We start from the raw sequence: 72089 nt of genomic DNA, 5'->3' as shown, positions 1-72089 counted from the left end.
AGAACAAGATGACTCATAATCTCGGGTAATTTCAGTTTCAGGGACCCAATACCCTTCCTTTTCTAGCCTCCACAGGCAACCCTATGCAGGCAAATATTCACACATAATTTAATAAAGACACACCCCCCCCACACACACACGTTTACAATTTAAATTATTTTCTGGCCTTATTTTTTTTGACTAGGACAAAGAGGGTAAAATTATTCAATCTACTTCATATTTCTGAAGGGGAACAACATTTTGCCTTCTCGATAGGAGACAAACCCCTCCAGATTTAGAGGCATGTAAATCCAAGTTGACAAAAGTGTCCATCATATAAACTAATGTGCCTTTTGAATTGTCTTTTACTTTTCCATAATGGGTGTTGCTTACAATTATGTTGCAGATTTGGTTTTTACCACAGGCTTCTTTGATGCTCTGAGCTGCTTTGATTTTAATTTCTGCTCCTCTCTCAATTACCTTCTAACCCTACATTGTTATTCTATCTTATCATTCATTTTATAACATCCATGTTCCATAAATTTGAAGAAGATAACAACAATTGCTGCTTAAAGTGTACTTCTTTTCCTTATAGTCACTCTATTGAAAAACATAGACTTTTGCCTTTAATTGTTGTTTTGTTTCTTTGATACAAGCTTTTTCCTTGAGTATAATAATACTGTTTTACTCTTTTAAATTTATCCTTTCCAAGTAAGATAATAGAAAATTTGTGGGGGTGCTTTGTAAATGAATATGAGGATGATCCCTATTGTCTATATTTTGATGTCTTCTACATTTGAAAAATGAGTGCTTATTCAGCAACTAAATCTTGCACAGGCAACCACTGTGGAGAGTCCAGTGGAAGTATTCCAGGACTCCTGATGGATGTCAGATCCCCTTGGACTCATACACCTGACATTTTTAACTAGTATATTATCTTAAACCCAGGTTGTTGGGGTATTTTCTTTCATCCTCTACCTCTTATGTCAGAAAGAACGAAGAATATCATATTGGAACAAGGTCACTTGATTCTATTTCACGATGTGACTAAGAAACCTGGAATCTCCTAGTCGTATTCCTGATTTGATTATAAAGGAGAACATTTTGTTTTATTTCTCTAGTTACATATAGTACATTTCAGTGTAGATGCCTATTCCTCTACCATGCAAGGAAAGGTCCCTATAAATCTAAGTGATACAAATACAAGTGCTATTGAGTGGTCACCCTGGTTACACATTTCCACTGTGGAAAAGTCTCTGGAATCTACATGCCCCATATTTAAGTTTTTTGATTCACCAATCTGAGTAATACATGTTCATGAGTCTGAACTTATTTTATCCCGGAGTTGTTTAGCTTATCTCTGCAAGACCAAGTTGCCTTCATATGAACTATGTATGTATTCTTTTTTTAATTCTCAATATTATGTTCTGTTGCTCTGTAATACTAGGCAGAAATTCCATGTATGTAATTTTTTTCTTGCTTCAGAAATGGGAGAATCAGAACACACGTATGTACAGGGATACAGGATGACGGAGTACAATTTATGGCATTCATTTCCTCCTTCCATTGTGTATGTCCCAAGGACCAAACCAAGGTTAACAGCCTTGGCAACAATTATCTTTACCCAATGAGGTATTTCACTCTTCCTAGTATATTTCATAATTTATTGTTGCAAGCCCAATTGCTACCCCATGCAAAAAAAAGGAATGTTTTCTTGCTGGTGTGTGCTATAATCTAAAGCATTTCATTAGATTAAGTCATTGTCCTCTTTAATACCCTAGTATGATACATATAATATCTGTGGGCATGCAGAAGCATATATACACACATAATTTCACTGACATACACTGTTTGTGCCCAATGCCCGCACTGACACGGTACCGAGAATCAGGCGAAAGCCTGCGGGATTAAAGAAACACACACACACACACACACACACACACACACACACACGTTATTGATAGCCATTCTTTTGTAAAATTTTTAATGGTATCACTTCAATACACAAGCTTAGATATATACATCCACAAACTCTCACCTACAAACTATATAGGAAGGTTTTTTATCAATGTGATATAAAACTAGAGATAACTTGGAAGAAGAAATCTTAACTGAGAAAAAATTCTTCATAAGATTGTCCTATGAAAATCCTGTGGGCACTTTCTTGATCAATAATTTTGTTGGAGGTCCCAGCTCCCTGTAGGTTGTCCCACTCCTGGGTTTATTGTTCTAGCTTTTATAAAAACACAGGCTGAGCAAGCCATAAATATAGACCAATAAACAATCTTCTTCCCATGTCACTCTAACATTTTCTGCCTGCTTAATCACTGGGATATCTTCCCACCCTACCTGATGGTGAAAGACCCTCAGAGAGAATTTTCCTTTGGGAAGGAGATCCCCAAGCCCAACGACCAGGCCGAGTCCACTCGGATGCAATCAGCAAGAGGTTTTATTGGAAAAACACAGGTACCTGCGGGCACACAGTCTCTTCGGAGGACTTGCACGCCCAGCAGCTCCAGCATGGGGCTTTTATAGGGTTTGGGGAAGCAGAAGCGGGTGTACAGAAGCAGATGCATGGTTACAGGGACTTGATTGGTGGATTCAAATGAGGCGCGGATGCAGGGTTTCGCAGCAAAGGAGTCCGGAATGTCAGGGGCTAGGGGCTTATCCCTTCCTGCCAGATGGCCTATGGGCTGGTTCTGCATTCTTTCTTCCTTATCTTTGTGGTCTGTCAGTTTTAACGGCGGGGCAGGCCCCACAGGGCCTGGGCATGCCTGGACCTGCCCAATCCTGTTTCAGTTCTGAGTCTGTGAATTTTGAAACTTACTCTTTTAACTTCATATGTTTAAACCTTAAATCCATATAATTTTCTTTTCATTCCCCTCTTCTTCTACTATTTAATTCTAATCTTAGAATTTTGATATCAAGTCTCGTATTTGGTCTCACCAGTTGTCCTAAATGACTGGTACTGTTGTCTCAGAACCATCACCCGCACAGCACCCACTCTATTTTTAACAAAAGCAATTAACCTGTTTGTCACACAGGGTCCAAAACTAAAACCAAGAAAATTATTAGTAATAGCCCATCCATATAACAGGGCGTAGGGTAGTGATCCAGGGAGACCGAGTGAACCAAGACTCAAACCAACTTTGTTGAGCGTCTCTATCTTTTATAGGAGTCAAACCTATTAACTAGTTTCTTTAACACACATGGACCTATAATCTGAAGCAGAAGCAAAACTAAGAAGGGTCCCATAAGGGAAGATATAAGAGTAGTCATCCAAGGAGATCTACTAAACCAGCTCTCGAACCATCCCTGATGTGCTTCTCTGTCTCTCTGTCTTTTGTCTAACCTTTCGCTAAGTTTATTCATGGAGTCTTTAATTACTCTTGAATGGTCTGCATAGAAGCAACACTCTTCTTTCAGTGTAGCACACAGACTCCTTTAAGGAATATCAGGTCTAATCTCCTCCTATTCTGAAGGACTACCTCTGAGAGGGAGGTTAGGTATTCTTGGAGGTCAGCTAAAAAGTCTTTCACTCTTTTTATATCTGAGTCAATGGCAGTTCTGAATTCTGTATAACCCTTTCATTGCAGGGCAATGGCAGATGTCCTTGTGCTGCCCTTGTAGCACCTAGATAGCCTTAAGTAATTCTCAACACTTTTTTTGTCTTACTAAGTCTTTAGCATCAGGATTCCAATCTGGGCACTATCTAAACCTACACACCAAGGTCATGACTAACTTTTAGAACTTCTAAACTTATACAGATTATGATCCCTGAGGCACAGTCCCAAGAAATGTTAGGAGTACTAACATATGCAGTGTTACATCATTTGTAATAGAAATCAAGCCTATCCCCACACCTATCTTGATAGAACCCAGGGCAAACATGAAATTAAGTCTAAGGAGCTTTTTGAAGGTCTGAGTTTCCCTCTAGGTCCCAGCTCTAAGCCCCAACAGCTACTACACGGTTGGTGAGGGCTGAGAATTGATGGCCGTCAGGGTGGTCAGCAGCACCAGGTACGTTCCTTTCCAGTGAGGCTCGAGTGTCTGGGCTCCGTGTCATTATATGTAGCTGTAGTCTCTGACCTGGAACTGATGAGATGTCTCGAGGGTCCCTGGGGTTTAGGCTGCTGCCAGCTGTGACCAGTCTTCTTTCCGTATCACCTGTAGGTCTTTTAGCCTGGCATATAAATCATTATTACTATGACATGTTGGTTCAGTAACATCATCTAATACAGTCAGGGGAGCTGAGGCCCCATATAAGATCTCAAAGGGGGTAAGGCTGAATCTGGAAGGGGTATTTCTTGCTCTGAAGAGAGCAAGAGGGAAGGAGTGCCACCCAGTCTGCGCCAGTCTCCATGGTCAATTTAATTTGGTCAGGGTCTCTATTAGAGTTTTATTTATTTACTCTATCTGTCCTGAGCTTTGAGGTCTGTAAATACAACATAATTTCTAATCGACTTCTAAATACTTGGCCACACCCTGCCTTACCTTGGCAATGAAAGTAGGGCCATTGTCTGACCAGATTACCTTGGGCACTCCAAACCTGGGGAAGATTTCTTCCAATATCTTCTTGATGACTATGAAGGCCGTCTCTTGATTGGTGAGGAAAGCTTCTATCTATTCCTCGAAAGGTATCTACAAGCACTAGGAGATACTTGTGATCATATTTTCCTAGTTTTATCTCAGTGAAGTTCACTTCGACTTTTTACTAAACTCTCTAGGTCTCTTTGTCCTGTTTGCTTGCTAAGCATTTACTTACTGACATACCTTATATTTTTTACTGTCTCTCTGGCTAAAATCTTAAAGTCTATTATATATAACTTAACTACTTGGACAAACTTTTTATCTCCTAAATGAGTCCCTTTCTGTATTTGGCAAAGTGAGTCTTTTCTTTGTTCTCTGGGGAGTATAGCTTTCCCCTCAAGTGCCTTTAAGCAACTTGGGCCTTTTCTTCTACTGTACATTCTAAATGGGGCCATCCCTTTAGTCCAATCCCAGTTCCCCTTGGCTGTCTCTTGTAGGCCTGTAACCAGAATAGGCTCCTGTATAGCCATTTCCCGAGCCACTTTATGTGCTTTGTTACTGCCTCATGCCACTGAATCTCTTCCTTCCTGATATCCTGAGCAATGAATAGTACTCACAGTTGTTGGCTTCACCAGGGCATCCAAGAGATGGCAAAGGCATCTGTGGCACTGATGTGCTGGGGGGTTGAGGTTCAGCCATCCCAGATGACATTGTGTTGTCCACCATGTTAACACCCACTTATCTCTGACCTTCATGAAGAGAACTGTTCCTGTCTGTAGACAAGGTAGCCTCCGCTTTCAGCAGGGGTCAATCAACCAGTCACAGAGGTCTTTCCTCCACCCATGGGCTTCTGCCAGTGCTTGACACTCATGTTGCAGTGGCTCCAGGTTAGGATTGGGCAGCAAGGTGACAAGATTGTCCCCAACCAGTGGAGAATCTAGTCCATTGCAGCTGACCAGTGGTCCCATCTTTTGGGACGTTCTATTCAAAGGCAAAACAGCAGCCACTCTATCACAGTTTGAGTCCTGGATTGGGTGATAATTGTCAGTGCTCGGCTGGCAGGAACGGTGCGTTCCAGGATGAATGGCACTAAGCCACACATCTCCCAGCATCAGGTACTGGTGTACTGAGACAGGTCTTAAGCCCCACGTACACAGTCTGCAGATATGCATACACATGGCCTCACCCTTCAGCCGATGCAATCCATTTTGGAAAGCAAATTTCTCATGAGCAAGGGATGGGGGCAGTCAGGGATGACCATGAATTAGTGGGTTACCCGGCCCACGCCAAGGTCCACTGTTCTTCGGGCAGTCCATAAGTATTGTTTGTTGTCAGTAGCCCCTTGTACTCAAGGTCTTTGGATACTGGCCCACTGGAGCATAGGAGCACAGAGCGTTGGACCCCCCCCCCCCCCCCCGCATTCACACAACAACTGGGCAGGCTTTCCTTCTATCTTTGTGCATAGCCAGCACTCTAGGACCAAGAGGCTTGCCTTCGGAGCCACTGGAGATGCCCCTCTTGTTCTTCCTGGGGCAGTCCCTGACCCAATGTCCTTTTTTTTTTTTTTTGTATTAGGCACACCAATCTTTAGCCAGGAATTCTCTCCTGTTGCCAGGTACTGTCTTCCTAGGTTTTCTAACTACTGTGACCAGTATATGTTCCTCTCTTTTCTCTTATCTCTCTTTAGCTTTTTAACTTCCTCTTCTTTTTGTCTCTTTCTTTCGTTTTTCAGTCTCTCTGTCTGCATCTTCTTCTACAGCTATTAGGTGTTGTCCTCTTTTGTGCACAGACCCTGAACCACACATCAACTTATTTTCTCTGCAACTTACAATAACTCTCTCAGTGACTTAGCTTAACCCTTCAAGTTTCTGTAACCTTTTCTTCATATCTTTTCCTTATCTTAGCCAGATTGGTGGGGCATTTTCCAGCCCCTAGGAGACCCATGCTTGGAGCCTGGGGGCAGACCCGGAACACTCCCTACCTTCAGGGGTATTGAAGTCAACAGTCAGGAGTGAGGGCGTTCCATCCATGTCTGGAACATTCTTTCGGGCCTCTAGTAGGATTCTGTCTTTCCTCAGTGGTAAAGAAGATCTGTAACAGTTACTAACAAGCATCTCAAGTGGGATGGTGAGAAAACAAGAAGGGAATCTAGAGAATAGATGTCCACTGAAGAGGACAAATAGCATTTAGTCACACAACTAAACCAGGAGGCCTTTTTTGGACAAAAGTACCATTGTAAAAATAAGCACAAGCTTTGTCTATGAGCAAGAGGCAGCCTATCTGTTACCAGCTGTCTCTCTGGACTTAGATTTTCCCTTAAGGAGTACCTCCCTTCATTGTCAGCTTGGTGGCTCTGCCTCTCAAGAGAACCAGCCTCCAAATGACACTAGGCTTCTAGTAAGAACTAATAACAAAAGGATGGAGAGATGGTTAGAACCTGGGTGCTAGATACTAAGCAGCTGACAAAAGAATTGTAACCAGTTCACCTGGGACTTCCTGTCTCTTACATCTAATAAAGAGATTGTTAATACTATAGTACCAATCTTTAAAAAAAAAAAAACTATGGCTCTCTCCGTGTCTCTGGATACCAGGACTGCAGTAGTAGTCCTTCACCAAACTGTCTCAGTGGGCTAAAGGCCCATGGAAAAGAAAACATTAATCCTGACCTTGGCCACAGCCAAAGTCTGAATTCTAAATTTTGACTGGCAAAACAAAGTTTTTCACAGTTTGTTGTAGATTCTTTTTGAAACTATTTTAGGGGCTTCTCTGCCCCCCCAACCTGGGGCATCTCTCCTTGGGGAGGAGGCTCAAGAGAGAAAGATAAAACTCTTCGCAGAAAACAATTTCTCTCAAGCAAATTATTTTTAACTTTTAACTTAAGCACCAAGAGGACCAAGTAAAACTCTTTGACAAACAAAGCAAACAGTTTCATGATTTCAAACACCATCGTCAATCCAAATTCAAACACGAAACAAAAGCCAAAAAACCACTTGACAATATCACAGAAAACAAACCAGAGAAACAAGACCAAGACAAAGCATCCTATAACCAATTTCCACAGATGCCTGGTACCTTCAGTACCTGACCCAAACTGCAGCTTAACCTTAGCTGCTTCTGGGATACCAAACACAGAAACAGAACACAAACAATGGACACCAACATGTCCAGAAAACCACAGTCCGGTCACAAAGAAGACAAACAATTCCAACAGTCAAACAAGTAACAGACAGACGCGCTGCACGGCTTTGGTACCAAACTGAAACCAAAAATTCAGACGGAGTCAGCGAGGGTCTTGGATCCTCTACTCCAATAAAATTCAGACGGAGTCATCAAGGGTCTGGATCCCTCCGTAAACGGACGGAGGCGCCACGGATCCGGATCTCCCTCTCCTCCAACTACCCTTGGAACGTCTTCCAGGGCTGCGGGGGAGAAGTCCGAGCTCGGCAGCCTCTTCTCTGGCCCGCCCAGATAGTCCCCAGATCTGAGCCTATTGATCGATCGTTCATAGGACAAGACCAAGACTCAACAGACAACAGACAAGACAAACGCCGGCCGGCTTATCTCCTGGTGGGTGGTCAGTGATCTCTGGGCGGAGGATCTCCAAATCCCGGATGAGCCCCCATATGAAAGACCCTCAGAGAGAATCTTCCTTCAGGAAGGAGATCCCCAAGCCCAACGACCAGGCCGAGTCCACTCAGATGCAATCAGCAAGAGGGTTTATTGGAAAAACACAGGTACCTGCGGGCACACAGTCTCTTCGGAGGACTTGCACGCCCGGCAGCTCCAGCATGGGGCTTTTATAGGGTTTGGGGAAGCAGAAGCGGGTGTACAGAAGCAGATGCATGGTTACAGGGACTTGATTGGTGGATTCAAATGAGGCGCAGATGCAGGGTTACGCAGCAAAGGAGTCCGGAATGTCAGGGGCTAGGGGCTTATCCCTTCCTGCCAGATGGCCTATGAGTCAGTTCCGATACCTCGGGCTGGTTCTGCATTCCTTCTTCCTTATCTTTGTGGTCTGTCAGTTTTAACGGCGGGGCAGGCCCCACAGGGCCTGGGCATGCCTGGACCTGCCCAATCCTGTTTCAGTTCTGAGTCTGTGAATTTTGAAACTTACACTTTTAACTTCATATTTTTAAACCTTAAATCTGTATAATTTTCTTTTCAATGCAACTAGGATTTGTTTTAGTGACTTTGTGTTTTGGACTGATGTCTGCTAATGGGATCATAAAATAAGACTTAAGTTGAATCTTTCAACCTTCTAGAAAATGTGGAAAATAATTTTATTCTAATACCCTCATCTTTGAGACACAGGACATCATATATGAAAGGACAGAAAGATTCTGCCATAAATATAGGCATCCTGAAAGGTTAATTCTTTACAACCAATAGGTCCAGGTAAGAACTAGGTAGATAAATATTAGCAAAATGATTGTACGTTGTAAGGTTAGTTTATATAAGGAAGTAGCCATGTTTGAAGTGTCATATAATTGAGGGCCAGATAAAGTAGTAATTCAAAGAAAAAAGTGACAGAATGTATCACAGATAAAATGTGCCCAATTCACATGAGAACAGCTTAGGAATAAGGGAATGCACAAGAGTAGGAAAAGAGAGACAAAAATAAACAAAAGAAAGACAGAGAGAAGTAGAGTAAGAAAGAGAATTTGTGGTGTGTGGCATGTGTTTACAGAAGTTTTCTGGACATGTTTTTACAGATTCAGGTTCTGAGAGAACAACTATTCACTGGGGAAAACAGAAAAAGCTGGAGAATTAGAAGGATCCAGAAGATTGTAGCACATTGTCCAAGTTAATGTGAGTCCAAGCAGAACATCTCATGAAGATGGCAAGAGAAACCATATTGAATCAGTCAGCTTGGAAGGCTAGAAGCTCCTAGTATTAGGTCTATAAATAGTAGAACAGAGGGAAAAAATACTCTGGCCTCAGCCTAAAGGACGTATTTGCATAGCTTGGGTAAGACTCTTATCTCATCACTTTATCTAAGAAAAGAAAAGTGACATTCACTTAGAAAGACATACAGACAGACATACAGACAGACAGACACACACACACACACAGAGACACACAAACACACAAACATACAAACATAGAGTGGTGTGGGGAGGGAGGGAAGAAGAGAGGGAGGGAAGAAGGGAGAATGCTTGCAGTCAACCATTGAACTCAGAACAAGGTTCCAAAGAGAGGAGTTACAGAAAGAACTGAAGTAGTTGAAGGGGTTTGCCACCCCATAAGAAGAACAATATCAACCAACCAAACCCCTGCCCTCGATATTCCATGGACTAAACAACCATCCCAAGAATACACAAGGATGAGCCTATGGCTCCATCTGCATATGAAGCAGAGGATGTCCTTTTCAGGCACCAATGGGAGCAAATGCCCTTGGTCCTGTCAAGGCTTGATGCCCCAGTGTAGGGAACTGTCAGAATGGGCAGCTTGCAAGGAGTGAGTGGGTGACTGAGGAATTTCCCTCATAGAACAGGAGGCATGAGGGGAAATAATAGCTGGTTTCTAGAGGACAAATCAGGAAAGGGGATAATATTTAAAATGTGAATTAAAACAATCCCCTCCCCCAATGAAAGAAAAAGAAAGAGAAATGGAGAAAGAAAAAGAAAAACAAATGGGGGTACATAACTGAACAGATTCCGACTGGGTTCGTGGTGGCGTTATTCCCATGATAGACAAGCATCTTCTGGGAAACCAAAGTCTTTGGGTTCCGGTGGAGTATGGTTGCAAAGCTGAAACTTAAAGGAATTGACGGAAAGGCACCACCAAGAGTGGAGCCTGCAGCTTAATTTGACTCAACACGCGAATCCTCACCCGGCCTGGACACAGACAGGATTGACAGATTGATAGGTCTTTCTCGATTCCGTGGGTGGTGGTTCATGCCTGTTCTTAGTTGGTGGAGCGATATGTCTGGTTAATTCCGATAAGGAAGAAGACTCTGGCATGCTAACTAGTTACGCGACCCCCTGAGCGGTCGGCGTCCCCCAACTTCTTAGAGGGACAAGTGGTGTTCAGCCACCTGAGATTGAGCAATAACAGGTCTGTGATGCCCTTAGATGTCCGGGGCTGCATTAGCGCCACACTGACTGGCTCAGCGTGTGCCTACCCTATGCAGGCAGGCGCGGGTAACCCATTGAACTGCATTGGTGATGGAGATCGGGGATTGCAATTATTCCTCTTGAACGAGGAATTCCCAGTAAGTGCCACTCATAAGCTTGCGTTGATTAAGTCCCTGCCCTTTGTACACACCACCCTTCGCTACTACCGATTGGATGGTTTAGTGAGGCCTGATCGGCCCATGGCCCTGTCGGAGGGCTGAGAAGAAGGTTGTACTTGACTATCTAGAGGAAGTAAAAGTCATAACCAGGTTTCTGTAGGTGAACTGGCGGAAGGATCATTAATGGAGAAGGCCGAGGGGGTGTCTGGTCCTTTCTTGGGCCTGTGTGAGTCCCTCCTCTCACTGGGAGGTGTGTCCCCGGGTCCCGGTTGCATTCATGGCCTGTGCCGCGGCTGCCAGCCAAGTGAGCATTTAGGGAAAGGCGGGGGTCGTTAAGGAGCGGTGCGGGGAGGGTGTCAGGTCTGGTCCTTTGAGGGACCTCCTCCATTCTCTCTCTCTCCCTTGCTCTTCTGCCTACATCCTTGCCTCCCTGCACCAGCCTCTGCCTCCACCACTGCTGCTTCTGCCACCAGCACCTCCCTTGCCCGCTGGCCAGCCAAGGCCCTCCGCTTACCGAGGTCATTGTGCCTCTTTCTGGACCGGCTCCGTGATCTCATCTCGTGTGCACTGGGGGGGGGGGTGGTGGTGGAGGGGGGCGGTACACGGTGGCCTGGACCCGCTCACTCTCCTCACAGCACCTACCGCCCCTCCGCCACATCTCTCCCGCTCTGAAGGTGCCAGGGTGTCTCTGTCGCGTGCAGGGGGTCCCTGTGCCACGGGTGGGCTCTCGCAGCCCGCCCAGCCTTTTGGGCCTCACGTGTCAGCCCCGCTCCTGTCTGGGTACCTAGCTGTCCTGTTCCAGCACCGAAGTTTAAAGACCCCCGGGGAGGGGTCGCCCTCCCACCCGTCGGTCGTCCGCAGGAGGGCTTCCCGTTTCCTCCCTCCACCTGGTGCTCCCTGAGACTCAGCGGGCACCCTCCTGCTGCCAGCGCTTCCAGAGGCGGCGGTCGTGGGGCCATGTCCTGGGCACCCTCTGGGTGCCCGTGGGGTCCCGGCCCGAGCGCCCGACTTGCCCGCCCATTGACTGGCCGCCGCTGGGTGCTGGGTTCGCGGCGTCCCATGTCCCGTGTGTTCCGCCTTTCTGTTCCCGACCCTGTCTTTTTTTTCTTTTCACATGTATCCTTTAATTTCCCGCTGGCCGGCCTGAGGTGGAGCCGCCTCGCAGTTGGCCCCTCTCTTCCAGTGCAGCAGGGGCGTGCGGGGGAGCTGGTGCTGTTGTTAGCACCCATAGGAGTCCGTTCACACCCCAGATACCGATAAGACTCTTAGAGGTGGATCACTTGGCTCATGCGTCGATGAAGAATGCAGCTAGCTTGGAGAATTAATGTGAATTGCAGGACACATTGATCATGGAAACTATGAACGTGAAAGACCCCCTCCCAGAAAGGGAATTGTACAAGTTCCCGTTCCTCCTGACCTCTCCACCCACGCGACTTTCTTCCCCCTCCACGCGTCCCGCTGTCGCCGTCCCCGCTCCTCCCAATGGGGGGGGTCGGCAGGCGCTCCAGCCGTGGGCGCGGGGTGAGGTGGGGGCGCCCGGGTGGGACCTGGGGTAGGGTTGGTGGGTGATGCCTCCCCTGTCGGTGACTGGCCAGTCAGACAGTTACACACAGACACACAGACACACACACACACACAAATACATATTTAAGTATTTAAAATGATGTTTAAAGAAACCAGTCTTCCTGTTTAACAGAGGTTTAAAGGGAAGTTGGTTGACAGAACGTTTTTGTGGGTTTTTATTCTCTTTTTTACCAAATAGGAGGTAGATCTGTTGCCCCTTTTATTAAAAGCCAAAGTATTAAGTGGCGAGCCGATGTTTCAACTTTTACCATTCTGTTCCTTTCACGAAAACCAGGTAGTGTTGTTTCTTTGACTTTTCCTTTTTGAAACAAAATGGAAGGAGCTCTACCAGTTGGCCTAGTTTCCCTGTTCCTTTTCCCTCTTCCACTGTATGCTCAATGAAATAAAGTAAATAAATGAAGTTTCTAGTTATTTATTTGTTTGGGAGAACCGAACTCTCTCTCAAGAGATATTTCCATTTCCCCACCACCACCACCACCACGCACACACAGGAGGCCTACTGCCTGTATGTGGGGGAAGGGGAAGGGGGGGACAGGAGCTAGCTAAGAGGGGGTGGGGTGGGGCTGGAGAATATGCATGTCCCTGAAGGTCTGTCAGGGAAATACTGCTTCTGCCCTAGCATGCTTTGCTTCAGTGCTGAGCCAGGCAGTGCCTCTTTAGGGGGGTGGGGCAAGTTTTCTGCCTGAAATCAGTGAGTGATGATTTCAGTGTGAATGTCTGACCCTTGCTATCCTTTCAGTGCTCTCGCTCAGGGCAAATGACTGAAGAAAACCTTAGTTAGACTCACACCCAGCTGTTTGGAAATGGTAATGGAATTGATAGCACACCCTCAGGGAAAGAGGAAGACTCCCTTTGCTCACTCTCAAATCCTAGCCTCGCCCTGTTAGGTCTGGATTTCTAAGTAAGGCTGAATCTGGACCATATTTACAGGATTTGGCATTTCTGATTCATGATTAATGTTTAGTTAAATAAAGCTTGTGAAGGGCTGGAGAGATGCCTCCGAGGTTAAGAGCACTCACTGCTCTGCTCTTCCAGAGGTCCTGAGTTTCATTCCACAGAAACCATATAGTGGCTCACAACCCTCTGCAAAGGGATATCCCGTGTACTCTACTGCCGTGTGTGTATATGAAAAGGGCGTTAGTGTACTCATATAAATGAAAATAAATAAATAAACCTTTAAAAGAATGAAACAAAATGAAGCTTGCAAAGAAACTGAGCATCTTAAAATGCCAGGCACGTGTATCCACTCCTTTTATTTCTTTCGTGTGTGTAAAACATAACCACAGAGGTGGTTCCCCTTTTATTGACCTCTATAGCACAACTGGGACAGAAGTGCAAACTATCATCTACCTATCTGGGAGTGGAGTGGTTGGATACAGGGAGATGAAACATTTGCAGTTAGTAAAGTTGTGCTGTTGGTTTTTTTTTCCTTTCCTTTTTGGATAGATATCGGGAGCTTTTTTTTTTTTTTTAAAGTACAAATTTTGTTTTCCATGCAACATTCTGATCATAGTTTCCCATCGCAAAGCTCTTTCCAGATCCTTCCTCCCCATCTGCCACCCCGTTGTACCCCAAGCCTGTCCTTATATGTGGTTGATGCATACCCAGGTGAATCTCCATTGGAGAAAGCATGATATTCCCATCTCCTATGACTGTCAATGGCAGATGACTTAAATGCCAGTGACTTCGGACTTGACTCCATTTTTCCCTTGGAGTACTGGGTTTGGATCTGTTGAACGAAGGTAGGCCCTGGGTTTTGAGACAAACAAACAAACAAACACACCAAAAAATATTTAAAGCAGGCAACAACTGCCTGCACGCCAAGAGACTGTTGATTCCTCTTAGGAGGTAGTACGATGTGAAACTTGCTTAATAAAGTAGAATCCACACAGCACAAAGGGAACACTTTAACAAATTATAAGGAAGACAGAGAGAGAGAGAGAAAGAGAGAGAGAGAAAGAGAGAGAGAGAGAGAGAGAGAGAGAGGGAGAGAGAGAGAGATCTGTTTATCTCCCTCCTCTAGTTTTTCAGACTAGAGAATTCATCTTCCTCTGTCTCTGGTACTGGTGGCTTTACTGCTATTTGAGGGGATTGGGATAGGGATAGGAAGAAAAAAGTCTTGAGTGCTGATTTTAAAGCTCTCTCTCTTTCTCTCTCCCTCTGCCCCTCACCTTCTCCTTCTCCCTCTCCCCCCCTCTCTCCACACACACACACACACACACACACACACACACACACACACACACACACAAACACACACACACTTCTTAGGATAAAAGAAAAAAAATGAAAAGGAAGGCACCCATGGTGATGCCTGACTTTGATCTCTCTTTGGTCTCAGCACTGGAGAGGAAGATAGGAAGGCCTATGTAGATGCAATGTGAAGAAGGCCTATGTCAGATTAGTTCATGGCAAGGTAACTGTTACCTAACTAGTCTGCCATTTTGTTGCAGTTACTAATATTATAAGGACACTTTCTTATTGGTTGTTTCTGCTGTTACTGCCGGAATTCATTACATATTCTGGTAGGTTCTTCTGTGTGATAACACACTCAGAAACCAAACACTGTAGAAGTCAGTCTACTGCTTTTTTTGTTGTCTAGTTACCTGCAATAATCCTGGACCTGAACCGAACACCCAGCAGCATTTCCCAAAACCATCCATGTATAAGCTTTTATAAGCTGGACCACCAACACTAGAGCGACAGTGCAGACAGAGACTATTTGGAACTGGACTTCCATTTTGAATTTTTGTTTGTGTTCTTGTTTTTTTTCTCCGGTCCTGTCCTGTTCTGTCCTGTCCTGTTCTGTCTTGTCCGTCCTGTCTGTCTGTCTGTCTGTGTGTCTGTCTGTGTCTCTGTCTTTCTGTCTGTAAATCCACACATGTAGTTCTTTCCACGTCTTATATTTCAAAACAAATAATGCTTGTTGTGCTTCTCATTTCATTCAAGGGTACTACTCTCTAGATCAGAGGAGCCCTCTTACAATTCTCCACAGGTAGTGATGACTGAGGTGTTCAGTGCGACTAAGCAGGAATTATATGGTTGTTGCCATTATGCTCGATCTTACCCAAGGTAGGGTTTCGGGGCATGGTTGCCAAGATGGCAAACAACAGACAGTGATTGAAGAGAAGGAACAATAACCTACAATTTTCCCTCTCTGTCACTGTTTCTCTGTCACTCCCTGTCTCTCTTCCCTCCTTCCCTCCCTCCACTCTCATACCTGAATAAACCTTGCAACTAAAGTAAATGTGCAGTGAAAAGAAGCCAGGTGCGGTGCCGCATGTCTTTAATTGCATCACTTGAGTGGTGGAGGTGGTTAGAACCCTGTGAGCAGGCTGCAGACCTGATCCAGGTACTGATTTCTAGGGCTTATGTGCAAAGACCCCCGACTCAACTAAAGAAATGAAGAAGATTAAAGAAACAGATACAATTAACTTGGAATAAACCATACAAACTAAGGAAAAGGGAAGACAGTATTGGGGTGGACTGGCTTACAGAGGAGGGGAAAACATTTATTTGCCAGTGCCTCCTCAGTTGAACACACACACACACACACACACACACACACAGAGAGAGAGAGAGAGAGAGAGAGAGAGATAGATAGATAGAGAGAGAGAGAGAGAGAGAGAGAGAGAAAGAGAGAGAGAGAGAGAGCAATCAATCTGTTAATCTGTTTGTCTCCCTCCCCTAGTTTTTCAGACAGGGTTTCTCTATGAATTCCTCTGTAGACTGATGGCTCAGAGGGCAAAGCTGCTGGCTGTTAAAGGTCTAGGAAAAACATGAAGGCCTAGATGCAATGTGTAGGCCTGAGGGAACTGTTAAGGCCTAGATGCCCTGTGAAGGAGGCCTACATTCTGTATACATATATACAAACATATTCATATATATGAATATGTATGTGAATGTGTATACACTCAGGTATCCTTTATTTTATTAGCTTATTTTGAATATAATTTCCATGCTAATCAAAAAGAGGAAATTTTCTTTGGCATCGGATTCTTCTTGAACAAAAAATGGGTGTAAATAATCATATATTCAGATGTTATGTCTAATATTGAGAAGATATTCCCAGATATGGTGTTAATCCATCATAGTCCATGTGTGAACAGAAAAAAGACTTAGTAAGAATTTTGGCAAGTGGATTTTAAAAACTTATATAGGGTTATTAAGAGCAGTGGTAACATTTTTTAACTTGATATTTTATATATTTACATTGCAAATGTTATTCCCTTGCCGAGTTACCCACTCTCCCACAACCCACCCCCTGCTTCCATGAGGATGTTTTTCCTCCCATCCACCCACTCACACCTCAATAGCATACCATTCCCCTGCACTGGAGAAAGGAACATTCACAGGACCAAGGGCTTCTCCTCCTATTGATGCCAGACAATGCCATCCTCTGCTTCATATGCAACTGAAGCAATAGGCTTTTACATGAGAACTATTTGGTTAGTAGTTTAATCCCTGGGAGCACTGGTAAGTCTAGTTGGTTGATATTGTTGTTCTTCCTATGGGTTTGCAAACCATTTCAGCTCTTCCTACACTCCTTCATTGGAATCCCCATGGAGTTCGATGGTTGGCTTCAAGCATGCTTGTCTATATCAGTGAGGTTCTGGCAGAGTCTCTCAGGAGACATCCACATCAAGCTCCCATCAATAAGGAATTCTTGGCATCAGCAATACTGACTAGGTTTGGTGGCTGCATATGTGATAGATCCCCAGATGGGGCAGCATCTAGATGGCCTTTCCTTAAGTCTCTGCTCCACTCTGTTTCCCTGTATTCCCCTCCCTCTTGAGTGTTTTGTTCCCCCTTCTACAAAGGACTGAAGTGTACACATTTTGTTCTTCCTACTTCTTGAGCATCATATGGTCTATTAATTGTATCTTGGGTATTCAAAGCCTTGGACTAGTATATACTAACTCTGTTAATTCACTCAGGATGATATTTCCTAGTTCTATCCATTTGCTTAGGAATTTCATGAAGTCATTGTTTTTAAAAGCTGAGTAGTACTTCATTGTGTAAATATGCCACATTTTCTGTATCCATTCCTCTGTTGAAGGGCATCTGGGTTACAGCTTCTGGCTGGAGGGCCTTTGCGCTAGAACTCTTCCAGTCTGATGTCTCTCAGACATGCTCAAAAGTTTTTGTCGTGGGTGATTCTAGAATCCCATAAATCTGGATATAATATTTTGTGTAAAATTACGAAAGCATTTAATTAAATTAACATATAGCAAAAGTTAAAACTATGGATAAACTCTCTTCCAGCTTAATCTTTTCTTGGTTATTATCAGTATCTAAGATACATACTGGGTGACAACAGCAAATTAAGAATTATCCTGCAGTCCCTTAACCATTTTCTATGTATCTGTGGTGTTGTGTGTTGTAAGAATGTTGGTGGATGTGAGTGTGTGGTGCATGCCTGTAACTGTGTGGCTTTACCCATCTGTGCATGTGTTTTTGGAGTTCTGAGAAGGATTTCAAGCATCTTCTTTAGTGCTGTTCACTGTTCTTGACATAAGTTCTCTTGTTGAACTAGAAATTCAGTGTGGGATTGGAGAACTGGTCAGTGAGCCCTCAGGATTCAGAGGTAATAGTTATGTGTAGCTATCCCCTATGCCTGGCATTATGTATACATGCTGAATATTCACACCCAGGTCCATATGTTTCTACCCTCTGAGCAATTTCCCAGTCCTAGAGTGATGAATGTTTGCTTAAGGTTTGATAACAGACCTTAATTGTTTTCTGTTTTTGCTTTTGTTTGTAATTTTCCATAGGTAACAAGCAGGTGGATATTATAAAAGACACCTGAAAAGACCAGAAAATAAAAATAGGAGTACATGCATTACAAGCGATTCTATAAAACCGTATTTTGCATACTTACCTTGTGAAGCACAGTTGATATTTCAGGGTTTGCCTGTTATATAAACAGTATAGTTTGATATAAGGCCAGTTTAGACTCTTTAAATAGAAAAGAATAAGAGAGATACATCTCTTGAAATAGTATAGAGAATGTGATACTTTATCACATGAGAATTAAAACAGAGCCACATAGCCTTCAGCAGAGGAAATGAGGGAGAAGTGTGTATATACCTTTTGCAGCACAGTCTCTGGAATAAAACAAACATGGACATTTAAATAAATATATAGCAGTATAGAAGACTTCATTTCTCTTCCAATATTTGCAATTACATAGTCAAACATTATATCTTGGAGTCATAGATCACTGTGCTATCTAGGATTGCACGATGAGGATGGCATAGTGGCAGTATAGCAAAATAACTGATAGGAAAAGCAGAGCAGTCACCCCATTAGGATTCATATGAATTGCATTTCCTCCCTGCTGGGAACTAAGCAACAATGGGTGAAACTGTACAAGTACCTCTGTAGTAATTTGGTGTCTTGGGGTTATGTCCAGAGGATATACAGCTGGAGCACATGGTGTTCAATTTATTTTTAGTTTGTCTGATTTAAAATGTGACTACTGTTAGTAAACATTTTTGTGATGATTGCTTGAAATTTATTTGCACTTTATTAGAAATTGTAGAATCATATTTATAATTTGCAGTCCTGAGGGTACTGGTGGTTGTACATGGGGAACAACTAAGTCAGCAAATGATTAAGTCAGAGAATGCTGACGAAAAGAACATGGGACACCACAGTTACAGCTTCCTAAGAACTGATAACCACAACCTAAGGGAAGAGTCTCTTCCCTCAACCTTGACTCCTTTAAGACATTGGCTTCAGCATCAGACAGGCCTTGACAAGTGTGATCCTGGGTAAGGGAATAGAACTAGTGTTCCAGTTATTCTTTTGTCCAGGTCTTTCAGACAGCCTAGGGCAGTCCTGGCTCCCCACATTAATAGGTACTTCATAGTATTCATAAGACTTTCCAGCTGGATGTGACTTATGAATTTTCTTTCATAAGCAGGGAAGTGTTAGATCACAGTCCTGTCTAACTGGCTGCTTTCCTCAAACCTGCCATCCCCTTTGTAACCTCTCAATATAATTGATAAGCAACATATTCTGTGGCCTTGTAGTCTCTCTGTCCCTTGCATCTGATTCCCAGGCCCCAAAAACCTTTAATGTTAACTCTGCCTCCACCTTTTTTCTTTGTGATTCATCTATTAGTCTAGATCACAAGGTATATATCCTACCCAAAAAAATCATATGATTGTGAAACACCAAAATCCTATAATTTCTTTGAAATTAAAAATCCTCACTCTCCTATATTTGTCTTTAGTATCCCATCATCGTTATATGTGGTCATGATGCAATAAATCACTTCATACTTAAGGACTTAAGCATGTTTTCCCTTCAGGACACTCGACACACAATATATGTGGTGCAGTAAAAATAAAAAGAACAAAACAGAAAAAAAAACCTGACAGAACTGGTTCCCAGTTATACCCCAGCTGTCTCACTCCCTTAATATTTCTGGTGCCATTGGAAATAGCAATAATTTAGCTCAGTGGCTCCATGCTGCCCCCATCTACTTTCTGACACACTATTTTCCCAACACAGCACCCTGTCAGGCTGCTCCTCCCTCATCCACAGCCCTCTTGGTTGGGTTTCCACCACGCCAGGCAAACACATCCCGATTCCTTGGTAGGCCCATGCATCTGCCCACCATACACTCTCTTTAACTCAATTAACTTGCCTTATGAAAGTACACATCAAACAATATTTTCTGATGCAATTGATAAGATATAATTTGCCAATCTAGATGGCACAGAATCCTGTACACACCCATCCCTTGAGAATAGTCATAACAACCTGTAATATGTACAGAGAGGCATCTAAACATCTACTGCCATGTTCTCTGTGCTCTCAAATTCTCACTCTGGCTTCCTCTGCCTCTCTAAAACTTTTCTCCCACCCATCCTTTCTTTTTATCCAATGACAAGCGTGGTTCTATACTGTACCCCCTTCACCTTAATAATGACATCAATCTACTCTTTTACCCTTTTAATTAAAAAAAAAACAGAAACTTTTTCTCAAATATAAGTTGAGCACAACTATTATCATTTTGTAATTTAAAAGTATAAGATGTACCTAACACCCAGCCCAACCTTTATCAGTTAAACAGAACATTTAGATATATTTTAGCTTTTAGAAGTCTTAAAATCTGTTATATCCTGGCTAGCTTATGTATTATCTGATAACTAGCTAATTAAATATGTATTCTCAAAGTTAAATTGTCTGAGTGGGTTATAAGATTATACTAAGTTTTCAACCCTACCAGTAATCTGAGAATGAGCCGTATATCTGTAAATATAGGAAGCCTAGCATGACTTCTAGAACTGAGACAGGTTATAGTGACAATTTTCTATTTGCACAGTCCCCTGTGAGCAACACGTGAGAGCAAGTCTTCAGTCCTCTGGCCTAGGATCATCAGACAGAGATTTGAAACACTGAATTTGAAGGGCTAATCATGCTGGCTTGGCAGACATTTTCAGCCAACTTATTCTGCAATGTTTCCTTTTCTGGACAGTAATTAGTCTGTAGAAGCATTGGAGACATTTTTGCATAGTGTCCGTCTGCCACAATAAATTACCTCATGTGGAGGTGGAGATTTTCAGTTTCTTCTTTGAATATACCAAAGGGGAGCTGGTGGGAGTTGACATGTCTCAATAAAAGTTAAAGAACATTAAATGTCATAATTTATGGACTTCTGGTGTTTTTTGGAAACCATCTAACTATATAAGTAATCTGGACTGTTGTCGATTAATTAACTTAATAAATTATCTTGAAACTATTCTAACAATAAACTTAGAGACATGAATTTGCTATTTGGCCTTAAACTCACGTGCTTATTCATCTCACCTTCATTTTTTAATAGCAGAAAAGGGCTGGGTATAAGCCATCTATGCTGAAATGTGTTGTATAGGCGCAATACGTGTGCATCAGAATAACAATATTAATTTTAAATCAATGAGAAATTTATATTAAAGAAAATCTTAAAAATCTAAATTTGTATCAAATACATTCTGTGCCAATGTAAAAGATCATAATTTTAGTTTAGTAATAAATATAAAGATAATTATGTACAGCTTGAAGAAACCATTGAAGAGTTTTTGCCCCAATTCCCTGGACTTTAGGGGACTAAAAGTAGTTATTCTAAGGTTGTTTTTCTGAGGAATTTAGAAATGCTTATAATTTAACGGGGAGGAATTAGCTCAAACTGATTATACATAATCTCAGTCGGAGAAAACCTTGAATTTATTACTAAGCTAAAGTTATAATCTTTTACGTTTGAAAGTATATTATAATACATTACATTCTCTCCCATGATCTCTTACGATGATCTCTTAAACAGTGAAGAAAATTTGTACATCTTTTAAACTCATCTATTATTTCTAGCTTTATGTATATAAGCTATTTAGAATTTGTCTATAGAGATATTCTATCTTCTGTTAATTAAGTAAACATTTGTCCTTTCATACTTTTCTTTATTTTTTATATAAAGAAATATACTTGTATGCAGTCTACATTCTCTTTACCAAATCTCACCAGATTTCCTATAATACATCTCCTGACACCATGTCTTCATCTGTTTACCTTTTAGATCTCATCAAAGAATCAGAATCTAGTGTCACTTGTGAAGGGAATCTATTGAAGCACAAGCAAATTACCAAGGCAATACCACCCCAAAAAATGAATGATTCTTCATTCACCAGTAGCCATCAAATGTCAAAAGCACCTCAATATGGCATTGGCAAGTGTTGGTAACCCCATCTAAGCCCTGACTCTAGCTGGGTTGATCATGTGAAAGTATTGTGTCAACACAGGTGCTGTGGGTTCATGAGTGTGATAACCATGAGCTGTCCAGAGGATAGCTTTTCATTCTCTGTACCGAACAGCTATCACAATTTTCTTGATACAATAGAGATCAATTCAATGTTCATTGCAAGAAGGCAGGAACATACTCATATAATTATGATGGAGATGTTATCAAAAATTTTAGTTTCTAAATGCCTTTTATTTATGTAAAATTCCAGAAAATTTTATTTCTGCTCATGGTCTGAAACATCTTCCTTTCATTCATAACAAACACAATGATAGTTCTAACTTTTGAAATGACATTATAATATAATGTATATGTATCAAAGTTTTCTAAATTTGTGTGCATGTGTATCCCATCTTTAAGAGTATTAAGTTTTTTCTTAATGTTTTCTAGCTGTATTAATATGATCATAAGATTTTCTTTTTAAGTAAAATAACTTATGCTTTATTTTACTAACATAAGTCTTAATTTTATATCTCAAATATTACTTTCTATTACATACATAGATGAATTTTAGTTGTTAACATTTGGTTGATCAATTAGTTCCTTGTTTATTAAATTGTAAATTTATACTTTTGTGTTGATACTAACATGTGTAAAATTTTACATACATAATTTTCATATTTATTCAGTTGATATCACATGATTCATAAAATTCTTTCTCTTCAAATAACTACAACATAGATTTTGATTAGTTTAATAAACAAAGACCATTAAATGTACCTGTAGAAATTATTGATTTGAATATTGATTTGCATAATTTTAGAGAATAATTTGATATTAAATACTGGGTAGGAGTGTGGGACTGCATTTTAACTATCTGAATTATGCTGTTTCAAGGTTATGTTAAATGACTTTTTTTATAGATATGTACAGTATTAACATGACTTATATTCAAATCATTGTTCTTTGTCCTTCATTTTCTTTTTGACTTTTTTTAGTTTTTCATATTTAAAAGCGGTTTTAAATATTTGCTTCATGCGTCTGTACATGTGTGCACAAATGAGTACAGATACTTGAAAAATGTAGGAGAGGGTACCCAATTTCCAGAGCTCGATTGACAAGTAGTAATGACCCACCAAGTATAGATACTGGACACTGAACTTAGGTACTCTACTAGAGACCAAGGAAAACCCATGAAGCTTTTCTATGGGTCCTGATTTTAATTTTTGTTAAGGGCTTAGTTCTGTGTGCCTTTCTTATTCATGAAAACAACTTTGTCGAATTTGATACAAATAATTTTGTGTAAATATTCATCTTTAATTAATTGGGATTCAAAAATTTGGACTGTATTTCCTATTGATTTTAGTAAGATGATATCATACTGATATATACTATCATAATATACTGCATGAAGTCAACATGACTGAAAAGAGGAATAGAGAAGGCTTAAAAAATTGTACTTCATTAAAGGTTGACATGTCCATCATTCCTCTCATTAAAGTAAGCTCATATGTGGGAAAAGATACTTCAAATCAATCAGTTGAGGATTTGCGTTACTCTTATACTATCAACTCAGCTCATTTACATTCTACCACTGTGAGCAAATTCCCTCCCCAGGTGACTGCCATGTCGTTATTATCATTGTCTTTTTGAATTTTGCTGTACATATGGCTAGTTTGAAAAATTTGGAACTTAATGAGGCTGGAATGGACTAAGAAAGCATCACCAGTGTTTCATTTGCTCAGTCCTTTTTTTTTTCCCTTTGCAACACCTCGAACTGCCTTTATTTCAGTATGCATCCACATTTCAACATTTAGTGGTCCTGAACAGAGTGGGGAGCTTGTCAATGAGCCAGGAGCCAGGCCCACCTATCTGCAAACGATCTGTGAACATGGTGACACAGAGCTCCTCTGGGTCCCTGCACAGGGTCTGAGAAGCAATACTGAAACCCGAGTTGGCAGAGTCAGGGCCTCTTGCTCAAGCTGTCAGACTCCACTCCAGACCTGATGGGTGATCAGGGTGACTGAGAGCCCTGTTCAAATCTCTTCAACTTATAAAAACAAAGCAATTATGGGAAAAGGAAACAACACAGAACCATGTGCACCGAGGACTCTATCCAAGGCCTTTCTCTAGGCATATATCCAAGGACCCTGAACGGTGGCCCATCTGAGTCACCCTGTGGCTGCTCTGTCCACCTCTAGACCTGAGCTTAAAGCTCAAGAGCTGATGGTGGTGGCAGGGCCACGGACCCAGTGCTCCCTTCCCAGGCTGGTGGCAGGTGAACAAGTGTGGTCCAGAGCTAAGGGAGGGAGGCCAGCGTTTTTCAACCTCATCTGATGGCTTCTGGCCACAGCAAGTGTTTGTTGGTGATGGGCAACAAGGGACTTGAGGAGGGTAAAGCAGCACCCCTTGATAAAGGTGGGGAGACTGAAAGCTCTGAATTCCTCACCTGCGGCCAATTTCAGGGGAGGGGAGGTTACAATCTAAGCTTTGACCAAGGGTGGGAGTGGAGGAGTGGGGACCATGGCTTGAATGGGGCAATCACTTAGACTTAAGAAAGCATGGGTACAGCCAGAGCACCCCAAGCCTCGTGGTGGTCAGTCCCACGCCTGCTACCTGAAACCTCCCCATCTATTCTATGGGCCACAACACAGCTGTGGCAGAGGGCGGGGAGGGCAAAGACATACCCAGGCCAAGTGCCAGCAGCAGGTGAATGTGTGAGACGTGTCTGTCCACAGTTGCATTAGCTGTGCCCACCGCTCCCAAAGGAAACCGATTTCAACACACCTTATTGATCGCATAAGTTCAACCAGGCAGACAGCGGTTATACTCGACAGATGATGTTACACAGCACAACTTAGGTATTTCAAATGGACAAGAAGTTAGTATCAGAGCAGTGTCTCAGGATGAAGTCTAAGTGAGGCTTCCTCTCCAGTACTTTGAGGTCTACAGACGGATCTAGAAAATTTACTACTGTGGAAAATGAAGACTTGGGTTGGATGGGGAAGGGAGGCCCGGGCCTTGGTGACTAATGGCTGTAATTCTGTCCTTCTGGTGGCTGTGGCAGCGTCATGTTCTCTTGTGACATCATCAAGCACCTCAGTTCCTGGAGGATGACTTTGATGCTGTGGGAATTCTGTCACTTTGCCAGCACTGCCATGGCTCGTGGATCCACCACTCCATTGGAACTGCTCACGCTGTTCATATTGACTCTTGTTACAAATCTCACAGACTGGGATGCTTCTGGATACTAGAGTGGCCCACACTCTATCTTAAGGCTGCATATTTGGTTTTCATAAAATGTTCATGGAGGTCCAATTATCATGCCTGTCTATCTTGTGAGTGTCATGTCCTCATCGTCCTCCAGACCCTAGCTAACTGTGCTTTCGCCTACTCTTTTCTGGCCTTCTTCCAGGTCTTCCAACAGTCGGAAATCTTGAAGGACTTTTACTCCCGAGCCTGTGGTGGCTGCCATCTTGCGTCGGTATCGCTCGAAGTCAGTCCTTCCTTTCTTCTTCTACCCCTAGGTCCCTAGCTCCTTCCTTCTCTATCTCTGTCTCTGTCTCTCTGTCTCTCTGTCTCTCTGTCTCTCTGTCTCTCTGTCTCTCTGTCTCTCTGTCTCTCTGTCTCTCTGTCTCTCTGTCTCTCTCTCTCTCTCTCTTTGTACCACAGGGTCTCATAAACCCCAGACTTGCCTGAAGCTCACTATGTATCCAGTGATGACTTTGAATGTCTGATATTCATCAATAAATTATAGATACGAACAACCACGCCTGATCTTGTACAGTTTTGGAACTCATCCAAGGGTATCTTCCATACTGGGATGTAGCCTGTCAAATGAGCAACTTACCAAATCTCTTCCTGTTTCTTCCTTGTTCCCTTCCTTCCTTCCTTCCTTCCTTCCTTTGTTCCTTCCTTCCATGCTTTCATGCTTCCTTTCTTTTATTTTCCTTCTGTTCTTTGTGTTCAGGCATTTTGTTTTCATTTTGATTTTGAAGTTAAAAGCTATTACTGAAGTTTTCACTTCTTGAAACCAGAAAGCATGAGCTGTAGAGCATTTAGATTTTCATATGTAGAAATCATTGTGTACCTATAGCAAAAACTATATACATTAAAGGTGACAGAAGCATTATTGCCTCAGAGTACTGGCTCTGTTCTTCAATTATTGTTAGAAACTTTTATTATTATTAATAGTCTACATAATCTAATATGTATACTATGAACATCTGCATTTTGAAAATGACAAAGGGTATAAATTACATTTTCCATCCAGTAACACAGAAACAAGAATTTTTCTAATATTCTCATTCTAGAGGTAATATTTTATCCATCATGCAAATGTATTTTAGAGAAATTCATTAAGGATTCTCCTCTTGCTTAACTGTAGGTGACATTAGCAAAACTTCTGAGATAAAAGGAATTCCAATGTGATTGTACTTAATATCTTAAAGTTGAAATTGGTACAAAAAACAACACTAGGATGAATTTTTTTATAACTTCTGATTTCATTAAATAGGCATGAGATTAGACATGGCTTGTGTCATTCTTAGAAGTTCTTACAAGAAAGTAACAGGAGAATTCTTTTGGAGCTTCCATAATTCGTGTCATTATTTGAAGAAGATTCTTATCAGTTTTATCTGAGGTTACTGTCTAGGTGAGGTGTTTCCAGGATGTTTCCATCTTATTACAAGAAGTCACAGAGAGCAAGGTGACAAACTTTATTCAAAAGCAAAGTGAGAAACACTGGTATTCAGTGTAGCTTTAATTTGTGAACCTCTCAAGAAGTAGAGATTGTTTACTTAGAGTTCAGTGTGGATATTTCTGTTTTGATTGGCTTTTTTTGATTAGGCAAGCCTTAATTAACTGTGAACATCAGTTTCCATAATGCATTTGATTCAATCAAATGCATATTCATTATCACTAGGTATATGACATTAAACAGGATGTTTCCCTTGAAAGTTGTTCCAGAGGATTCAATACGACTTACTGAGTATATATTCTAAACTGTCTCAGGCCAGTTGAAACAGATTTCTCCCTCCAGTATGTGGATATGCTCTTGAATACTTTTGAATGGACGTTGATCATGAAAGAGAAGTTTATAAACAATGTTATGTGCAGGGAGTCTTAGTCCATTGTTTGATACGTATACAGCTTCATGCAGGTGCGATGAGGTGAGCAACTTCATTGTTAGGTATATTTCTGGAAGGTAGATTTTTATGCAGCCTAAGTCAAGTGAAGTCCCAGGTTGAAGTGCTTATCCCATACCTATATGCCCCATTCAAGGAATTTTAGTGCTTTTGCTTGTATCGTTACTTAGGCTACAGTACACCTCACTGTTTCTTTGATGTTTGCTCAGACTCAGCTCAGTCAGTGACTACATCTCAGTAGCTGCTGGACTTATTTGGCCCTTTTCTTTGTCTTCCAATTTAATGGTAAATTCTTCAAGGATCAAACAATTTGGTCATTCTATGAATATTAATACAACTAGTCATAAGTCCTTATCAAATGATATCCAAGTCTCCTATGCTGACATAAAATGGAATTGTCACTCCAGAGGCTTGCTGAGCTTCAATATGGACTTCTAACTTCATGATGAGTAAATAACCTTCATCAATTGCTTATAAGAAATTCATTTAAATTTTGACAATTATGTTGGTCTTGTCAAAGAGGGAAAAAGGACTTGCAGAACAAGCTTAACACCCTCACTTTAAATATAGGAATCCATAGATAATGACCCATTACAGAAATTGGCCATCTGGCCTATAAACATGCTGTGGAATCGGAAGACCTACGTGAACACACACACATGCAACACACACACACACACACACACACACACACACACATACACACACACACCCCAAAAAATAAACTAATGTTTTTTAAATTTTCTAATATTAATATATCATGCCCTTTCGTTATTTTGACAACTGATTTATTTTACATATGTGGATTCATGGTCCACAAAATAGTATTCATGATCAATGGGAATTATAAAGGTCAAGTGGACATTTTCATGAGTTCAAGGTTATAAATTTTTAATTCAATATTCCTCAGTACATGACCACCAAGAATTAGTGTGTGTGATATGGTGTGTGTGTGTGAGTGTGTGTGTGTGTGTGTCGTCTGTCTGTCTATGTCTTCATGCCTATGTGTTCAAGCAGAAGACAGAGAAAGTAAATAGTATCCTCTTTTATAACTTTCTACACAATTTTCTCAATTCAAAGCCTTTCACTTATACTGATGCTATCTTTCTGTGCACAAGCTCCAGAAATTCTTTCCCTGTCATCATAGCACTGGGGTTATAGCTGTATACAACCATAACTGTTTTAAAATGCGGGCACAGAAATTTGAATTCTCTTCTTTCTGCAGCATATTCTTTCCCACACTAGGTTATCTCTTATCATCACTTCTGAGTAATTCTGGAGACTGCTGTTTTCATTCTCTGTAAACTTGGTAAATTATATTTACAGCCAGGATTTGGAATTTCTAAGGTCTGATAATAAAACCTACCCCATGTCGACTAAGAGCTTTTAGAATGTGGCCATTGCTATTTACTTTTCATAATTTCAAATGTCTCCTCCTAAACAGAAATCAATGTGTTTTGATAATCATAATTTAGAATGTTTCCAACTGATTTAAAATGCTACTTCAAATTGATAATTCATTTCTGTTTTTTTGTATCATGACATGATTTGGGCTTCTGGAAATAGTAAGTTCAAGCAGAAATAAAAGTTTAGACATACTGTATCTACACAGCTAAGGCTTAAGCAGCCAACAAGCATTTCTCTAACTGACATGTTTACAAAGGTTTCCTTTGAAAAAATAAACTAAAAAGTCAGAAATTTTGCTAGTTCAACACTCTGGGTACAAGTAGTTGAAATGACTGATCGTCTCTGTCAGACTGAGGATTTCCTCCTGATGCAGTGCAGTGTCAGCAATCAATGTTGTCTCTTTTCTCTTGATCCATCTGACTAATTCCAGATACCTGATCTAACTGAAGCGGTGATTTGAAATATTGCTGCATTCACTGGCCAGTTCAGTATAGAAAGAGCTGGAAATGATATCTAAAAGGAGAAGACTCAATCTGAGCAAAGCATACTCTAGCTAATGCTGCAAGGTAACATGGTGATCAACATAGTTGGTCTCTGACAGACCTGTGTTTCATCTGTGGATGTCGAAAAGATATAACACTGTGAAAATCTACATATTCTTAGAGATGTAACATTCCTCCTCTGTTCACTGTGAGGATAAAATTAAATTGATCATGCAATAGTCGTAGTGGGAACTATGTCAAACTAATAATCATACATGATAGCAATTGTTATTTGGACTCTCTTCTTGATGCTGTTCTTTCACAGCAAGTCTGTTATCAATTAGTATTCAAAATATAACTGAAAAGAATGCCTCTACTGAAAACAGTTGCTTATCTAAAACCTAAGAGAATACATATTCTATGAAACTCCACATGACTTTTCCTCTTCTTCACCTTCTTCCTCTTCTTCTTCCTCCTCTCCTTCTTCCTCTTCCTCTTCCTCTTCTTCTTCTCCTCCTACTCCTTCTTCTTCATTCTGCCTCTTCCTCTGCCTCCCTCCTCCCCTCCTCCTCTTCTTGCTCTCTCTCTCTCTCTCTCTCTCTCTCTCTCTCTCTCTCTGTCACACACACACACACACACACACACACACACACACACACACACACACACTTGCCCTTTCTTAGAAGATCTAGGGTAAGGCAAGCCTCAAACTCCTTATGTATGATAAAAACTTATCCTGAGTCCTGGGATGAACAGCTCAAGTCATTATATCTGGTTAAGTTATAGAAGAATGTATATCAGTGCCTAGTACATGCTAGGGATGCATTGTTCTGAAGTTTATCTCCAGCCCCAATCCACTTCCTAAAGCACAACATTTTCTAGCTTTAAATTGTTGAAACAGCATCTCATGAACATTATGTTGGTTTTAATTTTACTGTGTAATTGAAAATGACCTTGAATTTCTGTTCTTTGCATCCCTACTTCTCGAATGCTGGAAGTACAGCTGTGTGCTGCCACACTGAGTTTTTTCTTTCTTCCTTGCCAGAAAAATAATAATGAACAATTCATCTAATGTACAAGACATGTGGAGGAGGAGCCGTGACTCAAGATATTTGAGACACACACACACACACACACACACACACACACACACACACACACACACACATTTATATCACAGTTCTGTCTATTTTTTCAGTTTTCACAGGTAAAGACACTGTGTGTCATGTACAAAATCCCCATGCAAATTAATTTTAGCTAACAAACCAGTCAAGCATTTTGCTCCTTCCCTTTCTAATTTGTTTGGCATGCTAATCACTATACCACACCTCCTTGACAACTGTTTTGTCTTGCAAATTCACAGATGCACACTCAGTTTAATAGCAGTTGACCAGGAGAGATTTTGCTAAAGTGTGTTGTTTTGTTATATCCAGGTTCCTTTAATTAAAATTTCAGACCTATGATATATCCTTACTGAAAACTGCACTTTGTTTATACTGAAAATACTATCTTTTAGAAATATTAAGGGTTGATGCTGAAAAGATGGTTTAGTCAACAAAGGGCTTGCCACACTACACTCAAGACCTGAGTTTGAGCACCAGAAACCATGGGCTGCAGCTTGATTTCTATTACTAGGATAAAACATCATAACCAACTACAACTTAATACAGAAACACTTTGTCTTAAGATTAGATCATCATAAGGGAAAGTGAAGGCAGAAACTTGAAGATAGAAACCAAAGCTGCCATGAAGAAACACTGCTTAATTGTTTGTTATCCATGGCATTCTCAGCATGGTATCTTCTACAAAACAAAACAAACTGCCAAGGTGATGCCCCACAATATTCCTAATTCCAATACTCATTCTTTACAAGGAAAAGGCCCAGGAACCAGTCTTTTGGGAACATTTTTGTCAGAAGCCATAGTAGGGGGTATGCTTCAGATTATAATCTGCAACAGTTTTGCTTTATAGGCGTAGCCCAAGAGAATTCATTTTAGGAAAGATTCCTGATATTAATATATGTTTCTTGTTATTATTAAACATATATAGCAATCATTAGGTACTAGCCCACCCCTTTTGAGCAGATAGCTGCAAATCTATGAAGATGTACTCTCGTGCAGTGAGGCTATATAGACAAATAGATGACTTCTTAATTCTTAAGGATGATCCTACAAGAATTACTGAATTGTCAGTGATTATTAAGCTCTCTTAATAGTAGTACTGCTAGTAGATCCCTTTCTGATAGTCAAAACTGCAATGAGAATTCTGTCAGTCTCCGATGTGTCACCAAGTAATTGATTCTTAGACAGTAACCATACTTTCTACTACTCACAACACATTCCAAGAGAATGTCAAAACAATTAACTAAGGTCACGTAAAGGGAACTAACAATTTATTATAGGTAAAAGAAGATAAAATATCATCTGGGTTAATCTATACAAAACTTCACTAATAGCTTAGTTATGGTATTCAACTCTCTATGAACCTGTGAAGATGTGACAGGTGGTGGATGTTTAACTAGATAATTACTCCTAATGGCTATGTATGTAAACACTCTCAGTTGTAAACTTCTATGTCATTTATGATTTGCTTTTATGTGTGAACGTGTGATGAACTTTTTAACATGTGATCCTGTATTCTGAAAGTAGTATAAGTACTGAGGACAAAAAGATGTGAAAGAGAATTTTTCCCTTTTCCCATTCAGGATCTTTCTGCTTTTCCCCTTAGATAGCTTTCATAAGAAATGTTTTACAACTTAGTAATAAATATTATAATCACTTCTCAAAGTACCCCCCTTTTACTGTAACTTTTGATTAGCTGGTGGAAAGTTCTATCTGTGCAGTTCCTGCTGAGATAGCACAAAGTCTACTTACTTAATCCTTTGCTGTTTTAGGACGAGGTGTTAAGTGGCAGAAACTTGCAGTTTCTAGGCAGTTCAGCTACAGTAGCAAGGTAATTTAGTCTCAGATAAGTAATTTTTTTTATTATTACACAGCAACCCTAAATATGTCATAAGACAAAGTCTAATCCCTGTATCTTGTAAGGAAAAGTTGTATCCTCTCCCGATGCTCTTTCCTTTCTCTGCCTTATGAAAAACTGACAAGAAAGAAGACCCTGCCAAGTTGGCACTGGGCACATTTTTTTTTCAGTTGAAGATTCCTCTTCCCAAATGACCATAGTTTGTTTCATGTTGACAAAAGAAAGTAGTCAAGCAGTATGCAATGTAAAAAGGAGGACGACTAAAAAAATTCTAATTCTACCAGTGAGAAAATAAGGAGGTTAAGCAGAAATAGCTGTTGTGTGCTAGGAATAGTCAGTTTAACCAATTTTCAAGATACAGCTTCTGTTATGAAAACTTATCTCAAGAAGAAGATGTTTAAATGAGATAAAGAGGAACCTTAATAAGAGGATTAAAGGGGGACAGGGATGAGGTGGTAGGCTCCAATAGGGACTACTGTGACAGACAAGTAACTATAAACACCCCTTGAACATACATTTGGGACACTACCACTGTAGAACCTTCCTAAGCTACACACACACACACACACACACACACACACACACACACACACACACACACACATTATATGAAAGGAAGATAGATGGAGTCATCAAAGATGAAGTTCTAAATAGATATCATATATCACCATGGAAAACGTTCGGCCAGGAATGCCTTGCATATTGTTAAATCACTGATGAAAGACGATACCATAGATCACCCCTCCCATCACAGGCCATTCTTCTGGGTATTATTTCCTATCTATATCATGATCATAAATGTATAGTGTTGAGGATAACATACAATGTCAAACATGGAGAAGTAGAGCCAGAGCCCAGATAAATGTTTCATTCTTATTGACTAGAGTTTATGATGCTGGAAGGGAAGAAATATTTAGATATAAGTCCTATAATCTATAACAATCAGTTGGTTAAAAAAATGTACTCACTTAATAGTGGTATAAATGTGTGAATAAACAACCTCTTTTCTTTTATATTGTATTTGAGCCCCACTCTGTGAGATAGAATTCATATCTGACACTGATAAAGTAGCCACAAACCTGATAATATATATATATATGTATATGTATATATGTATATATATGAGTGTGTTTGTGTGTGTGTTTATTTTTACATACATTAAGAGAAAAGCAATAATTTTAATATTCTAAAGGAACATAACAATAAAATGAATGGCTCCTGCTAATGTACTGTTGTTATACGTGTAGATCTGTGCCATGTACAGTCTTCATAAGAGAAGCTTTCTTTCAGTTGAAGGGAACTAATATAGAGTTCGGATAGTGATGGAATTTTGAGCTCTCTATCATAAGTGAGATTTTTTTATCATACCCCTTACCTAAAATGTCAGGCATCTGTATGGAAGAGGAGGCAGAAAGAATGAAAGAGCCAGAGGTAGGTGATGACTTCAAAGAAACCGTATTTTCAAAACACAATCATACAGCTACACATATGAAGTCATAGGAACTCTGACAGCCTGCACAAGTTCTACGCAAGTTCAAACCAGATTAAAAAGCTAGCACTGAGAAGGAAACATATATACAAAGTCTCATCCCCAGGCTAGAAGCTGTTGGTGATTGAAACTTGCTGACAAAGTGAAAACCGATTTTCTCCAAAGGAGTATCATGTTATACCAACTTCACTCACTAGAAAGGAAAAAAAAAAAACATGCCCTGGAGTGTTGGGCAGCACTTATTGCCTCTACAATTCTTTGTGTGTCTCTGTGTATACCTTGTCTTATTTTGTATGTTTGGGTATTATTTTGTCTTATTACTTTTGTGTTTATTTTTAGTTGATTTTTGGGTAGGCTTTATAATCTTACGAAAGGGAAAGATAGAGTTCTAGAAAAAGCATAAACACGGATTTGTAGATAGGTTTGGGGTATTTATGTAGTTTTCAATGAGAAGAAAAAATATAACTGAAATATATTTTCTGTAATTTTATTTTTTAATTAAAGAAGTAAAACTTTAAATAAATAAATAACAAATAAGGCAGGAAAGAAATGAAGAAGACTTTGGATGGCAACCTCTAGTTTCTACAGTCACCTATACCAAAAGAAATGCACAGTAAGTAAACACTAAATTTCTACAAATAACAGTAGATAATAAAAACACTACACTCACAAAAATAGAAAAAAATTATGGTTTATAAAGTAACATGGAGAAATTATCATTGCATTGCAATAAAATTTACTTAAAAATATGATAGTTTGGGGTTGGGGATTTAGCTCAGTGGTAGAGCACTTGCCTAGGAAGCTCAAGGCCCTGGGTTCGGTACCCAGCTCCGAAAAAAAAAATAAAAAAAAAATATGATAGTTTAATCTTGTATGTTTTAGAAAAGTTGGAAGGCATAAAAGGTTTGACCTTTCCGGCTTTTTTTGGTTTTAGAAAAGAGTTTAATTTAAGAAACACGTCTATCTGTGGCATGGTCTTTATATTGAAAGCACAAATTCTTATTTTATTCTTTTCATGGCTATTTATACACATCTTGGTGATTAATTTTGTTGTCAACTTGACAGGATCTAAAATCACCTAGGAGACAAACTTCAGGAAATATCTGTAATGTGGGTTCTGAATTTCATTGATTAAAGGGGAAAGACTCCACCTATGTATAGGCAACATCAGCATTCACCTCTTTCTGCTTGCTGACAATAGAGGGTGTGTTACTAGTTGTGTATTATTACTTCTCCTGTGCACTGAATCATGAACTCTAATCTCAAATAAGCCATTTATTTGTTAAGTAGTCTTTTTCAGATATTTTGGCATAAGAACAGGTAAAGGAAAAAAAGATATTTCATGTGTAATTTATCATAATTATACAGGTAGGATGTTAGAAAGAAAAATGGTCCTTTGTCCGCATGTCCAATGAAGACATTGGCATGTTGGATCCTTAGATAATGCCAATTTGGTCCTAAGAAATATTCCTTGGCCCTAAGGTAAAAACTATCTTTAATCTATTTCTAGATTATATTTGATATTAAAAACTACATTGGACCCACAGAATAGTTTACATACATCTATTCCTTGCCCTTGGTTTTATCTTCTCTGTAAAGTATGGCATGGGTATGTCTGAATATAAGTTTCCTCTTTATGTGGTAGAATCTTTAAATAGAAGAACCTAGCTTTATGATAACACATACTGCTCTTCTTTTTTTATCTTTATTAACTTGAGTACTTCTTCTTTACCTTTCGATTGTTATTTCCCTTGCCGGTTTCTCGGTCCAAATCCCCCTAACCCCTCCCCGCCCCTTATATATGGGCTTCCCTCCCCATCCTCCCCCCAGTACCACCCTCCCCCCACAATCACGTTCACTAGGTATTCAGTCTTGACAGGACAAAGGGCTTCCCCTTCCACTGGTGCTCTTACAAGGCTCTTCATTGCTACCTATGAGGTGGGAGCCCAGGGTCAATTCATGTATAGTCTTAGGGTAATGGTTTAGTCACTGGAAGCTCTGGTTGGTTGGCATTGTTGTTCATATGGGGTCTCGAGCCCCTTCAAGCTCTTCCAGTCATTTTTCTGATACCTTCAACGGGGGTCCTGTTCTCAGTTCAGTGGTTTGCTGCTGGCATTCGCCTATGTATTTGCTGTATTCTGGCTGTGTCTCTCAGGAGAGATCTACATCCAGTTCCTGTTGGCCTGCACTTCTTTGTTTCATCCCTCTTATCTAGTTTGGTGGCTGTATATGTATGGGCCACATGTGGGGGAGGCTCTGAATGGGTGTTCCTTCTGTCCCTGTTCTAAACGTTGCCTCCCTATTCCCTCCCAAGGCTATTCTTGTTCCCCTTTTAAAGAAGGAGTGAACACATACTGCTCTTATTTTTGTATGTGTGTGTGTGTGTGTGTGTGTGTGTGTGTGTGTGCGTGTGTGTGTAATATACATGATAATGTCTGGGTATGTTTACTGACAGAGGGCAGAGGAAGACATAATGCATCTTTCTCTACCACTCTTTCTTTTTCCCATGATACAGGGATACTCTTTCCCAACTTTTACAGACATATTAATAAATCTTTTTCCATAGCTACTCAATTTGAACACATCATTGTACGGGAATTCCCTTAATTAATTGATTGAGTAATAAAGATGAAAAGAAGCCAATCATTGAATGAGAAGGAGGAGGTGAATCTTCCAGGTCCTAGAAAGGAAAAGGGGACTAAGGAAGAAGAAACAGGCTTTAAACAGGGAGGCAAGAGGGAGAGGAGGGAGGATATAGACTGGGAACTGTTAGCCCTGGTAGCAGCCTCTCCCACAAGAAGATTTCTAACATAGAATAATTGGTGAGTTTAGAAGGATAGATTTCACACCTAGTGGTTGTGTCATCTGTTTGTTTTAAACAAAGAGTACTGGTGTTTTCCATTCTAAGTGACCTAGATGAGCATGAGGGAAAGAACATAGCCAGGCGGAATTCAGCTAGGGTTTTGAATGGAAAGAAAAGTCCAAGCTCCAGAGGAGAGGAAACCACTGGAGAGCCCAAGCTGGCAAGAATGCGCCCAGAACTGGCTATGGGTGGTGAACTGGCAAGAGAGTGATCTTGGAGATCAGGAGAGGTAGAGCTGGCATTTGTGAGAGAGGCATTGCCTAGGAAAAACACACAGTCATGGATATCAGACTCTACCAGGATAGGAACAGACACCGCCAATGCCAATACATAGCTGACTTTAGCATGGGTTCATTTTTAAGCTACATGGCTACAATTACTCATAACCTCCAAAGCGTGTGAATAGTCCAATGGATATAGTAAGGTTTTTCAAAATTTGGCTTAACATGTGTATCTTGTTTCATCAGCTATACTATAAAGAGTGTGTAAAAACAAATCTAGCTATAATCCCAGTAAGGAAAATATATATTATTTATTTGTTTTGATGAACATTCTTTTTTTTATCCCTTTTACATGTTTTGGTATGTCTTGACAGAAATTCATATTAAAAAATATTCATACCACAACTTTTGGTCTCAATTTCTCTTCTAGTTTTCTTTATGTGCTATGAAAAACATTAGAACTAAAAGCAACTTGGGAAAGAAAGAGTATTTCTAGATTAGACATTTAGGGAAAGGTTGAAGTAGGCTCTTAAAACAGTAACAGTGGAGGATGGCTGCTTGGGGAGTCACTCTGGTTAGCTCAAGCTCATACTTAACTAACTTTGTAATACATCCTGAGTGAACCTTCAGTGGGATTGGTACCACCAATAATAGACTGAGTCTTTTAAATCAATTAGCAAAGCAGTCTCTTACAGACAGGATGTTGAAGACAGATTATTTCATTGAGATGTCTTTTTTTGGATGAATCTAGGTCATGTCAAAATGCCAAGGCTAGGGAGGTCATATACTTCCTCTATGTACACAAATGCACACTGATCTGTTTTATAAACGGTAGGTTTTTTCAGGAATACATGTTTAATAAATTTAGAAGAAAACTATTAATAACTTTATTAATAACTATTACCCTACTTAGAAAATCTCATCATTAGCAATTTTCTGAGGAACCAACACAAGACAAGGGAATTATGGCATTGAACACACATACACACACACACACACACACACACGACTTGATAATAAAGAGACAAAGTTCTGATTTTTCTCTAGGAAGACACCACTGGATTATATAGAGCTGATTATTACATTTTATAAGCACAGTCAAATAAATTGGTTTTCCTGAAACTTGTAAAGTAAGTATGAACTTACTTATCAAATAGTTTACATACATGCTAGTTGTGTATCTGTGAGAATTGGCTACTGAAAAATGTCTAGGTTTCTTTTGGAGATCCTATCTGACATCAGTGCTGTTAGTGAGCTAATGATCATTAAGCCAACTTCAGCAACTAACCCAAATATTTTAATATTTGAGAATTCACAGTACTCAGGATGTGGACCAGAGACAAAATAAGTTTAATTTACTTAATATTTGTATGAAACAAGTTGTAAAAAGTTTTATTGTTTTTTTACATTTATGGGTAAATATATATGGATGTGGAGAGATGAGAGCAGTTGCTCAAAAAGTTCAAAAGTTGGCCTTGGATTTTTCACAGTTGAAGTTACATACTGTTACTATCCATTAAGTGTGTTTGCTACAAACTGAACTAGAGTCCAGTGAAAAGCTGCAAGCACTGTCAACTACCAAGTGATCTCTCCACTTCTTATATAGTATACTTTCAATTATGACCTGAGGCATTATTAAATCTTTCACTGAAAATAGCATGAGCATTTTTCTTACCAGAAGAATCTTTGCTTAAACTTGTTTTTGACAAAATGTGTAAGAAAAGCTATTCACGTTTACACAGTCCCCAAAATAGCCGAAAAGAAACAACACAAGAAAGAGCTTAAACACCACACATGTGTGCGCACACAAACACAGACACACCCTGTTTCTCTCCCTTATACATTCAACCAATGTTGTGTTGAGACCATTGAGTGCAACCATTGATTGTAAAAGTTTAAATTCACAGAGGATGGAAGGAAGATGGAGGAAGACAAAGATGATCCAGATTGTGTGTGGCATTAAATAGCCCACAGGTAGCTATGAATATCTTATGAGGGATGGATAATTACAGGATAATTTGTCTTATTTAGTTCCAGAGGGAGAAGACTTCATCATGGCTAGGAAGTATCAAAGCAGGACGAAAAGCTGCAAGATCACATCTTGTAACAGAAATCCAGAGCAGACAGAGAGAACCAGAAGTAAGCTGCCTCAGGCTCCTGTCACCATAGCCAGAGCTGCTCTGACTGGCCTGCCTTCCCCTCCTCCATGAGTCTGGTGTCCTAACTGGCCACTACAAACAAACCATGGATGAGTTGATTTAGTCGAATATGTTGTAACAGCAATGAGAAGAATAACGAATACCATCATCTCCCTGAAAGGAGAAGTGCTGGCCACCTCAACAGATTCCTGATTTTTCACAAAGCATTCATTCACAAGAAAGAAGTGAGTCTCTGGTATCATCAAAAGACCAAAGCTGTTAAAACTCACTATTTGTGCAGTTTCCAGGGATGACAAGTTCAGGTTGAAAAGAGAGCATCAAAGTTAGTTATTCAAAAGCTCTTAATGATGCACAAAGCCGTTTTCACTACAAAGCCTTAATTAAAAGTCGCCCCTTAATTATTTATGTGCCACCCAGTGCATTCCAATGATGTCCCTAGAAGTGGCAGCTAACCTTCTGCAGAGTAGGGAGCATTGCATACAGTGACTCTGTGACATTCCTTCAGACTACTCCCTGGTTCTTACTATCTACCTTCAACTGCAGAGAAAGGTGAGAGCTCATGAGGATTCTGATGAGATTAAGAGCTAGGAAAGTGCTGGTATTTGGGGATACTCATTTAAGGCCCAGAGAAATGTAAAACTCTAAAGTTTTTGTTTGTTTGTATTGTTTTGTTTTTGTTTTTTGCTGTTTTAAAAGTCAGCTCACAGGAGAACAATCAGGCTGAGACTCGAACAGATTTTAAAGAACTAATAACAACCCTGATGAAAGAAAAGTGATCAAGTTATCTAATGCATCCTCCTGGTGAGCAGACTGACTCTGAGATTGCAGGAGCAAGTGTCTGGCAAACTCCAACCCCGGGCAGGTGAAATAAGAACACTTGAGAGAGAAGTATCCCAATCTGGGCCATCTCCATAGTCCCCAAAGCAAAGAGCAAGGATACATGGCATTCTTATATTCCTAGCTCTTGGAGGGTGGAAGCAGGAGGAGCAAAGTGCTCAAGGTCATCTTTGGCTACATCAGTGTGTTTGAGGCCAGACTGAGCTTGTAACACCTTATCTCAGAAAGCAAACACGCAAAGGAAAATCCCAGAAAACAAACAAATGAGCCGCATAGGCACTCACAACACCTCCAGCATCCTGACATGACAGGAGAAATGAGCCGCATAGGCACCCACAACTCCTCCAGCATCCTGAAATCTTTCCACTTGGACATCTATGGCAGGAAAGCTACAGACCGTGAACTTTCACATTTTGATGAGCAGAGGGAAAAATTGAGGATGTATCCTGGTGTCCACGAAGCAGGTCAGCCAACATCTGTGCAGCTGCTGGTGGGAGGTGTTGGAAGAAGGCATTGTGGGAAGCTCTGTGACCAGTGAGACTCAGGATAGGAAAACATCCAGTCTGTTAACCTGAATTTTGGATTCACAAATACAGAGTCAAAAAACAAAGAAAGAAAGAAAAGAAAAGGAAAAAAGAAAAAAAGAGGTCAGGTTCAGGGCTTTTGGTCTTTCAGTGACTTGAGTGCGGTCCTTGATCCCTTTGGAGTTGAGTTGTGTTCAGGGTGAGAGATATGGATCTATTTTTATTTCTCTGTATGCTGCTATTCACACCATCTGTCTGCCAATAAGCTGACTTTTTCCCCAGTGTGTAATTTTGTTTGCTTTGTCACAAACAAGGTGTTTTTACCTGTATGGAGTTACATCTGGATGTGAGTCTTCAATTCTATACATTGATCAATGTGTCTATTATTTCAATAATATGCTTTTTTTATTATTGTAAGTATTTTAATACAACTTGAAATCTGGGAAAAGAAAGTTTAAATCCGCTGTAATGACTTGTATTCTGAGTTTTTCTACAGTATACCATACAAAGTTATCCCTTCAATCATTTCCATGGACATAAATATCAATAATTTATCAATTAAATTCAAATACATTCATTTAGTTAATTTCAGGTTAGTTTACCAAATCAACTGCAAGACCTCAACTCAAATATGAGGCATGATTCTACTACAAAAATCATAACTTTGACAACTTATGGCATCTATAATTTATTATTTGAGTATGTGCTTAGACAATATCCCCTGTAAACTTAGCTTGACTTAAAACTCATGAACAATATAATGTAGCAGTTTGATCCAGTTCTTCCACACAGCGCCATGCTCTGAGAACTAAGACTCAGACTCAAGATATATTTACAAATACCTTGAGGCTCTTCTCTAAGTAGATCACAATTTAGAATAACTGACTTATTTTAACCTACATTCTGTAACATGCCCACTTAACCATGTTCAGGTACTATGTGTCTCTCTCCTCACGTCTTCCAAGGTGTATCTCCTGCCGCATTCTATCTCAGAATTATTATTTCTCCTAGATTTCCCACTTCTTATTTACCACCTAAATAATAAGCCGTCAGATTTATTATTAACAAGTGCCATAGTCATATCGATATTAGATATTCTCTCAATAATCCCCCTTTGAAGTACAATAAATGTCTCTTTTTCTAATATAAATTGAATAAAATTATAAAAATTATAATAGTTATAAGGTGTGATATATATTTGCAATGTCAAGTCCATAGTATGTGGTAATTAAGAAAAATATCCTATTATCTATCCTGTCCTGGTGAGTTCAGAGTTCTGGATCTAAATCACATTTTATCCTAACTTGCATTAACAACCTAACACCATCTTTTTAGGTCTAATAAATCTTCTTAAATATAACAACTTAAGCTTTTATTGAGACTATGATTATCTTGTATTCAAACCGAACAGTCAACTAAGAAGAAATATTTCCTGATTAAGTAGGAAGTGCAGACAAACACTTTCAAAGTTTTAAAAATGGCAGACAGTTGGCTGTGGAGACCACTTCAAAGTATTCTAAGACATTGGAGCACTGTCTTCAGCTCTCTTGTTCAAAGTATCTGACAAAGCTTATGTGAAGCAGGAATTACCAAGGATTTGCTTACCCTGTATTGGCAAAGCTTGGCAATCAAGTTCCATGCATTTGTTTTCATTTTGATTTCTTTTTTTTTCTGGATGGCATTCTGTCTGCCGATTAAGTTTGGGCACTTTCTTTGCCCAGGGGCTAGCTTGCCACAAATGAAGACAGCTCTCAATGGAGTTTCTTTGGAGCTCATTATCATCTTCTTCTAAGTTTAATGAGGTACAGATGGGATCTGATATGTTTTGAAAGACCCTCAGACCAAGGAGACTCTTGCTCCAATCCTGAGGACACCCAGCACCCCACAAACATGTGGGACTCAGTCTTGATGGAAAAACAAGACGTTTACTTTGGGATACCAATGCACTGGGGCTTGACACGGTCCTCACGCAGGAGGAATGTGAAGAGCCCAGACCAGCAGAAATATACAGCTTATATAATCATTTAAGGTTACACAGTTTAATTAGCTCAGCTAAGTTCATTATGAGAAAATTTTAAGATGGCAGCATTGAATCAGCACTCTGCTCATATTTTGACCTTATATTCTGGTTTGCTTACATTTTTATGTCAATCTTACTTTGTTAACATTATTCTTATTTTTGTATGCCTATGAAAGTGTTAGTATATGTATATTGATCTTATATACAAGACAGAATATAGTTTGTGGTGTTAGTGCTTCCCTTCCACCGTAGAAGAACTAGGAATCAAAAAACTGCCAGGTTTGGTGGCAAACATCTTACCTGTATGGTATACTGTTCTCAATGACAATTTCAATTAACTATTCAGCCTTCCTGATTTCGCACCAGAAACTAGATAAAGTCTGAATCACTAAATTCTTATACACACACCACCAAATGAAGAAGAATGAAACATAAATAATGAAAAAATAGTGACAGTGGTAAACTGCTAATTGTTGATGTGTGTTCTGTTGCTATGTATGATGTTAAATACTACCACAAAATCTGTTTGATCCCAGGGATGTGGAGATCCTCACATGCACCAACTGATGGTAATATAACGTTCCTCATTAGTTTAAAACTATTGTATGAATAAAGATGCCTACAGTCTGTAGCTGAGCTGAAGAGAGGCAGGCAGAGCTGCAGTTCCTGGGCTTGAAGTCTGATGCAGAGACCATGAGGAGGAGATCAGAGAGAAGAAGAAAGAAGGAGATGCCATGAAGTAGATGGTTCATGAGAACATGGGCATGAGGGTTGGCCATTTGGAGTAAGAGTAGCCTACCTGAATCATGGAAAGTTATATCTCCGAGTTATTGATAGGGTAGTAGACATAATAGAGAGCTGATATCTACCCAGCTTTAATGCTACTAAGTCTTACAATAAATATGAAGGTTTTGTGTCTTTTATTTGGGAACTAAATGATCTAAGGTGGTGTAGAAACCCCCAAATAATATTTATACTACAAGAAATAAGCGGGGTTGGGGATTTACCACTGGGTAGAGCACTTGCCTAGGAAGCACAAGGCCCTGGGTTCGGTCCCCAGCTCCGAAAAAAAGAACCAAAAAAAAAAAAAAAAAAAAGAAATAAGCAAATGTCTGCTAAAAACAATTACATAATATCCATTTCGATAATATCGTCTCACCCTACTATGCAGTGTGATACACAGATATAGTGAAATTTCCCAGTGACACTACAGCCAGGATCAACAGTTTTGAAACAAAAAAGAATCTATTTCTCCTGCTGAGTTTTTCATTCACACTGCAGTGTAATATAATCCACTTTGACTAGTTGTAAACTTTGCTCTGCTAAAGCCAGAATTTTGGTAGTAAGAATTATTTTCAGAAATTCAATGTTTGATTTAAAAGTCAGAAAATAGTTTCCATAGACATGGACTTTTATGTACAAAATGAATGTAACAGAATTTTTCCAGCCCTCTGAGACAACTAGTGTATATTGAGCACAGAATTGCTCAGTTGAATTAAAATGATTTTCATACTTGAAAGAGCTAAATAATTTATGTTACTTTCATTATCTTTTGAGCTAATGATTTTCTTAGCAGAAATTTTTATTTCTAAAGAACTTGAGGAATGAAAACCTCATTCCAAATTTTCAGTGGAACATGCACACACACACACACACACACACACACACACACACACACACACACACAAACATCTGTGTATTCATGATTGCCTTTTTGATAAGAATACTTATCAAATATATTTATAAGGTTGTAGATAATTGGATCAGCATCTATGAGCACTTACTGCTATTGCAGAGAACTGCAGTTGGCTCAGAGCACATATATCAGGCTGATTACAACGGCCTGTTTCAGGTACAAAGGATGTTATGCCTCTTCTTGCATTCCAGGATATGTGTGATGAACTCATACAGGCACAGAGACACAGACACAAACACATGCATGCAAACTTTAACAAAAAATCTAATTAAAAAATGTATTCATAGTGCGGTAAAGTTTGCTCAGTGCTTCTGCCAAGCCTGCGGACCTGATAGTGCCCATGGTTTATCCTCACGAGCAACATGGAGGAATAGTCGAACTGAGTACAAGTTGTCCTCTGACCTCCAACAAACATGGTTTGGTTCAAGTGCATCCACACACATACAAATAAACAAATATAAGTATTACTTAAATTTTAATTTATACAAGCTAAAATTTGTAGAATATTTTAACACAAATGTTATTTTTTTAATGAGTACTATCTCTAGAAAATTCAAGTTCATGAACAGCTATAAGCATGCCAATCCCTACTATGTCTAAGTGGTTGTGAAGAAATCTGTAACTCATGGTAACTATCTTAAGCTTGATAGTGTTCTATTCATATCTTATATTCTATATAAGGGGTAGTAGATTATTTGGTAAAGTGAATATCTGTCTAGACTGAGAACTTGAGTTTGATGCTACAAGAAAACATGTTAAAAACTTATGGATAGCGGACTCTCCCCCACCCCCCACAATTAGGTTTTTTTGAGCTGTCCTAGAGATCTCACTTGCTTCCAGGTCAGCTGTCTCACAAATGACTATAACTACATTCCCAGGGAAATTGGATATTCTCTTCTAGTCTCAGATAGCACCATCTCACATATATATTAATTAAATTATGAAAGTACAAAATTGCTCTCTCCTCCAGCCAAGAAAGATGCCCAAAGGAAAGAAGGCCAAGGGGAAGAAGGTGGCCCCAGCCCTCACCGTGGTCAAGAAACAGGAGGCCAAAAACTTGGTCAATCCTTTGTTTGAGAAAAGGCCTAAGCACTTCGCCATTGGACAGGACATCCAGCCCAAAAGAGATCTCACATGCTTCGTCAATGGCCCTGCTACCTCAGGCTACAGCAAGAGGCATCTTCTATCAGCAGCTCAAAATATCTCCTGCCATCAACCAGTTCACCCAGGCCCTGGACAGGCAAACAGTGACTCAGCTGCTTAAGCTTGCCCACAAGTACAGGCCAGAGACAAAGCAGGAGAAGAAACAAAGGCTGCTGGCCCACGCTGAGAAGAAAGCTGCTGGTAAAGGGGACATCTCAACTAAGATACCACTTGTCCTAGGAGCAGGGGTCAATACAGTCACCACCTTGGTGGAGAACAAGAAGGCTCAGCTGGTGGTGATTGCCCATGATGTAGACCCCATTGAGCTGGTGGTTTTCCTGCCAGCCCTTTTTTGAAAGATGGGGGTGCCCTACTGCATCATCAAAGGAAAAGCCAGTCTGGGGTGCCTGGTCCACAGGAAGACATGCACCACTACTGTATTCACACAGGTTAACTCGGAAGACAAGGGTGCTCTGGCTAAGCTGGTGGAAGCTATTAGGATCAATTATAATGACAGATATGACAAGATCCGCCGCCACTGGGGATTCAACGTCCTGGGTCCTAAGTCTGTGACTTGCATTGCCAAGTTGGAAAAGGCAAAGACTAAGGAACTTGACACTAAACTGGGTTAAATGTACACTTAAGTTTTCTGTACTTAAATATAATTACAAAATTTTTTAAAAGTACAAAATTAAATACAGATGTGGTGATACATTCTTGCAAGCTCAGAGGGGAAGAAATCTGTGATCTATGTCTCAGTGGTCACTCAAGCATATTTGGTTAGTTCTATGTGGAAGATGAGACACTGCCTCAAGAATTTTTTGCTAGATGATTTGACTTACATATATCTTCGGTCTTGGTGTAAATTAGTATATCAATGTGGTAGAATTCAGTTATCCAAATGGATGCCCTTCCCATTGCTGCCATGATCCTTCCTTTCTGTAGCTATGGTACAGGTGACATTTGTTCTTCACTAAAGTGCCGTCTGTGCAAAACTGAGAATCAGTAGATAAACTAGTGCAGATTTACACCATTAGAGAAAATATTTCTAAATATATCATGAACAGGAAAAGATCCATTTTTCCAAATCATTAATTCTCATGAATAAAGAGAATGTTAGCATGGCTGATTTATGGAGAAATCTTTCCCCAACTGAACAGAAGTGTATGTGTGCCTAAAATTTTCTTTCCACAGAGATGTGTGATGAATTTGCTGTTCTGCATCACCAGAAACTGAGGAATTCTATATTTTTTTTTAGACTGGCATCAAGGTTTATTTTTATTTTTTTAAAGATTTATTTGTTTATTTTATAAGTACTCTGCTGCTGTCTTCAGACATACCAGAAGAGGGAATCAAATCAGATTACAGATGGCTGTGAGCCACCATGTGATTGCTGGGAATTGAACTCAGGACCTCTGGAAGAGCAGTCAGTGCTCTTAACCACTAAGCCATCTCTCCAGCCCTTATTTTTTTAATACAAAATGACAAAACCTTTTTAATAGTCAACCCATCTTAAAAATAAAACAGGACATTATTTTACTGGGTTTCTTTTTTTTCTTCCATCTTTATTAACTTGAGTATTTCTTATTTACATTTTGATTGTTATTCCCCTTCCCCGTTTCCTGGCCAATATCTCCCTAACCCCACCTCTCCCCTTCTATATGGGTGTTCCCCTCCCCATCCTCCCCCGAGTACCACCCTCCCTCTAACAATCACCTTAACTTGGGGTTCAGTCTTGGCAGGAACAAGGGCTTCCCCTTCCACTGGTGCTCTTACTAGGCTATTCATTGCTACCTATGAGGATGAAGCCAAGGGTCAGTCAAGGTATGGTCTTTGGGTAGTGGCTTAGTCCCTGGAAGCTCTGGTTGATTGGCATTGTTGTTTACATGGGGTCTCGAGCCCCTTCAAGCTCTTCAGGTCCTTTCTCTGATTCCTTCAAATGGGGTACCGTCTCTCAGTTCAGTGGTTTGCTGCTGTCATTCGCCTATGTATTTGCTGTATTCTGGCTGTGTCTCTCAGGAGAGATCTACATCCAGTTCCTGTCAGCCTCCACTTCTTTGTGTCATCCATCTTATCTAATTGGGTGGCTGTATATGTATGGGCCACATATGGGGAAGGCTCTGAATGGGTGTTCCTTCTGCCTCTGTTCTAAACTTTGCCTTCCTATTCTCTCCCAAGGGTATCCTTGTTCCCCTTTTACAGAAGAAGTGAAGCATTTGCATTTAGGTCATCCTTCTTGAGTTTCATGTGTTCTGTGCATCTAGGGTAATTCAAGCATTTGGGCTAATATCCACTTATCAATGATTGCATACCATGTGTCTTTTTCTGTGATTGGGTTACCTCACTCAGGATGATATTTTCCACTTCCATCCATTTGCCTATGAATTTCATAAAGTCATTGTTTCTGATAGGTGAGTAATATTCCATTGTGTAGATGTACCACACTTTCTGTATCCATTCCTCTGTTGAAGGGCATCTGGGTTCTTTCCAGTTTCTGGCTATTATAAATAAGGCTGCTATGAACATAGTGGAGCATATGTTTTTGTTATACATTGGGGCATCTTTTGGGTATATGCCCAAGAGAGGTATACCTGGGTCCTCAGGTAGTTCGATGTCCAATTTTCAGAGGAATCTTCAGAATGATTTCCAGAATTGTTGTACCAGTCTGCAATCCCACCAACAATGGAGGGGTTTTCCTCTTTCTCCACATCTTCGCCAGCATTTCCTGTCACCTGAGTTTTTGATCTTAGTCATTCTGACTGGTGTGAGGTGAAATCTCAGGGTTGTTTTGATTTGCATTTCCCTTATGACTAAAGATGTTGAACATTTCTTTAGGTGTTTCTCAGGCATTTGGCATTCCTCAGCTGTGAATTCTTTGTTTAGCTCTGAACTCCATTTTTTTTCTTTTTTTCTTTTTTTCGGAGCTGAGGACTGAACCCTGGGCCTTGCAGTTACTAGGCAAGTGCTCTACAACTGAGCTAAATCCTCAACCCCTGGACCCCATCTTTTAATAGGGTTATTTGTTTCCCTGCAGTCTAACTTCTTGAGTTCTTTGTATATTTTGGATATAAGCCCTCTATCTGTTGTAGGATTGGTAAAGATCTTTTCCCAATCTGTTGGTTGCTGTTTTGTCCTAAAAACAATGTCCTTTGCCTGACAGAAACTTTGCAGTTTTATGAGATCCCATTTGTCAATTCTTGATCTTCGAGCATAAGCCATTCGTGTATTGTTCAGGAAATTTTCTCCAGTGCCCATGTATTCGAGATGCTTTCCCACTTTTTCTTCTATTAGTTTGAGTGTATCTGGTTTGATGTGGAGGTCCTTGATCCACTTGGACTTAACCTTTGTAGAGGCTTATAAGTATGGATCTTTCTGCATTCTTCTACATGCTGACCTCCAGTTCAACCAGCATCATTTGCTGAAAATGCTATCTTTTTTCCATTGGATGGTTTAGGCTCCTTTGTCAAAAATCAAGTTACCATAGGTGTGTGAATTCATTTCTGGGTCATCGATTCTATTCCACTGGTCTATCCATTTGTCTCTCTACTGATATAATCCAGTTTTGGTTCTTTTTGTTTTTTGTTTTTTGGTTTTTTGTTTTTTTGTTTTTTTGTTTTTTTGTTTTTTGTTTTTTGTTTTTTTGTTTTTTGTTTTTTTGGATTTGAGGACTGAACCCAGGGCCTTGGGCTTGCTAGGCAAGCACTCTACCACTGAGCTAAATCCTCAACTCCATCATGCAGTTTTTTATCACTATTGCTCTGTAATACTGTTTGAGTTCAGGGATAGTGATTCCCTTGGAAGTCCTTTTATTGTTGAGGATAGTTTTAACTATCTTGGGTTTTTTGTTATTCCAGATGAATTTGCAAATTGTTCTGTCTAACCCTCTGAAGAATTGGATTGGTATTTTGATTGGGATTGCATTGAATCTGTAGATCACTTTTGGTAAAATGGCCATTTTTACTATATTAATCCTGCCAATCCATGAGCATGGGAGATCTTTCCATCTTCTGAGATCTTCTTCAATTTCTTTCTTCAGATACTTGAAGTTCTTATCACACAGGTCTTTCTCTTGCTTGGTTAAAGTCACACCGAGGTATTTTATATTATTTGTGACTACTATGAAGGGTGTCGTTTCCCTAATTAATTTCTCGGCTTATTTCTCTTTTGTTTAGAGGAAGGCTACTGATTTATTTGAGTTAATTTTATACTCAGCCACTTTGCTGAAGTTGTTTATCAGCTTTAGCAGTTCTCTTGTGGAACTTTTGGAATCACTTAAGTATACAAACATATTGTCTGCAAATTGTGATATTTTGACTTCTTCCTTTCCAATCCGTATACCTTTGATCTTCTTTTGTTGTCTGATTGCTCTGGCTAGGATTTCGAGAACTATATTGAATAAGTAGGGAGAGAGTGGGCAGCCTTGTCTAGTCCCTGATTTTAGTGGGATTGCTTCAAGTTTCTCTCCATTAAGTTTAATGTTAGCTACTGGTTTGCTGTAATGGCTTTTACTAATTTTAGGTATGGGCCTTGAATTCCTATTCTTTTCAGGACTTTTATCATGAAGGGGTGTTGAATTCTGTCAAATGCTTTCTCAGCATCTAATGAAATGATCGTGTGGTTTCCTCCTTTCAGTTTGTTTATATAAAGGATTACATTGTTGGTTTTCTGTATATTAAACCATCCCTGCATGCCTGGGATGAAGCCTACTTGATCATGGTGGATGATCGTTTTGATGTGCTCTTGGATTCAGTTTGCCAGAATTTTATTGAGTATTTTAGCGTCGATATTCATAAGGGAAATTGGTCTGAGGTTCTCTTTCTTTGTTGGTTCTTTGTGTGGTTTGGGCATAAGAGTAACTGTGGCTTCATAGAAGGAATTCAGTAGCACTCTATCTGTTTCAATTTTGTGGAGTAGTTTGGATAGTATTGGTATGAGGTCTTCTATGAAGGTCTGATAGAATTTTGCACTGAACCCATCTGGACCTGGGCTGTTTTTGGTTGGGAGACCTTTATTGACTGCTTCTATTTCTTTTGGAGTTATGGGGTTGTTTAAATGGTTTATCTTTTCCTGATTTAACTTCAGTACCTGTTATCTGTCTAGGAAATTGTCCATTTCCTGCAGATTTTCAAGTTTTGTTGAACATAGGCTTTTGTAGTAGGATCTGATGATTTTTGAATTTCCTCTCATTCTGTAGTTATGTCTCCGTTTTCATTTCTGATTTTGTTAATTTGGACACACTCTCTGTTTCCTCTCGTTAGTCTAGCTAAGGGTTTATCTATCTTGTTGATTTTCTCCAAGAACCAACTTTTGGTTCTGTTGATTTTCTGTATGGTCCTTTTTGTTTCTACTTGGTTGATTTCAGCTCTGAGTTTGATTATTTCCTGCCTTCTACTTCTCCTGGGTGTATTTGCTTCTTTTTATTCTAGAGCTTTTAGGTGTGCTTTCAAGCTGCTGATATATGCTCTCTCCTGTTCCTTCCTGCAGGCACTCAGAGCTATGAGTATTCCTCTTAGCACAGGTTTCATTGTGTCCCATAAGTTTGGATATGCTGTACTTTCATTTTCATTAAATTCTAAGAAGTCTTTGATTTCTTTCTTTATTTCTTCCTTGACCAGGTTATCATTGAATAGATCATTGTTCAACTTGCATGTATATGTGGGCGTTCTTCCCTTATTTTTATTGAAGACTGGCTTTATCCCGTGGTGGTCTGATAGGATGCATGGTATTATTTCTATATTTCTGTATCTGTTGAGGCCTGTTTTATGACCAATTATATGGTCAATTTTGGATAAAGTACCAATTTTGGAGGCAGTGAGAAGAAGGTATATCCTTTGGTGTTAGGATAGAATGTTCTGTAAATATCTGTTAAGTCGATTTGGTTCATGACTTCTCTTAGTCTGTCTATGTCTCTGTTTAATTTCTGTTTCCATGATCTGTCCATTTATGCGAGTGGGGTGTTAAAATCTCCTACTATTATTGTGTGGGGTACAATGTGTGCTTTGAGCTTTAGTAAGGTTCCTTTTATGTACATAAGCGCCCTTGTATTTGGAGAATTTAGGATTGAGAGTTCATCTTGGTGGATTTTTCCTTTAATGAATATGAAGTGTTCTTCCTTATCTTTTTTGGTGACTTTCAGTTGAAAATCGATTTTATTCGATATTAGAATGGCTACTCCAGCTTGCTTCTTCAGACCATTTGCTTTGAAATTTGTTTTCCAGCCTTTCACTCTGAGGTAGTGTCTGTCTTTTTCTCTGAGATGTGTTTCCTGTAGGCAGCAGAATGCAGGGTCCTCGTTGAGTATCCAGTTTGTTAATCTATGTCTTTTTTTGGGGAGTTGAGACCGTTGATTTTGAGAGATAATAAGAAATAGTGATTATTGCTTCCTGTTATTTTCATATTTCGATATGAGATTATGTTTGTGTGCTTTTCTTCTCTTCGTTTTGTTGCCAAGACGATTAGTTTCTTGCTTTTCCTAGGGTGTAGCTTGCCTCCTTATGTTGGGCTTTACCATTTATTATCCTTTGTAGGGCTGGATTTGGAGAAAGATATTGTGTAAATTTGGTTTTGTCATGGAATATCTTGGTTTCTCCATCTATGTTAATTGAGAATTTTGCTGGATACAGTAACCTGGGCTGGCATTTGTGTTTTCATAGGGTCTGTATGACATCTGTCCAGGATGTTCTGGCTTTCGTAGTCTCTGGTGAGAAATCTGGTGTGATTCTGATAGGTCTGCCTTTATATGTTACTTGACCTTTTTCCCTTACTGCTTTTATTATTCTTTCTTTATTTTCTGTATTTGGTGTTTTGACTATTATGTGACAGGAGGATTTTCTTTTCCGGTCCAATCTATTTGGAGTTCTGTAGGCTTCTTATATGTTTATGGGCATCTGTTTCTATAGGTTAGGGAGGTTTTCTTCTATGATTTTGTTGAAGATATTTGCTGATCCTTTGAGCTGGGAGTCTTCACTCTCTTCTATACCTATTATCCTTTGGTTTGATCTTCTTGTTGAGTCCTGGATTTCCTGTATCTTTTGGACCAGTAGATTTTTCTGTTTTACATTATCTTTGACTGTTGTGTTGATGATTTCTATGGAATCTTCTGCTCCTGAGATTCTCTCTTCTATCTCTTGTATTCTGGTGATGCTTGTATCTATGGCTCCTTGTCTCTTCCTTTGGTTTTCTATATCCAGGGTTGTTTCCCTTTTTGCTTTCTTTATTGCTTCTATTTCAATTTTTAATTCCTTCACCTGTTTGATTGTGTTTTCCTGGAATTCTTTTGGGGATTTTGTGATTCCTCTCTATAGGCGTCTACTTGTTTATTTATGTTTTCCTGTGTTTCTCTATGGGAGTTCTTTATGTCTTTCTTGAAGTCCTCCAGCATCATGATCAAATGTGATTTTAAATCTAGATCTTGCTTTTCTGGTGTGTTTGGATATTCAGTGTTTGCTTTGGTGGGAGAATTGGGCTCTGATGATGCCATGTAGTCTTGGTTTCTGTTGCTTGGGTTCCTGAGCTTGCCTCTCCCCATCACGTTGTCTCTGGAGATACCTTGTTCTCCCTTTTCTGACAGTGGCTAGACTGTCCTAAGGGCCTGTGTGTCAGGAGTGCTGTAGACCTGTTTTCTTTCAGCCGGTTATGGGAACAGAGTGTTTTGCTTTCGGGCCTGTAGTCTTTCCTGTCTACTGGTCTTCAGCTGTTCCTGTGGGCCTATGGCCTGAGTTCACCAGGCAGGTCGCTTGGAGCAGAAAAGTTGGTCTTACCTATGGTCCTGCAGATGAAGTTGCTCATGGTTGGTTGCTTTTGAGCTCTCCGTGAGAGCGGCAACCAGTAGGGCCTGCACTGCCTTTTCCAGGAGGCCCCCTGCACCGGGGTCCCAGATGGCATTTAGGTGTTTTTCTCTGGAGTAAGAAATGTGGGCAGAGTGCACACATTTCTGGCCTCCCAGGCGTGTCTGCCCCTCTGAAGATTTAGCTTTCCCTCCCACGGGATTTGTGTGCAGAGAACTGTTGGCCGGGTCCCTTCAGGTCCGGGTGGTGTCTGGCCTGCAGGTGACCTGCCACTCGAGTGCGAGAGGCATATTTTTTTTGAAGTGTGAATGGCAAAATAAAATCGACAAGTTGAAAATAAAATGTCAGAAATAAAAATCAATTATGTAAAAGATCTGTACAATAAGAACTTCAAGACACTGAGGAAAGAAATTGAAGAAGACCTCAGAAGATGGAAAGATCTCCCATGCTCATGGATTGGCAGGATTAATATGGTAAAAATGGCCATTTTACCAAAAGCAATCTACAGATTCAATGCAATCCCCATCAAAATACCAATCCAATTCTTCAAAGAGTTAGACAGAACAATTTGCAAATTCATCTGGAATAACAAAAAACCCAGGATAGCTAAAGCTATCCTCAACAATAAAAGGACTTCAGGGGGAATCACTATCCCTGAACTCAAGCAGTATTACAGAGCAATAGTGATAAAAACTGCATGGTATTGGTACAGAGACAGACAGATAGACCAATGGAATAGAATTGAAGACCCAGAAATGAACCCACACACCTATGGTCACTTAATTTTTGACAAAGGAGCCAAAACCATCCAATGGAAAAAAGATAGTATTTTCAGCAAATGGTGCTGGTTCAACTGGAGGGCAACATGTAGAAGAATGCAGATCGATCCATCCTTATCACCCTGTACAAAGCTTAAGTCCAAGTGGATCAAGGACCTCCACATCAAACCAGACACACTCAAACTAATAGAAGAAAAACTAGGGAAGCATCTGGAACACATGGGCACTGGAAAAAATTTCCTGAACAAAACACCAATGGCTTATGCTCTAAGATCAAGAATCGACAAATGGGATCTCATAAAACTGCAAAGCTTCTGTAAGGCAAAGGACACTGTGGTTAGGACAAAACGGCAACCAACAGATTGGGAAAAGATCTTTACCAATCCTACAACAGATAGAGGCCTTATTTCCAAAATATACAAAGAACTCAAGAAGTTAGACCGCAGGGAAACAAATAACCCTATTAAAAAATGGGGTTCAGAGCTAAACAAAGAATTCACAGCTGAGGAATGCCGAATGGCTGAGAAACACCTAAAGAAATGTTCAACATCTTTAGTCATAAGGGAAATGCAAATCAAAACAACCCTGAGATTTCACCTCACACCAGTGCGATTGGCTAAGATCAAAAACTCAGGTGACAGCAGATGCTGGCGAGGATGTGGAGAAAGAGGAACACTCCTCCATTGTTGGTGGGATTGCAGACTGGTAAAACCATTCTGGAAATCAGTCTGGAGGTTCCTCAGAAAATTGGACATTGAACTGCCTGAGGATCCAGCTATACCTCTCTTGGGCATATACCCAAAAGATGCCTCAACATATAAAAGAGACACGTGCTCCACTATGTTCATCGCAGCCTTATTTATAATAGCCAGAAGCTGGAAAGAACCCAGATGCCCTTCAACAGAGGAATGGATACAGAAAATGTGGTACATCTACACAATGGAATATTACTCAGCTATCAAAAACAACGAGTTTATGAAATTCGTAGGCAAATGGTTGGAACTGGAAAATATCATCCTGAGTGAGCTAACCCAATCACAGAAAGACATACATGGTATGCACTCATTGATAAGTGGCTATTAGCCCAAATGCTTGAATTACCCTAGATCCCTAGAACAAACGAAACTCAAGACGGATGATCAAAATGTGAATGCTTCACTCCTTCTTTAAATGAGGAAAAAGAATACCCTTGGCAGGGAAGGGAGAGGCAAAGATTAAAACAGAGACTGAAGGAACACCCATTCAGAGCCTGCCCCACATGTGGCCCATACATATACAGCCACCCAATTAGACAAGATGGATGAAGCAAAGAAGTGCAGACCGACAGGAGCCGGATGTAGATCGCTCCTGAGAGACACAGCCAGAATACAGCAAATATAGAGGCGAATGCCAGCAGCAAACCACTGAACTGAGAATAGGTCCCCTATTGAAGGAATCAGAGAAAGAACTGGAAGAGCTTGAAGGGGCTCGAGACCCCAAAAGTACAACAATGCCAAGCAACCAGAGCTTCCAGGGACTAAGCCACTACCTAAAGACTATACATGGACTGACCCTGGACTCTGACCCCATAGGTAGCAATGAATATCCTAGTAAGAGCACCAGTGGAAGGGGAAGCCCTGGGTCCTGCTAAGACTGAACCCACAGTGAACTAGTCTATGGGGGGAGGGCGGCAATGGGGGGAGGGTTGGGAGGGGAACACCCATAAGGAAGGGGAGGGGGGAGGGGGATGTTTGCCCGGAAACCGGGAAAGGGAATAACACTCGAAATGTATATAAGAAATACTCAAGTTAATAAAAAAAAAAAAAAAAGAAAAAAAAAAAAAAGAAAAAAAAAAAATCAATTATGTTTCATAACCGTATGAGCACATTATATGGGATATAATGTAAATTATTGAGATTTAGCAACCTATATAGGTAACACATCTGGAAAAAATAAGAATAGAAGATTTGACCCAAATTTCAAGACTTCATAATTTTGTCTTGCTAAGTAAAGCTTATAATACTTATGATTAATGACTAATGACTTAATCCATATCTAAGGAAGAAGATGAGGCAGATGACCAGCCTGCTCCCTCTCATATCCCACAAATTTCCCAGGAATACTGCCCTAGCCAATGATACCGGAAGATTGCTCTAACCAGGGACACAGGATGCTTGCACTATCCAAGTTCAAAGGAGCCCCTCCCCTTCATTGAGAGACAGCACTTCTTGTCTTCCAGGAGGCCTGCTCTAACCCATGTCACAGAGCTCTCCAAGGAGGCCAACTCTAGTCACAGACACCCAGCCCAGTTAACACCAGAGGTGACCAGGTGGCAAGCAACAGAAGCCAATGTAATTTGGCAACAATGAAACCCAGCTCTCCCACCACAGCAAGCCTTAAATACCCTAACATAGGTGAAAAGCAATATACTGACATAAAATTCCATTCCATTATATTGATAGAGGCCTTCAAGAAGAATACAAATAATATCCTTAAAGAAATATAGGAAACACAGGCATAGAGGTAGAAAATGCCTATTAATGAAACAGTCCTCTGCTGCTGGGGGGATTGAAAACTGGTACAAACTCTCTGGCAATCAATCTGGTGATTCCTGAGAAAACTGGAAATGGTTCTTCCTAAAGAGCCAGCTATACTACTCCTGTTTATATACCCAAAAGATGCTACACCATATTTCATGGACATGTACTCCATTATGTTACGGCCTATGTTTACCTTATTTATAATAGCCAGAACCTGGAAGCTTACAGATGTCCATCAACTGAAGAATATGTACAGAAAATGTGACTCATTTGCATAATGGAACACTATTCAGCTAATAAAAACAAGGATATCATGAATTTGCAGGCAAATGGATGGAACTAGAAAATATCATCCTGATTAACGTAACCCAGACCAAACAGAACATGGGTATATACTCACTGATAAGTGAAAATTAAACAAAAAGTACAGAATATCCAGGATATGACCCATAGACACTAAAAGTTTAAGGAAAAAAAAGGGAGGTGGAAGGGGACAGGATCAGGTTTGGGGAGAGGGGAGAAAGAGAAAATCCCAGGGGACCAGGAGAATAAATGAAAATATCCAGTTTCTGGCAGTTGAAGGTTGGGAGTGGGTGCTTCTAGAAAGTTCCAGAGACCTGGGATATGAGAGACTCCTGGGACTAAATGTGAGTGATCTTAGTCAAAATATGCAACAGTGTGGAGAGGGAACTCAAAGAGTCAACCTCCAGTAGATAGAGTGGGTCCCAAGTAAAGGGAACTGATTACCAACCCACAGTCAAAATTTCTGATCCAGAATTGTTCCTATCTAAAAGAATTACAAGGACAAAAATTTAGAAGAGACTGAAGGAAAGGCTGTAAAGTGATCAGCCCAAGTTGGAATCCATCTTGTATTGGGTTTGGGGGGCAGCAGGGCCTGAGACAATTACTGATCTTACACACAGGAGTCTAGCATGGCTGACCTCTGAAAGGCATTACCAGAAGCTGAGTGAGACAGATTCAGACACCCAACCATTGGACAGAAGTCAGGGACTGCTATGGAGGTATTAAGGGAAGGAGTGAAGGAGCTGAAGGGGAGGGCAACCCCATAGGAAGACCAGTAGGTCAACTAACCCAGACCCTTGGGAACACTCAGGGACTGAGCCACCAACCAGGAGCATACACAACTTGGACAATGGCTTCCAGCACATACATAAGATTGTCTAATCTTGTCTTAGTGAGAGAGGATGCACCTAATTCTGGAGAGACTTGAGGTCCCAGGGAAAGGAGATATCTGGGAGGTGGGGAGCACACTCTTTGAGGCAAGGGAGAGGGAGAATGTGATGAGTAACTGGGGAAGGTGGGACTGGGAGGAGAGGGTAATAAATGGACTGTAAATAATGAAATATTAAATAAAGATGAATGTGATTTGCTGTTTGATGTGTATGAAAAACAATCCATGTGTTTCTTGTTATCAATTAAGTTTTATTGTTTAATATGTGTACAATGCTGCTAGGAGGTACAGGATGATATTTCTATACATGTTCAAACTGTGTAATTAAATAACTATCCAATTTTCTTATCTGACAGTGTAAGGAAGTAGAATAAGATGGCTTTCCTGGTAAAGGCATTTACCACTAACCTGATGACCTGAGATTGATCTCTGGACCCGACACTTTAGAGGGAGAGAAATGAATGTTGCAAGTTGTCCTCTGACCTCTACATTCTCATGGTTGCATTTGTGTACCTACCTCCACAAAACACAATAAACACATGAGAGGTTTAAGATGGAGATCATACTTCTGTGTTATAAAGCAAAATTCCTAAAACACTGCTTGGTATATGACAATCTCTGATCCTTGGCAATACCTCTCCTTTAGGAATGTCTTCTGCTATATCTCCACACAGGAAAGGCAAAATTATGTGATGAAGATGTGAAAAAATAAATCAAATCTGTCTCTGTGACTCGGCTGCTCTCTAATTCTCAACATGGTATAGAACAGCTCTTCTCATTTCATAATGTATTTAATTCATGTTGAAATTATGCTAGTAAAATTTGAGATATACAAATACTGAGGGATGATAATGTATTCATTAATATTAATTGCCATGTATGACAGGATCTAGAGTCACTTAGGAAACAAATCCCAGACAATGACTCTAAGGGAGAATTATGACTGTCCTAACTAAGGTGAGAATACTCTGAGTGTGGACTGCACCATTCAATGGGTTGCAGTCATGAATAGAATAAAAAGGAGAAAGTTGAGCCGAGCACAGCATTCATTTCTCTGCTTGTAATGCAATGTTAAGATGAGTTTCACACAGTTTGTAGTCATGTCCTCCCTGTCAAAGTGAGAGGCAAAATAAACCTTTTATTCATCAAGTTTTATGAGGCTATGGTTTGGGAAGAATACCCCAGACTCAAATAATATGCAACAGGAAAGAGTGTTTATTTTGTAGATAACCTGCCAGCAGGGAGGGGGGGTTCTACCATTCATCAGGATGGAAGACACAGGTGTGGAAATTTCAGGGTCAATTTTAAGTCTGTTAGGGTAGGAATGGGTGACTTTTATCTTTCATTCCTATTACTGATTAGCTCTATCTCCAGGAGTATGGCTGCCTTTGTGATTGGTTAAAGCACTGAGGGATTTGGGGACTTTTGCTACTTAATTATACTTGTCTCAGGCTAGCTGGTGGGTCAGCTTTACAGCTTCTGATTGGTTGCCCATGAGGTTGGCTCAGACTAGGTGGTAAGGCAGCTTCCAGATTGGCTGCCAGCAAGTGGTATTTTTTCCTGGAATTGACTGTTTTCAGTCTTTTCCAGTTCTTGGAAACATAAATTTGGGCTATTCTCCAAAACTGTTGGTTTTCAGCCTGTCATGGAGTCAGCCTGAGTCTGCCTCACTCAGTCCTCTCAGCTTCTTTCATCAGATATTTTCTTACATCAATAAAAAAATAACTAATATTGGTAGTAATTAGATTTACTCATTTCTACATTGAGAATGTCTTAAAGGTTAACATGAAGATGGACAAGATTTCAACTACTAATGCTGAGCTGCAATGAGGGAAGAGAAAAGGTGATATTAAAATGATACAAGAAATGTTGATAAAGACAATTCATTTTATATTACTGGGTTTTGCCTTTTTATCTACAGCTTGAGATGTCTCCTACTAGAGAACATATAGACTTCAGCCTAGTATTCCTATAGATCTAATATTTCACTATAGAAGAAACTTGTTTAAAAACTGAGAGATGATTTGGTAAAGTGTACTGTGAAAATGTAAGAACCTGAGTTCTTATTTTTATCACCCATATGAAAAAGCTAAACTTGTGGTGTTGTTTTTCTATTTTACAAGAGACAGGGTTGAGAAGACACACAAACGGGATTTCTGAATCTTGCTGGTTAGCCAATATAGCAGATTTAGTTAAGCTCCAGGATCTCCCCCGAGAGACAAATTCAAAACAATAAGGTAGACAGCTTGAAAGATTACCCAGGTGAAAGGTCAGTTGTTAGACAGATGACAGAAGAGAACCAATTCATGCTAGTTGTTCCCAGACTTTCACATGTGCTTTGTAGAATTTGCACGCGTGAGAACAAGCACACACACACACACACACACACACACACACACACACACACGTACTCACAAAAGTCTACACAGACAAGATATGAACAGAATTTCAAAAATTAATAGAACCTACAAAATATTGAAAAACCTAAGCTGAAGAAATAATTGAAGAAGAAAACTGACATGAACCTTTGTCCTCTGCAAGTACACATTTGGTAGATTGAACCTGCATACAGAAGTGTGTATGCCTGTACACAATATACATACACACAAACACTCTCAAATAAGCACACCACAATCCATTCTTGACTATACTAGTGTCACTATGCATCTAATTTCCCATTGGCTCTCCTCCTGCTTACTCTTCTGTGTCATAGCTGACAAGGACTAAACCTACCTACCTCCTCTGCATTTCTTTCCTTACCAATCCGTTTTACTCTCATTTTCCATTTGTCTTCTCTTTTCCCCTTTTGTTCTGTCGTTTGCAGAAACTTACTGAATGTTTTCTTATTGAAACTTAGAGGAAAACTCTTATTACTCTATTGAGCTTTCTGCCACATTTCAAATTCTAGCAATGAGATTCTTTGAGGATTTGTAAACTTTTTTTGTCATATTTATATTTGAAGCATACATTATTACTTATTTCTTAATGTGTCACTTCTTTGCTGGATGAATTTGAAGTAGGATGAAATAAAAGTCATATATAATAAAGCTAATGCAACTGGAATGTATTTTAAAATTTCATAATCAGATATATCTAATGACACATAAAGAATGTCTAGGAATCCACATATAGTTACCAGTGCTCCCTGGCACTCACATGTTGTTACATTCAAGTTTCTCATCATAGAAAATACAGCAGTCAATCAAGCAAAAATGATTGCATTCTAGTCTGGAAGTGTATTGAATATAAGTTTGTTGTATAAAAACACTGATAGGGAGTATTGCAGATGATAATAACACAATGATAACCTATTTTTGACTTAATGTGTAATTGGTTTCCAGTTATTGAAATTTTAGTGCTTAAAGTTTTTCAAAAATATATTCTGGTTAAGTCACTGAAGATATGTCTGTCAATATCAAGATATATTGCCCATATCTCATAGTGGATTTAAAGACCTTGAGGCTGAGAAACACATGCTTTTGATATGAATCTTGAAACATAGTCTCCATGAAAAGCTTAGTCAGAGAAAGGTGGTACATGCCTTTAATCCCAGGAGAGAGAGGAAATCAGATCTCTGATCAAGGTCAGCCTGAGACAGATCAAGTTTCAAGTAAAGAACACCATAGATCCAGATGTTGTGGTACACACTTTAATCTGGGAAATATTTTCTGCTGGAGGCATACATAAAAAGAAGGAAAGTTTCCTTTTTCTATGCAACTGCTTGCAGTTACTTGCTAGCATTCTTTCGAAACTTCTTGCCTAGCAGAATTTAGGGTTGCAGAGACAACATTTAGTGGGCTACTAGGAGTGGTAGTGAATGCGCTTTTCCACCTCTTGACTCCTGGACCCATAGATCCTGTCTGTGAGAGAAACTGCACCATATATATGATGCTGATTCAAAGCATAGACTCCCTTGTGAAGAAACTTGCCCCAGATTTCCATGCTGTTTCCATCTAATTGGAGTACAAAGAAGCTGTGTTCCAGAGATGTGCAAGGTTGTATCTCCTGCTGCAGCTGGACTTGTAGTGTGTAAGAATCACCAAGGTAGTATTGGCTTTAAAGGTATGGAGGGGTCATGAGATCACATGAGGCTTGGCACTGTGAGAGTGTAGGGATGGCCACTGTTGAAGGAACAGCCTGAGTAAGAGTTGAGGTCTCAGGAAAGAAGGGACCATGAAAACAATTTGAGGCTTAGCATCATGAAGAGAGTCTATGAAAGACTACTGGTGAAACCTGTTTGTTGGTGAAGACCCCAGGATATTGGAGATTCCAGAACCATGGGATGATCACCAAGAAAAGCATCAGGGAATTAGAGTCAATAAGAGCTTAGAGTGCTACAGAGGACAGAGCTAGAGAAGTGGCAAAACCCTTATGAGGAGCCCAGAAAATCATGTGTGGATCCTAGACATTCGAACAAGATGCTGTAAAGGTTAAGTTGTCTTGGATGCCACAAGATGTTAGAGATACCAGAGTTGTAGGCAAACTGCTGAAGAAAGTTTGCAACAGGGAATGGCAGAACAGACAACGAAGAAGTTTCTTGCTGTTAAATGCAGGATCTGGCAATAGAAGTGAACAAGGATGGAAAGATTCAGAAATCTGATGATTGCTTTGGCTTTGACACCAGACATGGAGATGCACAGTTTGGAGTTTGCTCAGGTTGATTTTCATCTTGTTTCATCCAGTGTTTTCTTACCATGACATTTTGGAATGATAATATATATCCTGCATGATATTGGGGGTATGTGGTCTTCTTTTTGTTTTTTGATTTTTAAGGGATTACAGTTTAGAGATTACCTAATCTCAGAAGAAACATTGAACTTTGAACTCCTAACACTGGAGAAACTCTTATAGACTATGGGGACTGTAAAGTTGGAATAATGTATTTTGCATTGTGCTGTGCCTAGGTATGACCTCTATAGAGTCATGTATTTGAACTGTCCTATTGTAACCAGGGAGTAGAATGTGGTTTGAATATATTTGGCAAATTGGAAGTGGTACAATCATGAGATGTGGCCTTGTTGGAGGAAATGTGTCACTGTGGGCATGGGCTTTGAGACCCTCTTTCTACCCAGGTAGGAACCAGTCATCTCCTGCTTGCCTTTGAAATAAGATATCACAATTTCAAGTCCTCCAGGACCATGCTTTTTGCTTTGATGATAATGGATTGAACCCCTGAACCTGTAAAGCAAGCCCTAATTAAATGCTATCCTTTAAAATATTCACCTAGGTCATGGTGTCTTTTCACAGTAATGAAAACCCTAACTAAGACAATGGTATAGTAAGTGCTGCTTTCACAAAGATTAGTTCTCAAAATGAACCAACATGTCCCATTGGAGGCCTTCACAGGTTTGTAGTTCAAGACATTGGAACTACTCGTGGGTTTGTTGAGCAGAAACGGATAGGAAAAAAAAAAACATGACGCATACTGCTATCCCTGGAATTTCAAAACTCTCTCACACATATGAGTTCATATGATTGAAGCTAAGATGGATATTGGCATTTCACTAACTTCAGTACTAAGTATAGGGTCTGAAACAGACCTGAAGAAGACCCTTTTAATATCTTGTTTTACAGGGAACAAGTACAAAATATTAAAAAGTACCCATGAATCAAGTATGGAGAAAGTCTGGTAAGAACAGACCCAGGAGACATGGGCTAAATGTTTCTTTATCTCTTTAACTCTTCATAAAAACAGTTCACTATGAGCTGTTGGTCCTGGAGAAGACTGGCAAGGATAGTCAGCAAAACTGACTCCATTGGATGCTTTACCATAGAACATGGGGACTTCAGTTCAATAAATGATTTATGCCATTGATGTAGTTCTCTGTGTTTTCCTTTACACAAAAGAGATATTAATAAAATAGCATGATTTAGGCATGGAAAAGTAGTTCGGTATGGAAAAGTTCCTGTTGTGTCAGCAAAAATATCTGATTTAATCCCTAGCAACAATATAAAAAGCCAAGCATGAGAGTTGGGGCACAGACAAAAGAGGATCACTGGCCTTGCTAACTGCCAGCTTAGCTCCAAGTTCGATGAGTGACATTGTCTCAAGGAAATAAGGTGGCAAGTACCACAGCTGGATGCATGATTTCAACATCTGTCCAAAGGCATAGTATATGCAGATTCTGAAAAAAGGCAAAATTGGAAAATTTGTTATTTCTACAAAACTACCACTTGAGGCACTCTGAGGAAAAAAATTCATCATGGAAAATAGTTGTTAATGAATAAAATGAATCTCTGGGCTCATATTTCCAATTACAGCAGTAGAATGATTGAGGGGACAAAGCTCCAGAAAGAGACATTTTGGAGGACTCCCCAATCAAATAGGAGCCTGAGAAACAAGGCTACAGATCTGCTCTAGACAGCCATTTATCCCTATTAACTCAGACTATTAATATTAATATATTCTGGAAGAGAAAGCCAGGGGCCCACTCTTTTATCTTGCTGTGCAGAAACTGAATATTGAATGACCTTGAATAAATGGAGTGTTATTGATGCCATTTTTGTCTCAAAAGAAGGAAAACCAGGGAGCCATCCCTAATCTCTCTCTTTTGTTTGGTTTGAGTTTTAGTCTCAAAGAAACCTAGCAAAAACTCAAAGTAGCAGGCTATAAAGACAAGTGTAATTTTAGATAGTGTGGCCTGTGAAGAGCTCATCTTTTCTCTATCTGTTACCAAGACTAGACTCTCTGAATTCAACAGAGAAGGAACATATTCCCTTTTACTGCCAATTGAAGATAATTTAAGAATGAGAAGACCCCACCTGAAAGTTTGTGCTCTCTAAGGAAAATTAGGCACATAATGAGAAAAGACTGCCAGGATTCATTAATGGTGCAGTTACACATTTTACTAAGTGCTGTGAGTCTGGTTTATTTCATGAAAAGTTCTGAGTCCTGAAGGACAAGATATTAAAGACAATAAAGAAAAGCAGTTTCACTACCTAAAGGTGCTGTGTGTCTAAATCGTACAATCTCCCCAGCAATCACAATCATGAGGTTAGAAAATGGCTAACACCATCTTTAGTATTTGTTGTTTGATATTTTGTTTTAATGATTTTTTTCTTCATTTAGAGAAGTTTTAAAGCATCTTATTATTAAGCTTATTCTTTGACAATTATTTACATAAACATAATGCTGTTTGATTACCCTCTCTCTTCCTGTGAGACTAAAACAGGAACAATATACATTACAAGTTAATGAGAAAACAAAACAATAAAAATATACCTTCCAGGTTGAGGGTTTTGTTTGTAGTGAAGATTAAGTTCCAGTTTTTACAATGTTAAATCTGTGAAATACTTACAGAATATGTTTGTTTGTCCTGTATTCAGCCTTGCAAATTAAGATTTCTATTTATAATGAAGAATACATTTATTTCTACTCTGACGTAAAATGCAAAATCTGTTTTGAGGTATTTACTCATTTACTTATTTATTTATTTGTATTTTATTTCAAGACTGGGTATAACTAGCTCCGGCTGCCCTGGAAATAGCCCTATATTTTTATTTGATGATCTTATAGCATGTAGTATTGGTGTTCTGTTCAGAATGTTGTGTCATATGCCAAAGTGTTTAAGGCTATTTTCTAATTTCTCCTCTATCAAGTTCAGTGTTTCTGGTTTTATGGTAAGGTCGTTGATCTACTTGTACTTGAGATTTGAGCAGGATAATAAATATGGCATCATTTGCATCCTTCCACCTGGAGACACCCAGTTTGACAAAATCTATTTTTTGAAGATTTTTCTTTACAGATGATAATTTCTGGCTTCCCTGTCCTTAGGTGTGAATTTATGTCTGGGCCTACAATTCAATTGTGTTTGTTGTTGTATCTGTTTTTATGCCAATACCTTGTGGGTTTTATCACTGTAGCTTTATAGTATGACTTGAAAATCAGTGAAAGTAATACCTCCAACATTTTTTGTTATTCTTTTTGTTGTTGTTCTTTTTTGTTTTGTTTTTCATATTCAGGATTGTTCTAGATATCCTGCGTTCTTGGATTTTGGTTTTCTCTATAAAGTTGAGAATTGTCATTTCCTGGTCTGTAAAGAATTGTGTTGGAATTCTGATGGGGATTGCATTCAGTCGGTAGACTTTTTTGATAAAAACGACCATTTTTACTGTTAATCCTACCAATCCCTGAGGATCGAGATCTTTCCATTTTCTGGTATCTTCTTCAATTTTTCCTTCAAAGATTATAAGCTTATAAGCATAGAAATCTTTCATTGACTTGGATAGACATTATCTACATCTTGAGGCTCATGGGAAGAGTGATTGTTTCCTCATTTTCTTCCTCAGTCTATTTATCATTTCTATATAGAAAGGCTACTGAGTACTTACAGTCAATCTTTTATGCAACTACTATGCTAAAAGTGTTTATCAACTCTCGGAGATACCTAGTATAATTTTTAGGGTCACTAATGTACTCTCATTTCATCCAAAGTTAATGATACTTTCAATTCTTCCTTTCAAATTTCTGTCCCCTTGATCTCATTTGGCTGTCTTATTGCTACAGATAAAACTTCAAGTGCTATGTTGAATAGTATGAATAGAGTGAAATGTCTTGTTCCTTATTTTAGTGGAATTAGTTAGCATTTTTATCCATTCAATTTGGTGTTAGCTATCGACTTGAAGTAAATCAAGATATGTTCCTTTTCCACTAATCTTGTGAATACTTTTACCATGAAGGGGTGGTGGAATTTATAAAGACTTTTCACATATCATTATCTGCAAATGACATGATAGCATATTTAAGTGATCCCAAAAGCTCCACCAGGAAACTACTAAACCTGATAAACACCTTCACCAAAGTGGCTGGGTATAAAATTAACTCAAATAAATCAGTAGTCTTCCTCTACACAAAAGAGAAACAAGTCTAGAAAGAAATTAGGGAAACGACACCCTTCATAATAGTCCCAAATAATATAAAATAACTCAGTGTGACTTTAACCAAGCAAGAGAAAGATCTGTATGATAAGAACTTCAAGCCTCTGAAGAAGAATTTGAAGAAGATCTCATAAGATGGAACGATCTCCCATGTTCATGGATTGGCAGTATTAATGTATTAAAAATGGCCATTTTACCAAAAGCGATCTACAGATTCAATGCAATCCCAATCAAAATACCAATCCAATTCTTCAGAGGGTTAGACAGAACAATTTGCAAATACATCTGGAATAACAAAACACCCAAGATAGCTAAAACTATCCTCAACATTAAAAGGACTTTTGAGGGAATCACTATCCCTGAAGTCAAGCAGTATTACAGACCAATAGTGATAAAAACTGCATGATATCGGTACAGAGACATATGGATAGAACAGTGGAATACAATGTACAACCTAGAAATGAATTCATATACCTATGGTCACTTGATTTTTGACAAAGGAGCATAAACCATCCAATGGAAAAAGAGCATTTTCAGCAAATGGTGCTGGTTCAACTGGAGGTCAACATGTAGAAGAATGGAGATCGATCCATGCTTATCACCATGTAAAAAGGTTAAGTCCAAGTGGATCAAGGACCTCCACATCAAACCAGATACACTCAAACTAATAGAAGAAAAAGTGGGGAAACATCTCAAACACATGGGCACTGAAGAAAATTTCCTGAATAAAACACCAATGGCTTCTGCTCTAAGATCAAGAATCGACAAAGGGGATCTCATAAAACTGCAAAGCTTCTTTCAGGCAAAGGACACTGTTGTTAGGACAAAACCGCAACCAAATGATTGGGAAAAGATCTTTGCCAATCCTACAACTGATAGAGGGCTTATATCCAAAATATACAAAGAACACAAGAAGTTAAACCGCAGGGAGACAAACAACCCTATTAAAAAATGGGGTTCAGAGCTAAACAAAGAATTCCCAGCTGAGGAATACCAAATGTCTGAGAAACACCTAAACATCTTTAGTCAAAAGGGAAATGCAAATCAAAACAACCCTGAGATTTCACCTCACACCAGTGAGAATGGCTAAGATCAAAAACTCAGGTGACAGCAGATGCTGGCAAGTATGAGGAGGAAGAGGAACACTCCTTCATTGTTGGTGGGATTGCAGACTGGTACAACCATTCTGGAAATCTGTCTGGAGGTTCCTCTGAAAATTGGACATTGAACTACATGAGGACCCAGCTATACCTCTCTTGGGCATCTACCCAAAAGATGTCCCAACGTATAACAAAGACATGTGCTCCACTATGTTCATAGCAGCCTTATTTATAATAGCCAGGAGCTTGAAAAAACCCAGATGCCCTTCAGCAGAGGAATGGATACAGAAAATATGGTACATCTACACAATGGAATATTACTCAGCTATCAATAGCAATGACTTTATGAAACTCATAGGTAAATGGATGGAACTGGAAAGTATCATCCTGAGTGAGGTAACACACTCACAGAAAAACACACATGGTATGCACTCATTGATAGGTGGTCATTAGCCCAAATGCTTGATTTACCCTAGATGCACAGAACACATGAAACTCAAGAAGGATGACCAAAATGCGAATGCTTCACTCCTTCTTCAAAAGGGGAACAAAAATACACTTGGGAGGGAATAGGGAGGCAAAGTTTAGAACAGAGGCAGAAGGAACATCCATTAAGAGCCTGCCCCACATGTGGCACATACATATACAGCCATACAATTAGACAAGATGGATGAAGCAAAGAAATGCAGGCCAACGGGAATTGGATGTAGATCTCTCCTGAGAGACACACCCAGAATATAACAAATACATAGGCGAATGCCAGCAGCAAACCACTGAACTGAGAAGAGGACCCCAGTTGAAGGAATCAGAGAAAGGACTGGAAGAGCTTGAAGGGGCTCGAGACCGCATATGAACAACATTGCCAACCAACTAGAGCTTCCAGGGACTAATCCACTATCCAACTATATATGGACTGACCCTGTGCTCCAACCGCATAGGTAGCAATGAATAGCCTAGTAAGAGCACCAATGGAAGGGGAAGCCCTTGTTCCTGCCAAGACTGAACCCCCAGTGAACGTGATGGTTCGGGGCAGGGCGGTAATGGGGGGGAGGATGGGGAGGGGAACACCTATAGAGGAGGGAAAGGGGAAGGGTTAGGGGGATGTTGGCCAGGAAACCGGGCTGGGGAATAACAATCGAAATGTAAATAAGAAATACTCAAGTTAATAAAGATGAAAACAATTAAAAAAATAAGACTTTTCACTATCTAATGAAATGATCCTTAGATTTTTTTTTTTGCTTTATTTTCATAGTGCATTACTTTACTGTTTTTCATATGTTCAACAATCCTTACATCTCTGGGATGAAGCCTACCTCTTCATGGTGAGTGATCTCTTGGATGTATTCTTGCATTTGATTGGCAAAAATTTTATTGAGTATTTTTCATCTGTGTTCCCAAGGTAAACTGTTCGGTCTTCAATTCCCGTTGGCTCATTATGTAGTTTTTACATCAACTACAAATATGTAATGTGTGTCCTCATAAAATCAACACTTATCTATATGTGCTACCTCAGCATAATCCTCCAGCTTCCCATGCTGTATTCCTTCCATGTTTCCCTAGATGAAGAACTATAACCTGGATGTATGAGATGGAATCCACACGTTCCTCATGAAGTTGGTTTTGGTAAGTGTTTTATTAGGGCAACAGAAAACAAATTAGAGCATCTGACTTTTATGTAAGTTTCGGGCATTCAAACTCAAGTCCTCATGTTTTCACGTTAAAACCTTACCCAACCATCTCCCAGTACATTTCCAATTGCTGTGAAATGATCACATTCTCGTTGTAGGATGTCAGATTCCCCAAACTTGAACATGCATTGTAGGAGGGAAGAAACATCACATATCTTGAAAGATGGAAACTTGACTGAGTCTAGACACTCCCCACCCCACAAGCTTTAGGGAAGCTCAGAGGGAGGCAATGATGACCAAGAAGCAGTGACAGGAGATAAATCTTTGGACTTGTAGAGTTTCATTCAACTTGTGTTGTTTTTGTGAGTCACCTTCTATGTTGAAGTGGGGTATTTTGGTAAGGCAGCTGCTTTTGTGTCAGCAATGCTCTAAAGTACTCTCCAGTGAAACCCCTGTTTCTCATCCCCCCAAAAACTCATTGCATCACCAAGTTGGACTTTGATACAGTTGTCACTTTGGTCTGACATGGCTTTTTTCATAAGTCATCTAGTCCTCTCTTCTCTCTTCTCCCATTTCACTCTATCCCTCACTCTTCTGTATGTGTGTACTTATTGCATGTCCCCAAGAAAAGACCTTTACAAAATAAGTAGGAATAATTAATATATGCAGTGTTTGTGTTACTTAAGGATTAGAACTATATATTTTATTAAATTTCATTTACTCAAAAACCCAACAAAATGTAAGGGTGTTTTTGTCCTAAATTAAAATGATAATGTTCAAAATTATACACAAAACTGCTACTAGATCTTCTGCTTTTGTTCAATTGATATCATTATATATTAAAATAAATTGGGTAGACACATGTGCATACATGCACACACCAGCACTTAGAGAGAGTTTTTTTCTATTTTCCTTTCTTTTGTTGTATATTTTCTTAATTTACATTTCAAATGTTTTCCCCTTTCCTTCTTTCCCTCCAAAGAACCCCTATCTTATCCTCCATCCCCCTCCTTCAATTAGGGTGCCCCCCACTTACACATCGGCTCACTCCTGCCTCCCCTCCCTGGCATCCCCCAATACTGGGGCATCAAGTCTTCAGAAGACCTAGGGCCTCTTCTCCCATTGATGCTTGACAAGGCCATTCTCTGCTACAGATGTGGCTGGAGCCAGGAGTCACTCCATGGGTACTCTTTGATTGGTGGTTTTGTCCATGGGAGCTCTGGGATATCTGGTTAGTTGATATTTTTGTTCTTCCCATGGGGTTGTAAACATATTGAGCTCCTTCAGTCCTTTCTCTAACTCCTCCCTAGGTATCCCAGTACTCAGTCTAGTGATTAGTTGCAAGCATCTTAATTTGTATCAGAGCCTCTCAGAGGACAGCTGTAGCAGGCTCCTGTCAGCATGCACTTTTTGGCATCCACAATAGTGTCTAATTTTGGTGACTGCATATGGGATGGATCCCCAGGTGGGGAAGACTCTGAATGGCCTTTCTTTCAGTCTCTGTTCCACATTTTGTCTTCTCACTTCCTCCTGTGAGTATTTTGCTTCTCCTTGTAAGAAGGATAGAAGCATTCACACGGTGGTCTTCCTTTATCTTGAGCTTCATGTGTTCTGTGGATTTTATGGTGGGTTTTCTGAGCTTTTGCGCTAATATCCACTTATCAGTAAGTGCATACCGTGTGTGTTATTTGTGATTAGGTTAACTCACTCAGGATGACACTTTCTAGTTCTATCTATTTGCCTAAGTATTTCATGAAGTCATTTAAGTACTTAAATAGCCCTATAAATCACAATGCTAGGAATCTTAGTCCCAGTCTGAAAACAAACTATGTAATAAAAGCAAAATCCCGTCTTGGGGCATTCCGCTCATGATTTTTCCTCAAAGTCTGTAAGACCATGCTAGAAATGTCATTCAATGTACAGTGTGACTTTCCATTCTTTATGAATATCTTTCCTGGCTAATCTCCTGCATGTAGCAGCTAACTAAACATGAAGCCACTCCATGTCAGAAATATTATAACCCAGGGGACTTGTTGTAAAATTCTTATGATTATTTTAAGATCTATTACTTACATAGGGACAGAAGTATTTGTAGCATTTTGCATTCAGCAAGACATGCATCATTAAGAAAATATCTGCAAATATTAGAAACAAAGAGATTATAATTAAATAACTGAGTAGCAGTGCACTTCAGGTGCTCAAGATACAGACATATAAGAATAAAAGAGAGGAATCATATATAGCAACTCTGAATTTGGGAGAACACTAAGTATACCAGTTAATTTTTCCAATTTTTGTGACAAAACATATAACAGAAGCAACTAAAGAAAGTATTGTTTATTTTGTTTCACATTTTGATGATCCAGTGCATCTCCTCTGGGATGTCTGTCACAGTTGCTCACACATGATGCTGCTATGTTACCTGCATCCACGGTCAGGAAGCAGAGAGATGAATGCTGGTCCTTAGCCCACTTTCTCATTTTCACTTACATGAGATGTCAGTCCAGGAATTGTCTTTTCAAAATTCAGGTAGGGTGTTCCTTGCTAACCCTACCATCCTTGAAATGCCCTCACAAACCAAGGTGTGCAACCACCATGATCTGTAACTCATTAAGTTTTCACTGGAATTAAGCATCACAGAAAGAAAGATTTAATCAAACCACTGCAGTACCCAATGAAGGCATGAGAAATTGTAAAGTCATATACTCTACCATTTTGCCTATTAAGGCAAAAAATGAAGACATGTTAAAAATCTACTAACATTTTATTTTGGTTCTTTAATTCTACATCTCATCAACTTCTTTCTCTTCCCTACATAGCACTTTCTCCTTGTCCCTTTCCTAGATACCTTATGATAAATGTGATAAAAGTATCCTGAACAAATAGCTTAGGGGAGAAAAAGTTCATTTTGTCCATTATTTCAGAAGGATATGATATATCAAACTGGGAACTGCCTGGCAGCAGACATAGAAGAGAATGCAGCAAGAGTAAGAAATAGTTGGTCACAATGTATCTATATTCAGGAATCAAAGAACAAAAAATGAAAATTAAGCCTGATTACAAAGCCTTGAGGCCCTTTCCTAGTGACCCACTTCTAACAATGCTCCACCTCCTAGAAATTCCACAAGCATCCGTATAGCATCAGTACTTGTGGTCCATATGTTCAAATAGGTAAGCCTATGAGG

The sequence above is a fragment of the Rattus norvegicus genome, chromosome 4 (genome assembly GCF_036323735.1).
Source record: "Rattus norvegicus strain BN/NHsdMcwi chromosome 4, GRCr8, whole genome shotgun sequence".
NCBI classification, from domain to species: Eukaryota; Metazoa; Chordata; class Mammalia; order Rodentia; family Muridae; genus Rattus; species Rattus norvegicus.
This window is presented reverse-complemented; position numbering follows the sequence as displayed.